General features: G+C 45.0%; 2 protein-coding genes across 3 annotated transcripts; both read left to right on the forward strand.

The window, feature by feature from the left end:
- Nucleotides 1-4,304: 4,304 nt before the first annotated feature.
- SLC6A14 (solute carrier family 6 member 14) lies at nt 4,305-19,844 on the forward strand. 2 transcript variants are annotated; one of them, XM_074834655.1, is made up of 15 exons: nt 4,305-4,414; nt 4,887-5,055; nt 6,842-6,973; nt 8,520-8,681; nt 9,986-10,121; nt 10,852-10,984; nt 11,830-12,009; nt 12,781-12,921; nt 13,958-14,186; nt 14,271-14,396; nt 14,488-14,606; nt 16,002-16,101; nt 16,339-16,448; nt 17,504-17,671; nt 18,275-19,844. In XM_074834655.1, the coding sequence occupies exons 1-15, from the start codon at nt 4,367-4,369 to the stop codon at nt 18,422-18,424; spliced, it is 2,103 nt and encodes a 700-aa protein (XP_074690756.1). In that variant the 5' UTR covers nt 4,305-4,366; the 3' UTR covers nt 18,425-19,844. The 2 variants fall into 2 exon arrangements, with proteins under 2 accessions (XP_074690756.1, XP_074690757.1); XM_074834656.1 differs by lacking the exon at nt 11,830-12,009.
- A 16,487-nt stretch (nt 19,845-36,331) lies between these two features.
- LOC141927570 (protein FAM162B-like) lies at nt 36,332-41,828 on the forward strand. The gene is made up of 4 exons (XM_074834657.1): nt 36,332-36,614; nt 38,506-38,611; nt 40,013-40,121; nt 40,771-41,828. The coding sequence occupies exons 1-4, from the start codon at nt 36,392-36,394 to the stop codon at nt 40,876-40,878; spliced, it is 546 nt and encodes a 181-aa protein (XP_074690758.1). The 5' UTR covers nt 36,332-36,391; the 3' UTR covers nt 40,879-41,828.
- The last annotated feature ends 28,932 nt before the right edge of the window (nt 41,829-70,760 follow it).

Raw genomic sequence — 70,760 nt, forward strand, 5'->3', positions numbered from 1 at the left:
TATATTTCTACTTTTAGTCATCTTGAGTTACACAGAGAGAATGCCACAGTCAGTGACTCTGCAACATTACAACATGCACTTAATCTTAATAAGAAGGGAGAGGCTGTGGCTAACAGGTTGTTTTTCATCTCATTTAATTTCTAAACAAACTGATAACCAGTTCTGAATCACAAGTTTGGAAGAGAACTTGGTGCTTTTGTCAGGCCCAACATTGTTTACAGGAGCATTTTTGTTTCCCTCTGGGGAGATAGTGAATCCAAACAAAAACCATGCTATCTCATTTTATTTCTAATTCATAACTCAGATCAGGATTGTCAAAAAGGTTCATTTAGTTTATGTAGAGTTCAGATAGGCTTTGGAAGAATATTGACTGATTTCTCAGTGTATCCTCGGTGTCGGTGGGTTTTGTACCATTTCATACAGAACCAGCCTGAAGGTTTGTATTTGGCACTGTGGCTTGGCCACTTGAGTCCAGAATTCCCAGGCAGCCTGTGAAGGAGTGTTTTCTCAAATTTTTATTTATTGATTCTCCTCAAAGCCTCTGTCCTTCCAGGACACTACACTTGGACTTTTGGTTCCAAAGATAGCATATTCTGGCATCTTTCCAGTTTCTAAAATAAAAGTCTCCTAGAGAAACTGCTGCTCAGGGCGATAAAGTCCAGGTGGTAAGCCAGCTTCATCAGGGGTCCAACTTAAATGCCTCTGTGCAAACACACATGGCATGGGGAATAAACAAGAGGAGTTAGAGACGTGCGCACGACTGCAGGGCTACGATCTTATTGGCATCACAGAGACATGGTGGCACATCTCCTATGAGTGGAGTGTTGGAATGGAAGGAGACAGGCCCCTTAGGAAGGACAGGCAGGGGAGACAAGGAGGGGTGTCACCCTCCATGTCAGTGACCAACTACAGTGCCTGGAGCTCTGGCTGGGGATGGATGAGGAGCCAGCCAAGACCTTATGGGTCAAGATTAAAGGGAAGGCAGGGACAGGAGACGTTATAGTGGGGGTCTGCTACAGGCCACCCAACCAGGAAGACTGGGTGGATGAGGTCCTCTATAGATAGATAGGAGCAGCCTCACATTCACAAGCTCTGGTCCTCATGGGGGACTTCAACCACCCTGATATCTGTTGGAGGGACACACAGCAGGGCATAAGCAATCCAGGAAGTTCCTGGAATGTGTTGATGATAACTTCCTTGTCCAAGTGATAGAGGAGCCAACAAGGAGAGGTGCTATGCTGGACCTTGTCCTCACCAACAAGGAGGGGCTGGTGGGGAGTGTGAAGCTCAAGGGCAGCCTTGGCTGCAGTGACCATGAAATGGTGAATTCAAGATCCTTAGGGCAGCGAGGAGGGTGTACAGCAAGCTTGCTACCCTGGCCTTCAGGAGAGTAGACATTGGCCTCTTCAGGAATTTGCTTGGCAGAGGACCATGGGGTAAAGCCCCAGAGGGAAGAGGGGCCCAAAAAAGCTGGTTAATATTCAGGGATCACCTCCTCCAAGCTCAGGAATGATGCATCCCAACAAAGTGGCAGTCAGGTAAGAACACCAGGGGGCCTTCATGGATGAACAAGAAGCTCCTGGGCAAGCTGAAACACAAAAAGGAAGCCTACAGAGGGTGGAAGCAAGGACAAGTAGCCTGGAAGGAATACAGAGAAATTGTCTGAGTGGCCAGGGATCAGGTTAGGAAGGTCAAAGCCCTGATAGAATTAAATCTGGCCCAGGGACATCAAGGGCAATAAAAAAAGCTCCTATAGGTACTTTGGTGATGAAAGGAAGACTAGGGAAAATGTGAGCCCTCTCTTGCCTCAGTCTTCACTGACAAGTGCTCCAGTCACACCACCCAAGATGCAGAAGGTGAAGGCAGGGACTGGGAGAGTGAAGAACCACCCACTGTAGGAGAAGTTCAGGTTCGAGACCATCTAAGGAACCTGAAGGTGCACAAGTCCATGGGACCTGATGAGATGCACCCGTGGGTCCTGAGGGAACTGGTGGATGAAGTGGCAAAGCCACTATCCATCATATTTGAGGAGTCGTGGCAGTCCGATGAAGTTCCCACTGACTGGAAAAGGGGAAACGTAACCCCCATTTTTAAAAAGGGAAAAAAGGAAGACCTGGGGAACTACAAGCCAGTCAGTCTCACTTCTGTGCCTGGCAAGATCATGGAGTGGATCCTCCTGGAAACTAGGCTAGGGCACATGGAAAATAAGGAGGTGATTGGTGACAGCCAACATGGCTTCATGAGATAGTTTGAACCCAGTTGGCAGCTAAACACCAGGCAGCTTCTCACTCACTCTCCCCCTGCCCAGGGGATGGGGGAAGGAATTGGAGAGCTAAAGGGAAACTCGTAGGTTGAGATAAAAACAGTTTAATAATTGTAATAAAATAAAACAATAATAGAAAGTACAAACACGTAATGCACGATGTGATTGCTCACCACCTTCCAACTGATACCCAGACCATTCCTGGCTAGCAATCCCAAAAAAAAAAGATCCCGCAGTCACAATCCCAGAAGCGAGAGAGAACCCCCTCCTTCCCAGCCAACCGTCCTTTACATACTGAGCATGATGTTACATGACATGGAATATTTCAGTGGCTAATTTGGGTCCAGTGCTCTGGCCGTGCTCCCTCCCAGCTTCTTGTACACCTGTACATGGGCAGGACATGGGGAGTTGGAGAGTCCTTGATCGATCTCTTAGCAACAGCTGAAAACATCAGTGTATTATCAGCATTCTTCTCCTATCAAATCCCATACTGAATCCAAAAGACAGCACTATTCTAGCTACCAAGAAGAATAATTAACTCTATTCCAGCCGAAACCAGAACACTTCACTAAGGGCAAATTGTGCCTGACAAATTTAGTGGACTTTTTTAACGGGATTACAGCGCTGGTGGATAAGGGAAGAGCAACTGACATCATCTATCTGGACTTGTGGAAAGCATTCGACGTTGTCTCGCATGACATCCTTGTCTCTAAATCAGAGAGACATGGATTTGACAGATGGACGACTCGGTGGATAAGGAATTGGCTGGATGGTCGCACTCAAAGAGTTGCAGTCAACGGCTCGATGTCCAAGTGGAAACCAGCAATGAGTGGCGTTCCTCATGGGTCAGTGCTGGGACTGGTGTTTAAAATACAATCTGATTTTACCTTCCTACTTTTCAGAGGCTGTCGCACCCAGTGCTCACTCCTGGTATACCTCTTAGTTGTGGCTAGATCAAGCCATGCCAGGTAGTGCTTTACTCAACAAAAAGTCTCACTCAGTGAAGACAGAAAGTGTGTTTGTCACAGTGTGGATCTGAAAGAGCCATGGAAAAGAGCGGTTGGAAATAGAGGAAGAGCAATTAAGCTGTCAGTCAACCACTGTCCCCTTGTCCCTGTACATGGAGTGTGCTTTGGCCAGTGTCCTCCTGCGTGTCCTTAGGGGATGCCTGGGGAAGGTCAGTTTGGTGGGTGAGTGCAGGGGAGTGCTTCAGGAAAGGTCTTTAAGTCGTTGCTCGTTAAGTTCCTCCCCTGGCGATGGCATTGCTTTTGTGACCTGCCCTTTCTGTGCCTGTCATGTGTATGTGGAAGGTGTGTTTAGGAGCTGAAATTTCCACACTGTTTAACCTCCTTGTGCCCTTTGCTGTCGTGCGTCTCCTGAGCCCAGACTCCAGGATGGAGCAGGTTAAGAAGGAAGGAGAGGCAGGGACGGGTGGGGAGGGAGCCATGAGCAGGGTCTCCGGGTGAGTGCATGTGGGTGAGGCAGGTGGGCAGTGGGGAGGAGCGGGGAGGTGCTGGGGTCCGCTCTTCAGGCAGGCTGTGGTGCTCAGGAGAGGGTCGGGGTGGGAGGGGGAGCTGGCAGCCCTGGCGGTAGAAGACAAGGGGGTGGGTACGTGGGCAGGTACTGGCAGAGGGGGAAGAAGGGCAAGGAGTGGGGGGGACGTTAGAAGGGGAAGGTGGGGGGCAAGGAGGGCTGGAGAGCCCGGGCTGAGGGAGCGAGCGCAGGCGGGTGCGTGGCAGGGGAAGTGGGTCAGGGTAAGGCAGGAGCGGAGGGCGTGTGGAGGGCAGGGGGTGGTTAGGAGGGGAAGTGGGCAGGGGCCGGGCAGGGTTAGGCAGGTGGGTGGGTGTTCCCAAGGAAGTGGGCGCGGGGCGGGAGGAGGGTCAGCGGGCGGGGAAGCGGGCAGGGGGCTGGGGCGGGCGGCGAGGGGGTGCCCCGGGGGAGGGGGGTACCGCACCGGCGGCGGCCCCGCCCGGGCCGCGGGGAAGCCCAGGGGCCGCGGTTCCCGGCAGGGCGGCGGGGGGCGGGCGGGCGGGAGGCGGCTCCGATAAAGGGCCGGGCGGCGGCCGGCGCGGGCAGAGCGGAGCGGCTCCGGCAGCGGCGGCGATGGGGATGCTCAACCTGCCGGGCTTCCTCTCCTGCGGGAAGAAGAAGGTGAGGCGGCCGGCGGGGTGGCTGGGTTCCCCAGGAAGGGGGCACCTGGGCAGGTGGGGTATCGGGGGTACCTAAGGGGGTACCTGGGCAGGTGTTTTTAAAGTGGGCAATACAGGTATGTGCTGGGGTGAAGGTCTGAACAGGTATGGGGGTATCTGGGCATGTGCAGGGGCAGAGTAGGGGAGTCCCCTGGAGGTGCTGCCCCCAGGAGCTGACAGCACAGGGGACTAAGGTAGGAGCAGGGCAAGACTGGCCAAGAAGGTTGTTGGGCTCTCTGGTGGGAGCCTCTCTAACAGGTCCATGCTGTCCTGCCAGGGATCAGCTGGACTGGCAGCCCACCTGGCTCTGCCCACCCTGTCTAGCTGCCCTGCCCAGCGATGTCAAGGTGCTGTTCTGGACAGAGAAGTGAGGATATGACTGCCCTGCTTGCCTATGGGGCGATCTTGAGCCTTCCTTCTACTTTTCTTCCAAGGACTTCAGTTTGTCAAATGAAAAAGACGCCCATGCCAGTGACAGTGATGAGAACTCGGAGCGTGGCAACTGGTCAAACAAAGGCGACTACCTGCTCTCCATGGTGGGCTACGCTGTGGGCCTTGGCAACGTCTGGCGGTTTCCCTACCTCACCTACCAGAACGGCGGAGGTACCTGTATTGAGTGGCAGTGTCGGGTGGGCACACCTTGCTATCCCCAAGAGAGAGAGGAGGGCCAGCTCCAAGGGGCAGCCCTGAGGCTGGGCATGTTTTGTCAAAGCTGGATATGAGCATCACCCTGGAAAGTGGGATAGTGCCTGCTGATGGGAATGGGAGCAGAAATAAGAGGCATTTCTGTGCTTTTTGGGTACCAGCTGAGGAGGGAAATAGTATTTAGTTTTACTTGCAGACTTCCACCTGAGAATTCCAGAACTCTTCTGATTTACTTGTGACCAACATGCATCTTTTTGTCAATATGCCAATATCTTCTACTGACCTAAATAGCTGTTCTCCCTCCCCAGTGCTTACCTCCCTGATATGTTTATAGAGAGCAATTGGATCCCCTCTGCACCTTTGTTTTGCCAGGCAAACAAGCTAAGCTGGAATAATTATCTGAGCTCAATAATTATTCCCATCAGATACTTGGGAAGCGCGAGGCAGAGAGAGCCTCTACCTGCTTACACAATGAAGTAGTGGCAAAGCCAAATGGATGGACTGGCTTCCCCGGCTGCTATTCCAGAGCTTTGCCTACCTGCCAGGCAACCACTTGTAATTAAAGAGAGCGTAAATGCCAAGTAACTGCAGAGGACTTACTTGTATGTACTTATTTGCTCTGAGTAACAGTTGATGGAAGTCAAATCCTGGACTGTAAATGCAGCACAGCCCCATACAGCTGTGCATGGAACACAAGGTGGCATTCTTGGTACAGAAGTTTTACTGGAGTGAGCTTGACTGGCTTTTATTGCTTATGGTTAATGAAGAAAATTGTGAAAACAGAAGAAGTCATGACATCGGCCTTTCCACTAGACCCTTTTTTTTTTTTCTTATCTGCCACAGCAGAAAGCTTTGCATTTAAAGCATATTTGTGCTGCTGCTTGTATTCTGCTCTGTGTCCCTTGCCCATGATTGATAAAGACAACTGTTACATCCTTGTTTCGAAACACAGGGGTAATCCAGTTAATTCTGTGGGAATATTTACTTCCTTAAATTACAGCAGGTATTTGCAGTTCCTTGCAGAACTGGGTCCCCGGTTGCTTTAAGTTCACTGAGAGTGAAGAGGACAGATTTCTGCTGGGTTATAAGGTCGTGTTTAGGAAACCTGTGCTCTCACTTTCCCTGTCTTCTGTGTGCGCACAAAGACGTGCCAGTCCCTTTTGCAGAACAGGGCTCTCATTGATATCAGGTTAATGTGCACTTTAAAATGGCCTCGAACAAGAGCCATGCTGAGATGCTGTTTGACACAGGAGGCAGCCAACCATAGAAAATAACTTTCATGCTTTGATGTCCAGTCGCTGCTCTAACAGGGCAGTTGCAAATCACACTCAAGTACATGAAGGAATGGCTCTGTACCTTTTTAAATTAAAAGCTGGAAGATGAACTAGAAAGCAGACAAAGCTGATGGTGCCTACAGCTGAACAGTGTTCCTGCTTGTATGAGAATAGTATGTCTTCGATAGTTTTTGTAAAATCCTTTTAATTCTGTAAGAGAAGCCATCCCATGTAAATCACCAGTTCTCGTGGTAATCTGTCTCTTCATCACAGGTACTACTTAGTCTTACAGAAAACAGCATTTACAAACAAATCTCTCTATTCTGCAAAAAGCAAAAAAACCCACAGTGGGATATTTGAGGCAGGGGAAAAAGGGGAGTATAAAATGTGATAGAACAGTATTGAATAATGGAAGATTAACTGTTTTCTCTGTATGTATGTCTGTGTTTTTTTTCCCTCTCTCCCCTCAGGTGCTTTTCTAATCCCATACACCCTGATGTTGGCTTTAGCTGGGTTGCCCTTATTTTTCATGGAATGTTCCCTTGGGCAGTTTGCTAGTCTAGGGCCAATTTCTGTCTGGAGAATATTACCATTGTTTCAAGGTTGGTATTGTTATGTTTCCTTAGATCTTTTTTATTTTAGCAATAAACAGATGTGAATGAATCATTTCTTCACCAAGTTACTAATTCTGAGAAGCCAGTTTCCGTGTATATTCCCAATGTTACAATGTCAGTATTATATTCCCAGGTATATCTTCCTTATTAATCAATTAATAAAGAGATGTGGGTTAAAGATTTCCTAAAAAAGGTTGTCGATTATGAGAGGTTTTATCAATGATTCTCCTGGTGTTACACAGCACATCACCCTTACTGCAACTGTACAGGAAGAAGGAAATCACCCTGTTTGCTGCGTGAGGGGAAAACCTCAGTTAAACAGCTGACACTGTGTGCAACAGACTGAAAATAATTTTTAGAAGTTAACTTTATCTCTGTTTCTTTACACTTTACATCCTATGTAGCTTGCAAGGCAGTTCCATATGGATGGCTAATTCTGTATTTGGCTGCCAGCGCTGGCACAGGCACGTGGGTCTAATTGCTTTATGGAATGCATTCATCCAACTCGCTGCCTTGAGAGTCATCTGCTGGTGTGATAAAACAGGCTAGGCTCTGGCTTTGTAAGGTGCAGTGCCTCTTGTGATAAGAGAAATAGTTGCACTGTGTAGTGGTAGTTTACCTGTCTCTCTGAGGGTTTAAATTTCATAGGGAGATTTATGTGTTTGAAAACAACTAACCATGTGCTTTACTCACTCCTATCCATCCAGGTCCTGTACCAATGGGTGTAAAGGACTTCATAATTGGTCTTGTTTGTCCTCTATATCTACCAGAGGAATTAATGTAGGAACAAGGAAGTTTCTTTCTGATGCAATAAGAATTTCACTTGCCACCTTCTACAGAAACAAAAGGGATTACAGTCTGGCTGGTTGCCTAAATGCTTACTCTTTTTGCCAGTCTCTGCTCTGTAGCACAAGCAACCTTTCACAAGAGCAGTAAATTTAACTTTAAAGCAAAAGTCTATAGACACAGCAAATCTTTTATGTATCTGTGGAGATATAACCTTAAATATAGCCTCTAAGATGATTAGGACAGTTTGGCAGACTTTCCCAAACTCACAGAACAAAGTTCATTTTAACAAAGGAGGAGAACATTATTATTGGCACAGATTTACTCTTCTGTGTTGCTTCTCATTTATTGACAAAACCATTCATTACAATAGGATCTTCGAAGTGCCTTGGTCAGCCGTAGTATAGTTTCTTTTATTTTACTAGGAATCAAAGCTTCCCACTGAACTGGGAGAGCACAAAATATTGCATTTCTCCTTTAGACTTGGACTTAGCAACTAGTCCAAGTTTTCTGTGGGCCTGATTCAAACTCTGTCAAAACCATGTTGAGATGGTCAGTTTGTATCATATCCCTCATTTCATGGCTTTACCTTTTTCTGGTTTGGTTGCTGTTCAAAATTATTTAAAAAAACAAACAAAAAACAACCTCAACTTTTTCCCAAGTAGCCTTTTAAAAGTCAAGTGAAGGCCATTTTTTTTTTTTTCAACCCAAGTTTCAGGTTAAGACATTGTGTCTTTCTCTTTCCTAGGAGTGGGCATCACGATGGTCATCATCTCAACATTCGTGGCGATCTACTACAATGTTATCATTGCTTATGCACTCTACTACTTATTTGCCTCTTTTCAAAAAGTGCTACCATGGTCAGACTGCTTTTCCTGGGCAGATGAGTTCTGCAGCAAAACGCGCTTAGGTACCGTACTTAACAGATAGGGCTTAATATTACTGTTTTGGATACTTGTACTTTGTACTGTTTTCTGGGAGAAATTACAGGAGCAAGACAGATATGTGTGGCTTGAAAAAAATCCTTCCTGGAGTTTTGTCTCTGAACACAGGGGAGTGATTCTTGTCTGCTTCCCTGCCACCAGTTCTGAGAACTTGGGGAATCTAGAGAGAGCTGGGCTGAAACCTCCTTGCTGGATCCTTTTTTCTTCTTTAAAAGGTTTCTTCTAGTACATACACTCCCTGGAAATACTGCATTCCCATTTCATCAGGTTTCCTGGCAAAGCACATACCTTCCTTACATCAAGCAAGAGTATTGCTTTAGCTTTTATCTGGGGTTCCTTCATTGCCCCTTGCCTCCCCTGTGGCTATGGTAATCCTGAGCACCACTGAGGCACTGGTTTCACTCTTTATTAACTCTTTAGAACATTATCTCCATGCTATTGTTCTTGATGTTTGGCAGCCCATGTACAGCCAAATACTTGTTATCTCAGCAGTTTCCGGATCAGACCAGCTTAAGGCAAAAGGTGAAGTTGGTGAGATAATTAGTAGTTAGTAGCTGGAAATGTATTGCCAAGTGTTAATGTAATTGTAACTCTCAACCAGATACCTGAAAATCTCTTCTAAGATTCATAGTTTTCATAAAATGAAGTTGAGATGCTTTATTTAACAAAATGTTGATGCTTGCTTATGGGCTAAAGAAAAATATTTTAGCTCAAAATTTGTAAGTGCTGGAGGAATACAAAACTGAACTGAAGCAACTGTTCTGAAATAGGCTTCAACAAGACTTTTCCAGTACATGGTGATACAGTGTTCTTTACTGTATGTTCTGGCAAAAAAATCCCAACCCAAAAAACCCCAAACATCGACCTCCCACTCCTTCAAGGAAAATGTTTAAAAATGTCTAGTAAGCCTTCTGCCATAATAAGATGAAGTTGCTCGAGGATGATCTGTGTGTAACCTTGGCTTGGGACAAAGGTTTTCATAGAGTGACCAAAGCTACAGTCTTAATCATCCTCAGTTCTGATTTTTGCAAGTATTCTTGATGATAAGGGAAAGGTGGAGCTGAGCACACCAGATTCTTGGTGTTCTGATTTACAGTCAAAGTAACAAAGTCCCAGCTGCAAGTGATAGTTTGGGTTTGGTTTTAAATATTGTTAGTAGGCAAACTGAAGCTGTAACTGTTTAGAAAACGTATTTGCTATAATAATCTGTTTTTTTGTAATATTCATCACTGTGTTAACGATCCCTTCTTGCTTACTTGCTTTCTTTCAGTAAGTGACTGCAATGCAACCTTAGATGGAGAAATCATTCATGCAAACTACTCATTCATCACAAGCAACAATCTCACATGTATGAATGGCACCATGAACTACAAACCAGTGCAGTTTCCCAGTGAGCAGTACTGGAAGTAAATATTCTAAAGAAATTGCTAAAAATTTATGCATTTATTATGCATTGTGGTTTTGAATGTATCTTCTATTTTTGTCTTATCTTGCTGTCCAGAAACAATCTAGTCAAGGGGAGTGGGCATGCAAATCTATGCAGAGGGGACTTCAAATTTAATTGATGAGTCTGGGCACTTATAAAAAAAATTAAATTATAGAGAAGCATGTGAGTCAACCTGTAGCAAACTGAAATATAGTCCATCTTAAAGAAGTCCTCTTCTCTGGAGTCCTGGTAGGGACTACTTAGCCTCTTTATGTAAGGCATATACTTTTTTTCAAGAGCTACTGCGCAAAATAGATTCACCTTGTTCTGAATCTGTGCCTGCTCTGAAATTGCCATTCCTTTAGCCACATGGTTTCAATTTGCCTCATGTTCCTTGGGTTCTCAGGAACTGATTCTTCTTATTGGCTCTTCTCTTGCCATCAGAATTTCATGGTTAACATGAAGGAGCTGAGGTAGGCCTGATGGGAGCTGTATGGAGAGCTGAGGGCTGGTAGACTTTAAAAAGAAGGGAAAATGCTGTTACATCTTCAGTTTTTCAATGCCAATCATGCAGTTATAACTGCGCACTCATGGAAACTGCTGCAGGGCCTTGTAATATCTGCAGAAACCAGCTCACTTTCCTTTAAGAAGTAGCTGAAGAGGATGTGCTGCTGTTGCTCTCTTCTCATTGCAGCATTTTGTGCTTTCAGTAAAGTGGCTCTTCAGCGCTCGAGCGGGTTGGACGAGACCGGTAACATCGTGTGGTACCTGGCTCTCTGCCTCCTCCTGTCCTGGATGATTGTTGGAGCTGTGTTGTTTAAAGGAATAAAATCTTCTGGAAAGGTAAGTTAGGAAGAGCAAGTAGCAAACTTTTGGCCTGATCCTGCCCTTCCAATGTCAGTTGGCCTCAGGGAAGGTTAGCGCAAGGCAGGATGCAGTCCTAACTCACTACCCTATGCTGGACTCAGCATTAGACTTTCTTTCTGCTTCTTGGCTTCATAACTGTTACATAAAACATGAGTAAGGTGCTGATTACACAGCAATTACTTAACACATGGGTTTCTTAGCTCCACCAGGGCTGCCGTGTATTTGGGGATCTTGCTGTCATGCAGGTGATTCCAGCTGAGTCTAGACAGTCACCCGGCCTGTCATGACGGACATGTGCATGTGACTGCACACATGTGCACACACCCTGGGAACACCCGGTAATTATTTGCACCTCCAGAATAGTTGAAATGTTTGGACAATACAGGTCAAGCGCAGCAAATAAATGTGCGTGTGCAGGTTCCCGCCAGGTTGTGAAATGTTGTTTGTACTCAAGATCTCATGCTGTTTTTAGGGACCAGGTTCATAGGGGCTTGTTTTCAGACTCTGTTTCTGCTGAGCTCCCGTTTCCACGTGTGGGAGCACAGCTGCTGGAGTTTTCCTTGGGCTAGGTCGGCTCCTCTCCAGACTTCAGGCAGGCTGAATATCATTCTTCCCTGCCTGAGGCCCTTCTCCTAGTTTAGTTCCTTCATTCCCATACTCCTTTCTTACCTCCAATTTGCATCTCCAACACTACTTCTTCAGTCTCGTTAGCCTTCATTCTTTCTCTCACCCGTTCTTGCACTGATTTTTTCCCCCCCTTTCTATTTCTAATGTCACTGTGTCTTTCCATGGTTCCTCACTGCCTTTCTTACTTTCCTCAGTCTGATGTCTCCTATTCTCCTTTCATTTGGAGCTTTCTGCCTTCCGTCTCAGCACTTCAGGGTGGAGAATCTATGCTTTCCCAGCCACAGTTGTTCTGCCACATGGTTCCTCTTAAACTCGCATTCTTTGCGTTCCTGGCAATTGGCTCTTCCTGTTGTCACTTCTCTTCTGGCACGAAGGTAAGCCTCTCTGAGGAGTAAGGTAAGACTCAGAAGAATCTAGCTGGGCAGGAACAAGGCAAGACGAAGAGCGGAGAGAATTGACTATTCTGGGCAAATACGAAGGAGGTCTTGCCATATGATTGTGCAATGCTATGGCTTGGTGTAACCAGCAGTACCGGCTCAATTATCTGTCTGCGTAACACTGAAACTAAGACTCGAGAAACAAGAGTATTGTTGAACTTAGCCTGCATGATAATAGCACTGCTTCTGGCCTGGAGCCCATTGTGCTAGAAAATGTGTAGACAACAGAAAAAAATCTGTGTCTGAGAGAACCTAAAAGTCCTTGTTCCCAGTAAAGAAAGCTTCCAGCATGGCTGCTTTTTTTTTTTTTTTTTTGCTTTTCAGTCTCAGCAGGAGATAATTCCATCCTGGTCACCTAGTTTTTGACTGGCTTTCAGTTCACACTTGCTAGAAGCATCACATAGCAAGAGACCTCTGGGGTAGTTGAGTCCAGGCCTTGCTACAGCAGTAAATCATGTCAGAAAACACATTTCTGAAACTGGTCAAGTGCTATCTGAAAAGTGGGTATGTGGCTTGGGCCTTCTGCTGGAATGCAGCTCCAGAACCGGCTAAGCCAGATGGTTTAGCGCTTGGTGTGAGTTCACTTCCCTGGTTGCCTGTTTTTCATTTGTACCAACAGACCTTAGCCCAAAACCTGGCCATTCCTTCTGCACGGAGGTCTGTGCATCGCCTCACTTCTAATGTGTATCCCTGCCCTTCTTTCTGCAGGTCGTTTACTTTACTGCACTATTCCCATATGTCATCCTGCTCATCTTGCTGGTGCGAGGTGCCACCTTGGAAGGTGCTCTGGATGGCATCGAATACTACATTGGGAAACAGTCCAACATCACCAAGCTGATGGAGGCAGAGGTGAGAGGTAGTGTCAGCCCCGGAAGCGTGACACACTTCTGTGGTTCTATGGGGCTGTCACTTACAGAGCAACTTCTTTTTTATTCAGTCAGGTGCTTCTTCGTGTCCTTCCCTGCATTTTGTATATGCAGCTGGGTTCTGTCTTTTCAGTAACACCCAGCTCTATCACATGTCTAGCCCCTATTCTAGATACTCTCCATCTAAAAACTAGCTACCTTCTGCCCCTTCCCTGCCACACCAGACGGTGATGATAAGTATGGTATTGCCTCTGAGCAGCTCTTGGGGTCCTGCTGAAGTTTCATCTTAGCAAGGCCTGCTGAGAAAGTTCTTGCTGTGGGATCAAGTGTTGCTCTCATTGCATGAGCTCCACTTGCTTTGGTTACTGATAACTTCAAGGGACTTTATCAGAAGGTTAAAGGGACCTCTGACTTTGAAATTCAGGCTGTGCCTTGCCCAGGAAATTAGCTTGGGAAATTAGGTGGACTGGGGACCTTGTGCAAAGGAAGTCTGGATTTTTTTTCTCTGGCTTACACAAGCATTACTTCATTTTTACCAAAAGCAAATACTCACTGCAATATTTATTTGTGGTGTTTTATGTGAACATTTGGCGCTAACTGAGGGACTGCAGCAGAGGCAGAAGGGGTTTGTCTGGGTCATGGTGTGAGAAGAGCAAGTGGGAGTGCACATGGAAGTTCTCACTCCTGCAACCCTGTCCTGGTTTTCCTTACTCCTTGGCACTGTGACAAGATTCATATCTCAACAACTCACATTTGTGAATGAATTGAATCTCTTCTTCAAGGCTAGCCCAAAAGGACTTAGCTATCTGGCAACATACTTGGGATGTGATCTTTGGACATCATAGAAGATATTGTTTGTACTTGAGACTGCAAAGTCATCAGTGTGTTACCTACTCATAGAATTAGATATTCAGACTAAATGTAGAAAACCCCTGGAGCTTCCACAAGAGGGCAGACTTAAATGCCTATGCTACATACTGTAAGTAATACAGTAATTCCCATGTTCTTATTTTTGGTAGGTTTGGAAAGATGCAGCCACCCAGATATTCTACTCCCTGTCTGTGGCATGGGGCGGGCTTGTTGCTTTGTCTTCATACAATAAGTTCCACAACAACTGCTACTCAGATGCTATTTTAGTTTGTGTAACCAACTGCCTCACCAGCGTATTTGCTGGGTTTGCAATATTCTCCATCTTGGGACATATGGCATTTGTGTCCGAGAGACCTGTCTCGGAGGTCGTGGACTCAGGTAGGCTGATTGTTGTGCTTTCGGTATCGGGACTTGCTTTGACAAAGGCATTACCATAACCTCCTTCCTTCTACTACTTTGCAGGATTTGATCTGGCATTTGTAGCCTATCCAGAGGCTCTCTCCAAGTTACCAGTTTCTCCTCTGTGGTCCTTCTTGTTTTTCTTCATGCTCCTGCTCTTGGGCCTTGACTCTCAGTTTGCCACCATAGGTGAGTGGTTTTTTAAGTAACCCATGGCTTTTCAAATGAACCTTACCTTTCTTAATTGTGCTGCTCAAAACCCACACTTCTTCCTTTGCAGAAACACTTACAACCACCATACAAGATATATATCCCAAAGCGATGAAAAAGTTAAGAATCCCTATAACCCTGGCTGTGTGCATATTGCTCTTCCTTCTTGGTCTTACTTGTGTTACCCAGGTAAGACATTAAATTCTTTTTTGACAGTGGCTTTAATTTTGCTGCAAGCGATAAGTCAAAATGTCCTTTCCAACTGTTCCTGTTTGCATGGATCGATCTGAGAGACTTGAATTCTGCCAGTGTGCCTTGACATGCAAATAAGAAATTCCCAGAGGGAAGCTTTGAAGAACCTAAGGGTTTCTGTGATTATTGAATGGAGGTGTGCTTTTAAATAGAAGGCCTGTACAGAGTCTGTGAACCATCAACTTGATTCACTGTTTTTCCCAGTTCAGGAGGTTATTTGTGTAATCTCAAGCATATGCATACAGAGTGTCTGTAGCACTGTGGGTACCGCTAATAGATGCCGATGGGATCTTTTTGTTCAGAACTGACTACCAAACAGGACAGGATTTGGGAAATGGTCTGTTCACATTATAAGAACCTATTAGCTCACAAGCATCTGTAGATTGTATGGTTACTTCTCCTGTGCGTGCGTATGTGTGTGTATATATGTGTGTGTTTGTGTACTCATAAAAGGAATTTTCAGTACGCTGGGTAAAATTTCTTAAGGCAGCTGCTTTTAAGAATATAAATTTCCATTGCAATTACTCCATCTAGAAATGTAGATTTATGTATGCAATTAGACTGAGAATGTGAAGAAGATAATTGGGGTGAACAGACACTTGTATGGTCAAGCAAAGCACGTAAATTATGAGACATGATGGCAGGGAAGCTTGCAAATGACTTTGTGTGCAAGAGTGTGAAATGGCTTAAAGCTTGTTTTCTGCTCTATGGTCCTGCTAGTACATGGGGGTATTTAAAGCTGTGTTTAACCCACGTGGAAAACTTGTACGTGTAGGAATATACAAGCCTACCAGAACTGATAACTGGTACAGCTGTTGCTGTACCTCAGTACTAAAACTTCAGATCAGCTTTAATAAAGTAAGTTCCAAATTTAAATCTTATTCTCAGCTGTTTATATATACTCTGCATATACAGAATCACAGAATCAACTAGGTTGGAAAGGACCTTGAAGATCATCTAGTCCAACCATTAACCAAACACTGCCAGTTCCCATCTACACCATATCTCTCAGTGCTATGTCGACCCTACTCTTAAACACCTCCAGGGATGGGGACTCCACCACCTCCCTGGGCAATCCATTCCAAACATACATATATGATGTTATTAATATACAGATCTACAGCATTTCATCAGATGTGCTTTTCAACTTGACATAGAGATATTTAAATGAAATAGTGTTCACAAATGTGTACTTAACCTGGAGAACTGGGAATTTAAAAAACTCAGACTGGTGATTAGTTAAATTGGCTTGAACAATGCAACTTATTTTATTTGCATAAAAACGTGACTGGAACTGGGTACATTTTTACCTCTTTATGGTTTGTTCTACAGGCAGGAATTTACTGGGTTAACCTAATAGATCACTTTTGTGCTGGATGGGGAATCCTTATTGCAGCTGTCCTGGAGATAATAGGCATCATCTACATTTACGGTAATTACTTGCATTGAAAATCCATGATTTGGCTATGCAGTCCCAGGCAGAGTGTATGTTAAACATTAATTACCCCAGTAAGGCATTTGTAACTTAACTGGCTGAAAAGCTTTAACAGTTTCCACTGAACTGGAGAAACTGTCCTTGACTACTGCCTTTCTTCTGTCCCTTTTGAGTAACCACACCTGCAAGGGAGGCACCTGCTTTACCATGCACCCTACGTTTGTCTTTCAACAGGAGGAAACAGGTTCATTGAAGACATTGAAATGATGATTGGAAAGAAGAGCCGTTTGTTCTGGCTGTGGTGGAGAATGTGCTGGTTTTTCATTACTCCTGTGCTGTTAATGGTGAGTGTAGATGACTGGATTGTGTTAGTGTGACAGAATTTATTAACTGGATACTGAAGAAGTTTCCATGTGAAGGTGCAGGGCTGAATGCCCAGGTACTATGTATAAAGACAGGGTATGGCTGTGCCAGTGAAGCAAACTGCATGCTGTCTGTGCTTTCTGATACATACCGCTCCTCCTTGGGTCCTCTCCAGGAGAGGATGGACCTTCGGATCAGTTGCTAGGGAGCTGGGTCTACACTCTGAGGAGTAACAGAGAAACCAGATTGCCCATTTTAGCAGCTGGATTATCTTCATTTCAGACTGTGAGAAAATGTTTTGAAAACCTGCATTTTTCATCTTTGAGGGAAATCCCATTTTTCAGACAGATCGTTGTCTTGGGTTTGCTCTTTGGATGTCCAGTTGTTCCCCTGTCTGAGACTTTTTTTTATGTCCTGTTATGTGTGTGTCAGTTTTGCATTACTCCTGTACTTCTAATTGTGAGTGGTGATGGCTGATTTATGTTACTATGAGAGAATTAATTAACAGCCCAAAACCAGGAGCAGTGGCCAGTCACTCTGGCCAGCACATTACCTTTAATCTGTCTGGACTACAGTTTAGAAAATGCTGCTTCTAAAAGATCTTATTTCTGCAGCAATATTGGCCAACAGTTAATCTTAGATTCTTTCACATATTCCTGTAAATATAGGAGCATATAAAACATACAGAGAAAGGTACTGGGCTCATCCAGCAACTTATATATTCTCCAACATGAGATTTCAACAGAACCCAGAGATAAGTTCTGTTTAAACACAGATATACTTGAAGTGGTAGGGTGCATATCAGTGTGGTGTTTCAGTCCTGTCCTTCAGTCTTACTGCTTGGCCATGACTGAACACCAAATCCTGCACAACCGTTCTTGCACTCAAAAAGCAAGAGGGAACTGTGCAGAATCTGTAGATAGCCCTTTTTGCCCTTTTGGTTTTTTGTTTTTAACCAACTTGGAAATACAGTGCAAGTTCAAGTTAGCTGGAAATCTGCTTTTCTCTCTTAATCTTTTTTGCTATTTTTTTATAGGCAATTTTGGTCTGGTCTTTGGTCACGTTTTCACCTCCCACTTATGGCTCAGTGTTATATCCAGCCTGGGGAACCGCTGTTGGCTGGTGCATGATTATCTTCTGTGTCATCTGGATTCCTGTCGTCGCTATTCTAAAAATAGTTAAAGCTGAAGGAAACCTTTGTCAGGTAAGGGCACAGAAAAGCTGTCTTAGCCTCAAACCTTGCTTTCCTTGGCATTATCAAGAATGCCTGTGTTTCTTCGCCAACACATGTTCAGTACCTTGAGGTGTTTGTTAATTGGATCTTTAGACCAAAACACACCTCTGGTAGTTGCATCGGAGGCAAATTTACCCGACTGTGTTCTGATAAGATGATAAAGTCTAGTTCTCTGGGAGTGCACCCACATGTTCAGGAGTGATTTTCATGGTTTCTGTTGTCACTCCAGCTGCTTTAAATTTTCTGAAGAATTTCTATCGTTTTCTATCCCCATATCATTTTCTGGAGTTCTGCCTCCCATTCCTCACAGAAATGAGCAAGTGCAAGATCTGAGGTGTGTTCTTCTTGTCAGGCTTTGCCAGACAGTCCTGTTGGTCACAGCTTTCCCTGCTTGTTTGACTTCAGTGTCCAGAATCCACTGGACCCAAAGACATCTGGAATGATTTTTAAAAACTTTGGTGATTTGTTTGCCATTTGAGTTACAGGGCATATCTAGAGTTACAACTTTACTGAACTTTAACAATAGCCCAGACTAGGGTAAGACATTAAATACCTCTTGTTTTTGCTTTCCAGCGCATTGTGAGCTGCTGCAGGCCCACTGCAAACTGGGGTCCCTACCTGGCATGTCACCGAGGAGAAAGATACAGCCATGTTGTAGATCCCAAAAGGGAAAAGGAACATGAGATTCCTACTGTGTCTGGCTTCGTATATATTCAACAATGAGATGGCCACTCGGATGACAAATTTTTAACATATGTGTGGGTTTTTTTCTTTACCTATTAGAAAGTAAGAATGCAAAACAACATCAAAAACCAGATCGATGCTCCGCCCTTCAAAACCCAGCCCCCAAATGAAAGTGAGACATATTATTTATTTTTAGTGTTGTATGTCTGGGGAGGCACAGGTAAATTAGACACTGAGATCTCCCCAGATATTTAGGTTGAGAGGGCAGGAAAATGCATTGCAGGCTCCCCAGGCTAATGCACGGGGCATGCTAAACCCCATCCAACCAGTATCCAGCTGGACTGCAGATACAGGTGTGGAAGAGAACAAAGACACATTCTGGTGCTCCCCAGCTACAGGAAATTTGAGCCAAAAGGTGCTGTGCTTGCATGCCCCGATGTGCTACGGCAGTTTCTACCTTCTGCTGTGCCTTGCCATCCACAGTGGTGTGCAGTTGGCAGAGAGGTGACTGGGTGTGCTGCTGCCTGGCACTGTAGCTCAGGGAACAGAAATAATTTTTCTCTGTCTAAGCCTTGTTCACTGATGTGAGGCTGCTCAGGGTTTGATGTTGACTACAGTGTGTGTGTGTGTTTTGCCTGTGCATCTAAATATTGAGTGAAAAAAATTGCCATCACAGGAAATAAGGCCTTAAACCTGGTGAAAAGCAGGCTGCTTTCTACTTCTCATTATTCCCCTTGGGATTCCCAAAGAGCCATCTTCTGTGTCATGCCCCATGCTCAGCATTCATCTGTCTAAAAATCCCATGCTTCCATATTCTGTCCTCTAGGCTCTGCAGAATGAAATAGTAACTGTTGATTTCTGGTGTGTCTGCCCTCCCTACACTCACCAAGGCTTTACCTCTCAGTTAGTTCTCTGCATCTTTCACCCAGTCTTGGGTTTTGCCTTCCAAAGGAGACCCAAAGTGCTTTTTAAAGATTCAGTGTTGCAGTAGAGCCAAAAGCAGCAGAACTTTACCCCAAGTGAAGGTTGCAACTGCCTTATAATGCTGTCACTCCAAAATTTGCTGAAATAATGAGGTTATGGAAAAGTTAGGAAGTTTGTAATGCATTTGGGAACACAGACTTATGCTTCTACCTAGGCACAGGTGGGTTAGGTTAAGAGAACCTGACTTCACTTGTAATACAAGTGAATTCCTGTTAAAGGATAAAAGACCTATGGATTGATGAATACATTTTGTGTGCTGAAGAACATCTCTCCTACTGTGATAATGGTTCCTTGGGAACAATGCAGCAGGGTTTCTAGCTGTCACTTCCTCAGGGCTTTGTCGCTGTTTCTGGACATGAAGGAGTGTGGATAGTGGCTTGCTGCCCAAGCTGCATACCTTGGTGTATGTTTTATATTGGTGTGTTTGTGACAAATCAACACTTCATGGAAATAAAATGTGATTTTCTGTTTTTAATGGCTTTGGAGCTGGAAAATGAGTTTTTAGCCTTTTGTATGAACTTGGGGGGACCAGTTGGTGCGAAGGGAAGTACCACCAACTCTTCTATGATCCTAAGCCTTTGGGAGATTGAACTGGTAAGATTCAACCTCCAGGGAGCCACCTCTTACAGAAGTTAGGATCTAGTGCAATAACCCTCTCTTGGAATGGGCTCAGAAAATACAGAAAGTAATTGAGTGAGAATTTATAAAAAGGACAGTGGAATTAGAGCCTCTAACGGAAACTGGTGAAGAGGACCCCATTCCTGCACTCCAGCTGCTCTAGAGTTTGTCTAGTCACGAACCAGCAGAAAACAGTGCTGTTGCTGGCCCTGATGTGTGGAGAGGCTGGGAGCAGGATGGAGGCTGAGCTGCAAAGCTGTGGTGCTCATTGCCCAGTGCACCATCCATTGGAGCTGCCACAGTGGGCAGCAGTTCATACCCGGAAAGGGACAAGCTCTGGGAAAGAGACACAAGTTAGTCAAATAACGAGTGAGAATGATCCAAGAGATAGTGGGCAAAGCAGGCTGGCCAAACCAGCTTCAGAAGGAATCCAGGAAAGTTTTGGAAAAAGAGATGCTGAAGGCTAACAACAGCCATCTACTGCCCTGTGGGAAGGGGAAGACCCTCCTGCTGCACACAGTGCTCCTTGGAGGCTGCTTCTGCTCTGGACTTGTTTTATGGGCTTCTAGGAGTAGTTTTCATGATGTTGCACTATCAAAGGCTCCCAGAAGAGTGACAGAATACAATTTCTCAGGGGCTGGGGATCCAGTTTTGGTGCTTTCTCCATTCTCCAAGGTAAGAGAATCCCCCAGTTCTGAAGGCGAGGTTTGCTTGCCTGGCCCTGGCAGAGCTGGGATCCCTCTCTGCGTGTGAATGTCTGACATGTTGCTGGTACATCCAGTTTCTGTTGCTCTCTTTGGATGAGCTGATTTACTCCTTCTGTTGCTGACTGCTGGCATCTGCTAAGAAGTCTCAAAGAGTATTTAGGAGTTGGCATTCATATTTCTCACCCATCACAGCTCTGGGCCAGCAGCTAAGGTTGTTCAACAGCCCCTGAAGAAGTGGTGTCCCTCAGCATGGCTCTGGGGGCAGGCTGGGCCCAGCAGACCTGGGTGTATTCCTCACCCAGGCAGGCTGGTGCCCAAAGTTCTGGTGTTTTCTGGGTTGAAAAATCAACAGTGCCAACCAGTGCAGCATTCCTGGTAAGGGAGGATGCTCTGTGCTGAGCAGGTGGTCAAAATGCCTGTGGTTTGGTTGGTGTTTTTTTCTTTTTTTCTGAGGAAAAAAAAGAATATGGTTCTTCTTTGGATCCAGCTAAACAGGAGTGAAAGGAAATCTCTCGGAAAGAGAAAATTAGACGTGCAAAAGGAGGACATTTGCTTTGGATGGGCTCAAAATGCAACTATGTTTTCAGTCAGGAAAGAGCACACAGAGGTGTGCAGTTCCAAAAAGCCACATCTATAATGTGGAAACATTTATAAAGAGGTATTTCAACTGGCATTTCTATATGTATGAAAAGCGATTAGTTAGGGTCCAAGCTTATGAAAACAAATTTAAAACCCCAAAGTTATTTCTATTGCAGAGACTGTTCATAAGGATGAAGTCAAACTAAAAAGAAAGAATTTAATTTAATTTCTATCCCATCATCTATTTGCAACAGGCCATTTCCCAGCCGGGGCTGCGTGGCGGTGTGCTAACCAGCAGAGAGCAGCCTGTGCTCGTGTCTTCTGCTCCGCTCCCGCCCTGGGGAGTGGGAATCTGCGAGGGGTCGCCGCGGCCCCCCAGCCCACCCAGCTCAGCCCGGGGTGCCCGGCCGCTCGCCCACGGGTCCGTGGCTCCAGAGACGGCATTGTCAAACAGCAGCGGTAAAGCTGCGTCATCTGGCACTTGCTCCTGCCTGGCTGGTGGCTGTTGAACGGCATCCGAGCTTTGGATCAGACTGGCCGTATCGAAAGGTCTTCTTTTATCCAGTTCCAGGTGTGTGAAAGAGATAGCTGCTGCTCTCGTTGAGCTCCTCTGTGGCTTCAAGCCGAGCGTTACCGTAGCAGTACAGCTGCCCTGTTAAAGCCACTCTGGTCTCTGCAGGCTAGAGTTGACCACGAGTTATCTTGGCAGATCAGTTGTCCCAGTAAGTGGACCTTTCCAGCCCCACATCGCAATTTTGTGACACCTTGTGCCCTCCCACTCCCAAGTCTCCAGAGCTCAGCTCAGCTGAGCCCTTGTTCTCATTCTCCATGCCTGTGGATGATGTGGCCTTGCAGAGGTGTCCCCTTCTTGGTGGTTTCTTTTTTTTAATTATTCTTTTGTAAGAAGCATAGACCCAGAAGCAGCATGCATGTCTTTAATAGAAGGCTTTATTTTCTTGTTTCATCTTTAAATCTAATTTTCCATCATTCTGTGGGTCTATGGCAGGGCTTTGTGTTGTCATTTGGCTTCAGATGAGTGGCCGTGGCTGTGTTTGGTGTGGGGCACCATGGCACTGCAGTCAGGCTCCAAGGGATGAGGCATCTGCCACACAGTTGTAGCAAGGCTGTTTGGAGAGGGGTGAATGAGAAGCAAGAGGTACTGTTGTGTGAGTAGAGCTGACTTGCTGGGGAGCTGCACAGGAGTGAGGAGGTGATTGCACAGTCGATCTGTTGAGGGCAAAATCACCTATTTCCTGTGAGTCACCTTTGGAAGTGTTGGGAATGTTCCACAAAACCCGATCCAGCAGAAAATCCCAAAATGATCAAACTGAAACTGGTTTTGAAACAAGATAATGTCTGCTGACCTTAAAGAAATTACTGGGGAAAAAGGCTTTACATTGTTGGAAGAACCTGGTTTCAGTGATTTTGATGTTGTTTGCTTTTTAGTCCAAATGGTCTTTGTTTTGGAAGGTTGGTAAATACAGGCCACAAAGTACCAAAGAAGAAAAATACTAAGTTTAACAAACACCTCTTGAAATTTAAGAAATTATTTTCTCAGTCTGAGCTGCTTTGGAGGGGAGTGAGGAGGAAGTTGACATTTTGACTTCTTGAATTAGAATGAGGAAATTGTTGTTACAACTGTCTGAAGCATGAGGAAAATCTTTTCCAATTTAGCTCTCTGATGCAAATAAGGCAAATGCTGGCAGGACCCTTTAAAGAAGAAAAAAAAAGTTACCCTAATGATATTAGTTATTTTTTAAAAGTTAATGTTTGGCCCTCTGTTAACAGGATTCTGGGAGCCAACATCTAATCTCAGGTTCCTGTGAGTCCCAGGGAAACTCCAGATCCTCTGTGTAGATTAGCCTTTTGGGTAGACAGTAGAGGTGAGGGGAAAAAATGAACTGAAATCTAGGGGCTGTATGTAAGTGGCACTTGATGAAAGGAACGAGGAAAGAAGTCTATATAAAAAACTAGTTGTTTCCATGTAAGTTTTTCATTGATTTTTGAAGATGAGTTGTCTCTAAAAAATATGGGTTAACTGGATATATGAATGGAACGTTGCAACCAAACCTCTGGTCTGGTCCAGAGCATGCACAGGCAGAACACTAGCTCCTGGCTCTGATTCTCCTTGTCCTCTCTCTTGCCCCAGCGGGGATGCAGAGGGAAATGAAATACTTGTGATTTGAACTGCATGTGGTGAGAAATTTTCCTCCAGTGTGAACTTAACCTGGCTCATCAGCTCATGCTGATTGCAGCTGCAGTTTCATGTTGAGTCTTTTGGCCAGATTCAGTTTCAGAGGTCCTTGTTCCCACCACCCCTCCAGTTCTGGTTCTGGTGCCTGGTTAGCAATACTGTTGAGCTTATTGCTATGCGAGAAATAATAACTTTACTCTAAACAACTTCGGTGTAATGATTTGTTTGAAAAACCAAAAAATAAATGGTGCTGGTAGTTTTTGTCACAGGATCACTTAGTAGATCCCCTAAAGAATAGACCCATAGAAATCGGATGACTCAGACGGCAGCCTCTGGGCAGGCAGGTGATGGTGGGGCTGAGGAGCTATGGTATGGTGAAAGGGAAGACAGAGCAGTGGGTTAAACTGAATCTCCCACTGAAGGAAATGCAGTGGGAAATGGCAGCCTTACCTGGACTGACACTGCTCCATCAAAGTCATGCTGACTGATAGCACAGTGACAGGTACTAGAAGAAGGTTTTCTTCCTCAAGAAGGCTTGAGATAACTTTCTTGAACTGATTTATCAGTGTATGATAACTCAGCCCGTTATGAAAGAGTAAAACTGCACTGCACTGAAGGATGAAGTCAGTGTGGAGGTGAAAAGTGTGTGGGCATCTTGAATGGAATGTGTAGCTGCCTCTGCCCAAAAGGCAGAGCAGAATTGAACAGGTACAGAGAATGGGCCAAAAGACAGCCTCGGTGTTGGAATAGGCTCTGCTCAGCAAGAAAGCAACAGGAACAAGGATTTTGCTTTGCAAAAATCAGGGCTGGAGAGCAGAGCCAATAGCCATCTATGGAAATCATGAGAGGAGTGATGAAGGGGACTAAGGAATGACTATTCACTCTTTCAAATAATTGTAGAACCAGAAGAAAGATGTGAACTCACCAGGTGGCAGCTTTAAAGTGAATGGAGGAATGTTTTGTCCATCTGTGGAGCTCCTTGCCAAAAGGTCTTGGTACTAAATGGTTGCATGACTTCAAAATCATTTGGAAAAACCAGTAAAAGAAAAAAAAAAAAACAAACAACTCAGAAAGACACTACCTCTGGTTCAGGAGATTTTGAGAATACTAGGCAAGTGGGTCTGTAATGCTTCTACTGCTCTTACACTCTTCCCTGGGAGTCTATGCCAGGCTGGTCTCAGAGACAAGATGCTGTCCTGGCCTAGACCTTTAGTGTGATCTCATACAGCTGTCCTGGAGAGCAGACCTTGAACTATGTGATTCATATTTGCACACTTTAACTCATTTACAAGAAAATGCAGATTGTTGCCAAGAGAAACCTATTGAATTTTCTCTTTCTCTTGTGCGTGCTCTGCCAGACATAAACAGATTCATGTTCAACAGAGCCTGAACGCAGTTTCATCTGGACATCTCCCTGTAGTGCACAACCTCCTGAGTTCCAGACTTTCATTAGTTCTCTTCAAGCAATCCGGAAGGCAGAACTTCCTCTGGTGCAGACTTTCTTACTATAACCAAAAAGCAGGGAAAGCATGACTAGCTTTGCTATGGGCAGCCTGAGCTCCACAATTTGAAACAAGCATCAAGCACCAATGATACCAGTTTCCCTCCCCAGGAAGGATAACAGTTCTCCACCAGTGTTAATAAAACTAAGGTAAAGAAAGATAATTCACTTTAAAAGATGAATCATGGAGCTTGCATGAAATCGGAGAGCTATTGTTCACCACCACCACCACTTCAAGTGGATGCAGAGAAGAAAAAAAAGGTCACTGCCTTTGTAGAGTGAAGCACACCCAGTCACTGAGCCAGGTCTTGGACAAGAGTCACTGCCTCCAGGGACATCAGGCATGGGAGGCTCTCCAGCAAGGGGCAGGACACATATGCAACCCCTTTTTGTAACTCTCTGAAATGCTGTGACCTCCAACATGGTTCTTCAATCCTCTGAGAACTCCCACAGCTGTGAGACAAACACCATTTCATGGTGATGAGAAATGCAGTGAACCTATTTGCAAATGAGCGGAGGCTTTGACTCTGCTAGGAGCATGTGGCTGGTGGGGATGGAGGTGGTGAGTTCTGCCCCAGCACTGAGGAGTCTCCAGCTGGCCAGGGCACTGCAGTTACAGTAGGAGCTGGGTGCAATTGCACTGATGCTGCATGGTCTACTCACTTCAGTGCTCAGAGAGGGTAGATCCCTTCATGCAGCCACAAAAAAAAAGCCTACAAGGCAGCTTGTAGCCACACGTGTATGTTAATAAAATACTGCCAGCATGAAGACAGGTACAATTTCCCCAGGTGTTACATGACCAGAATCATTAAACTCAAGTGAATTGTCAGCAGGAATTTTGGTCCTTAGTTTTATTTTGCTGAATATTGTCCAAGTACTTTGATAGCAAAGGAGGAAACACTAAGTAGGAGTCAAAAGGACCAAACACTGGTCATACGTACAGGACAGATTGGGAAGGCAGACAGTAGGGTGGGAAGGAGTAATATAGTGGTGTATTTGATGCAGCTGTTGATCAGAGAAAGGGGAATGCTTAAGGGAAATCTAGAAATATGTAGAATACTATGAATTAATGTTGGTTATTTGACAAAGACTGAAATAATGAGCAGAATCTGCCATATTCCACCTGTTCAGATAGAGCTACTGGGCTGTGAAATGACAGATCAAATTAAGGTGCCAGTCAGAAAGGCTGCAATGAGAGACTTTGATTGCTGAGGCATTGGACAGACTCTGGAGCTGGTGACCTGGGGGAAGGTAGCAGGAGGGGAAGTCACTGGAATGATCCTGGGCCTAGCTGGAGGGTCTGAGGCTGGGCAGTCCTGAGTGCACTGCTGCTTCTGGGATCTTGGAAATGATCATTTGGGATTGATGTTTCCATGAAAATCAGTTTGGGAGGATTATTTTGAAATTTTTCATCTAGGAAACTAGATAGCAATTAGATATAGACTTAATTTGAGGTTTTTCCAACAAACTCATTAAAAATGTTCCCATGAGCATTTCTGTAGAGGTCAAAGTATTTCCGGCAAGCTTGGGCCAGCCTGTTCCCCTTGGACAGTGATATAAGAGCCTGGATGTTACAGTGTGGAGTTTGTGGGGCAGGCAGCATCTAGCCTTGTTCCCATCACCTGACCACCAGGCTGGACAAAGCTTGTGGCTGCATGGTGCCCATAGCTGGCTCAAGGCTTTGACTGTGGGACAGCTGACCACACCACTGTGACAGACCTGAAATCATGCAGCTGAAATCCAAACCTGCGACTGATCATAAATCCCCGCCTTGAGCCTCCAAAGAGTCAGTTTGGTGCCATCAAACCAGGCCTGTCTGCTTGTGCTGGGATGATGCTCCAGGCATTAAGATGTTGGGCAACTATACATTCAATTTTGGAGGCACAGACTTTGATTAAATCCAGGATTTACAAAATATAATCAAAAGGAATGGGAGTCTAGGGGGAAAGGCACAAGCAAGGAGAAATATCAGTAAACCATGAACCAGTGGAATTGGACTTTCCAGCTCCTCTTGGAGTTTCAGCAGAGCTAACTTCATCAGAAGAACTAAAAGACACAGGCCTTGATAGAGAAGCATCTCCATCTGCTCTGAGAGCTGTGCTCCTTCAGAGCTCTGCAAATGGTAATGGATATGTACTGTGATCTGCACTTTCATGAGCCAGAGTACTTTCTGAGGACCTTGGCTATCCAGCGGCATTGTCTCTCAGAGGATTAACAGATGCTCTCTCTGCACCCCAAACCCATAAAGAACTGGATAGTGCTGTATTTCATCTGCTAGATTGAATTTTCCAACTTCAAAGCTTATACTTGTATGAAATATGAATGCACGTTCAATTCCTCCTTCACTTCACCTTCCTGAGGGCCACTGATGGTGCTTGAAATGTGCCTCCACTCTGAGTGTATATGTGTGTGCACTGGATTTTTACCAATGTGGATGAAAGAGGCAAACCAGCCTTGTTCCCTGTGGCTGGCTGTGACAGGCTGGGCTGCAGGCATCCAGATCCCCAAATCACTGCCGTTGCACTAGTGTGCAAACTGCTGCAGGAGCAGGGGTTGCTCTGCTCTTGCTGAACACCAGTGCTGCCTCTCAGTACTCCCAGTACTCAGTACTTTGGGATTAATTTTTTCCTTGGTCAGTTTTAGTTTTGTAGAGAATGTGTAAGACATTTTTTTCCTTTTGGCCAAGACGCTATCTTCAATACAGAGAATTAAGAAATTTCTACATTTAAACTCCATTGCAACAACTTGGTCATATTGACTCCAGTTACGGACAACAGTATGGCTTAATGGTTCCATTGCAAATACAGGTCCAGGCACAGACTTGCAGTTGGTTGCAATAATAGTCACCTTTTTGTTCTGGAATGATGAATGGTTTAGGCATGGTAGGCAGGAAAATAAAATCTGTCACTGGAAGACAGATGAGGGCAGCATTTCCCTGTAATGTCAGGACATGCGTGTTGCTCTCTAGGTTTCCATCTTATGTTAGAGGTTAGCATCTAAGCTCCTTCCAGAGGAGCCTTGCCAAATGTTCTGGTTCTTCATAGGAAATCTGGGGGCCACGTTGCTTGTGAGGTATGCAGAAAGTATAGAAAAAACAGAAACAATCTTTGCAACTCTGAGAACTCGTTTATGTTAAAGAGGTTTGCTTGCCTTTTCTAATGGTTTCATTTCTAATGGTTTCGTTGTTAGTTTGGGGGGATTTTTTAATAATTGTGTACAGTGAATGATGTATTTTCTGTTTCCCTGTTTTTATAAAGGGAGGAATGGCCACAGTAGCCAATGGGTAACTGTGCTGATGAAATGAAGGTGCCACAGAAGTGGGCAAAGGTCCTGCTACAGTGTTTTTCCGTGTGGATGCTCTTTCTCTGTTGATGTTGTCCTTGTGTCATGACCAGGCCCAGGATGATACGTAACTGTCAGGACAGTCTGGGAAGTCTCCAGCTGATATGGTTGATTCTGGAAGGCTTTCCCTAAAGAGCCAACTCTGGCCCTTGCACCTATCACCAGTGTATGCAGACCACGTGGCAGATCCCCTGTTATTCTTGGGATGTTGGGAGTTCAGTTTGCTCCTGGGCCAGATAGGAGCCACAGCGTTCCCACAGCCCAGGTTACTCTGTAAGACCAAGCCAGCAGTGGGTAAAGCCCCTCTCTCATCTCACTGCAGTGCTGCAATAGATGAATTCATATTTTACCTTTTGGACTTTTAGCTGAAAGTGGATTCTCTGGTCCTGCTTAGCATGTGGCAGCACTGAGCCAGCACTCCTCCCACTCGTCTGGAGTGCTAAGATTCATTAGCCTGCATTTATCAGCTCTTGCCAGGGAAATGGTGAATAATGAGGCCAGGTTCAGGTAATGAAATGATCTCCCTCTCACATCTGATTATATTGCTGCTTATTATTTCCTTGGTGTGTAATTTTCCTTCCCTGGAAACTTGTTTTGTAAACACTAATGACTGTGCAGGTAAGGCCCAAAGTTAAACCAGCCCAGCAGCGCTGCAAGACGCCTGGCAAGTCGTGTGGCCTGGCTGTTTGTATTACCATGTGTGCTTCTTTAGCTACCATGAGGATGGAGACAGCCCCTGCCCCTTTGCTGGAAGGTACCAACAGCAGCACCAGGAAAGGTGCAGCCCTTGTCATCTGCCACAAGCAGCTTATACCCTTTGTTCAGGTATCAGCGCTGTGATTTAGCCTGCCTAACTGCCCTTCTTCTCTGGCATTGAGTTTCTCAGAGAGATATCTACCATGATACTTCTTCATTTGTAATTTGTTAACCAAGAAAAAGACACATTTCTCTTATTTCTTCCTTTATTCCTTTTCTTCTTGAGTAACTTTCTTGAGTAATCAGGGCAGTGCAGGCTATTCCAGACATGAGAATACTAAAACTGTTTTCTCTCTACTGGAATGATGCTGCTTGTACATCTTAAAATTTCATCTGCTTTTTCCATGGCAGCATCCACTTGGTTGCCTGGAGTCACCCTAAGTTAAACGAATGCAGCCAGAAATCCTCATCCTTAGCTCCAGAGAGATGACCCTGCACTGTGTGCTCTTTGTCCCATTTTTACAACACAAGCCCTTGAGGTCATCCAGTTTTCCTAGACAGTCTTCTCACCAACCTCTGTGTGAGCTTGGTGACACCATCCCCACTTGGACACTTCCTTCTCCAACTTATCTTTTTTTTTTACAAATCTCCAGTTCTCCAAGCATAATATTTGCACTTGCGAGAAAGGTTTTACTGCAGTCTAAGGAAACGAGACCTGCCCACCTAATGTGGGTAGCACACTGGAAACATGTCATATATCTATGATAAGTTCTATTCTTGAACAAATTCCTCTTTCAGTAAGACTCATTGCAATGTCTTGGTGTATGTGTTTCCATGACATACACAGTCCAGAAACTGCAGGACAGCTTTGTGCTATTGTCAAAGAAGTCCTCTTTATGTAGGATGGAATTTCTTTTTCTGCAGTCCTGGCCCCTCTGTAATCATCATATATCTTCTCATGATAAGTGTGTCATTTCCCTCCTCCTCATTATTTCTTTACCATACTCGGTAGGAGCACCAGTAACTCCCTTGTGCAAACAAGGAGCAGAGGAGTCACCAGCCCAAGCCTAAGCCCTACAGCAGCATGCATGAGCTAGTCCCTAAGAGTGCAGGCAGATGTAGCCAGTGGTTTGAACAAGGCACCAAGACAATGCTGCTTCACCAAAGCACCCAGACCACTATGCAAAGCCCTGTGTGACAGATTTTCACTCTCCTGCCCTCTCCATACTGCACCTGGGGGACGATGAATCTTCTAGGAGATGCATTTCCCTGATGGTCCCTTTGGTCACATAAAAGCTTCTGGGAGTAAATCTCATCCTGTAGGTAGGCTGTGTCTCACCCAGGAGTGTTTGAAAGACTTTTATGGTCTCTTTAAAGGGATTGTCAAGAGACAGTTCATAAATTTGAGGAGGCACCTGGCCCTCTTATGGACTACTGTGGTGTGCATTGCTGGCACAAACTTTCCCCAGGGTAGTGCCTCCCCCTGTGTTACCCAGGATACATTTGCTCTTGTATTGATCGCATACATATTCAGCCAGTCACTAAAAGGGGAAATTTGACCCCACAGTGCAGGGGCTCCTACTGATCTTGGCAGGTTTACTGGCCTGATCGATGGTACATGACTTCTCCACAGGAGCTGAAAAGAATGTAAGTCTTCCTTATATTAAAACAACTGTGGGGAAAAGACATTTCCACAAAGAATTGTTCAATCTTTTAAAATTAGGTTTCTTTTTTCCCTAAACTATTGACTAATGGACTGAAAAATTTCTAAATGCGTCTGGTTTTGAAGACAATGTCATTTTTCTCAGGAAAGAAAGTCATTAAATGACAAGTGAACAATGAGTCTGTCCTTGTCAGTGTGTTTCTCAGGCTCAGCTGGGGAAACAGGTGTGGAAAACGTTTAAATTAAATGGTTCTCCAAACACTGGGTCAAAATGTAAATTGTTAGGATTCTGGTGATTTTGTTTTCTTTTTGGGGTTTTGCACATTTTTGCTCTATGGTCCAATTGTGCATTATTCCAGAAATCAGTGGCCTGGTGCAAAGCTCATCATTGCATTAATTTTCTTGGTTATAAAAGCTGCAATTTCATCACAACACACTGAACACCTTGGAGGATTTCCTGGGGGTCCTGGGATCTTTGCTGCTTGCATCTGGCTGCTACTCCATGATGAAACTGGACTTAGGCAGCCACCCCATGTTTCAGCCCAATTGTAGGTGGCTGTTGCATGTGCCAAGTCACCCTGTGTTGGAGGTAACATGCCATTTCATTGCCTCTGTATGATCATCCTAAACTCTGGGGAAGGTCATACTGGGGCTTTGCCAGAGCAGTGACTAAGTTTTATTTCGCTGCCGTGAGCTTTGTCCTTCTGACACCAGCTGTTATAAACCCTGCACTTTGTACCAAGGGCACGTCAGACCCATTCTGTGTCCCTTTTTAGTACTTGTTTGCAGAGGTTAGCAACTCTAGGTCCAGCTCACAAACTCCACTGAATCTGGCTCCTATTAAGACAATTCATAACTGCGTTCCTGTGTCCAGTGAATAGATGAAATAGAATATTTCACCTTAGCTGAAAGCCTGAAGCCGATGGAAGGGAACAAAGCAAGTGTGGCTTATGGGCCTTCTTGGCTACAGCAACATCCCTTGTTTGTAGGCATTTGCAATTACCATAAGGAGAAGTAGGAGTGGATTCTTGTGCTGTTCCAGAGATGAACACACCTTAAGCATCAAAACATCCAGGATGTTAATGGGGGTTTAACTCTCTTAAGAATAAATGTGCTTAATGGCAGAGAAGATGAATCTTCCTAGACAGGGATCATTCCAAGATCCTTATTCTTGCAAGTTGGGCACTTCTGCAGAGAGGTGACACGCTCAGAGCCAAATCCTGCTAAGTCTTGTCTTAGTGTCAGACATAAAGAAAGAGCTCAGATCTTTTCCAACTGGCAAAAATAAGTGCTGCTGTTGTAGAAGATACCATGTGTGTTACATTAATGACCCTTCCCTATTAAGAGACTGATGTCAGAAGGCTCATATGGTGTAAATTAGGCAAGATTTATGACAGTCATGGGAGTTTGTGGGTTTGGTTTTTGGGTTTTTTGTAATTATGGTTTCGTGTCTTATTTATGGTTGCTAGGCAAAATTTTTCAAATGGTAGTGATGCTATCAAATCTGGAGGAATAGTAACAATATTGGTGGAGAAATAGTAACAATATTGGTAGAAAATGCAGGACCTTTCAGTAACTGGATAGAGGAATCCTGATCTAAGTTTTTTTAAAGCAAACCTGAAGTTTAACACAGAGAGAGGGGAAGAACTCCTTCATTGTCACTGCTCACTTTTAGCAGATGCTTTGTTTTATTGATAACACTCAAGATTATAAAAAAATCAGAGTGGCCTGAAGTGAATAAAGTCTCATACTGGTGCTTGTTTTCAGAGCTCTTTACAAACCCTCTGAGTCTGGTTTTGCTGTAAGATGTTGTGACTGTTCCCTTGATTTGACTTGGCCTTGATGAGAAATAGTTAAGGAGCTTTTGGTTTTTTGGGATTTGCATTTGAGTTTCCTTAGGGTAGCCGATTTCCTGATAGGGGGAAGAATGTGACTCACCTGGAGAGAACTGAAGCCCTGGGAGTGCTGCTTCCTGGGGACCCTGGAGAGGAGGGACAGGCTATTGGGCTGGGAATCTGCAGGTAAGTGAGACATTTCAAAGCAATTCACTGCTCTTGCTGTGTTAAATTGTGTTGCTGTAGAAATCATAGTGGCATGGAGGAGTATTTCCTGACTCACTTAGAATTTCATGAGCCACAAGCCCATCCAGGATTGCTTGTTTATCTTGTCTAGGAACCAAGACAGAGGTCTGCTGCATATTTAATTAGATGGGGGGAAGGCAAAGATAAGATTACCTTCTGCTTGTCCTCACAGACCCTGTGTAAAAATTTTGCATGGCATGCAAAACAGAGCCATTTGGGTTTGAGGACACTACACATGAGAACAGTTTTACAGAGTAATACTTCTTTAGATTGAATACGCCTATGAATTCTTTTGTGTATATGACTAAAAAAAATTGTTGTGTGATCTTATGAAAATTAACGAGGGGATGTAAAGAGATGTGTGGGAACCTGGGACTTCTGGAGGAATAAAGTCTTTCATTCCTGTGGCTGTTTAAAGCAGAAAAAGAACAGGTGAAGAGAACCCGAGTCCAAGTTTCTTATTGCTGCAATAGGCCGACAATAATCAGAATTAAGGTACTGGGAATGACAGTATAAAGTCAGTCAGAAATCAAAGAGCAATTGACTTTAAATTGTGGCCTTTCAGTTCCAGTACTGCAAAGGTTTTTGTGTACATTTAGGGAGGGGAGGATGACTCGCTGCTAGTCCTTACTGCGGAGTCAGCTGCAAGAGCAGAGTCCGAGGTGACAGAAAGGCTGTGAAGACGATGCAGAACCAGAATGGAGTTCTGTGAGTTTTGTGTTTTGTTTTCCTCCTTCAGTGTTGGCACCAGTGTGCAGCAAGTGTTACAACTACATGTCGCTCTCGCACAGAAAACAGAAATGTTAAGAGTCTGCAGCACCACCACAGCTGCGAACCATCCTCTGCTCTCTCTGAGCTAGCCTGCTCCTTTGTAACTCGAAAACCTTCAGATCTGTGTTCTCCCCTTGCAGCGAGGGTCAGAGGAAGCCTGGGGGATGTCTGCACACTTAGTCAGTGTGTGAGCTGTTATCTGTACTGTCCAGGGCTTACTGAGGAGCTGGGGTCCTGCTCTCCTCCTGGCAGAAGGACGTGGGAGGAGGATAAGATGTTGCTTTAAGCCTAGTTTTGCTAATTCTGCATCTCTGAACAAGTTGTTACTGCTATACAATAAACTCCCAGTCTGTGAGTTTAATGGTTATGAAATAATGGTTGCACTCTTCTAATGAGTCACTGATGAGTATATCAAGCGATAGCTTGGTGCGGGGAGTGAATGGATGGGCCTTACGGGGATGTTTTGTCACCTGGGCAGGGAGGAACGCGCATGTACTGGGCTAGGCACAAAACGTCTCTAAGGAGGACTAAGGCCATCAGGCTGCACATAAGGCTACCTTGGTCCAAGACCATTCTGCATCTCTCTGCTGTTCAGGAAGCGATTCAAGATGCTCTGGGCCAGAGAGAGATCCACAGTGCACAAGGGAAAGTTTGATTTCCTAACACAGTGGTGTATATAGCTTTTTATTAGCTTTCATGCACTGCAGTAAAACTCACCCCGGCATTAAGCATTCACAGTGCCAAAGAAACAAATAAAATTCAGGAACAACTAACTGCCTTTGTGGTTTCATGAGGACCTCTGTGTCTTTGGACTTCTAAATGCTGGCATAATAAATCCTGAAGTGCTTTTTTGCTCACAGCAGATGTGATTAATACAGCTGTTATCTAGTTTGTCTTCTAGAGGAAACAATTGGCAACCCCTAGGTGGATAAGCACCGGAGGCCTGAAAACCCGAGATTTTCTGTGCATTTGAGAAACTAAAAGATAAAATAAAAATGTTCTTTATTTTTCTCTTCAAATCCATAATCAGACATGACATAAAGACAATCACTTCTGCAATAACCATTTTGGCGAGTGCCTGTTGAAGGGAAAATGCTCTAATGCTCTGCACAGCTGGAGGCCCTGAGGGGTCTGGCCACTCCAAGTGCCACAAGAGCATCGTGGCAGCACGTCCCATCCACTGCCCCCCTAGCCCCCCTTGCCCACCCAGCTTGGGAAGCGAGGGATGTCCGGGTGTACATTGTCTCTTTTCCACTCAGCAGCATTTCTGCAAGGTGAGAAGGGGGCCTGCAGGGATGCTCAGGAGTGCTGAGCCTTGTGAATTTCATGCTATGAATGTACCTTTCCTCCTCCTCATTCCCATCTTCCTCCAGAGAAATCCTGAGCAGGACACAAATATCATCAGTGACTTTACCAGGTTTCCCTTCTGCTTCTTCCAGCATAATCACATCCACTGATTTCTGCTTGTTTGCAGGTCTCATTTGCAGCTGGAAGCTCAAACCACCATTTATTTTCTGTATGGGTTCCTAATCTGGAAATTGATCTAATTTGCTTTACCAAATTACAAGCAAATTAAGCTAAACACATTGTGTTATGTCCAGATGCATTGTGGAGATTTCATGAAAGAGGAAAAAACATGTTTGTCATTACTGTGTCTTCTTTCCTCAGTATCAGTAACTTCGTGTTCTCAAAAAATATAAAACATCTCTGTAAATGGTAGAGTTTTTTCTTGGGGCCAGGAGCTGGGTGGCTGGAGCTGCATGTGTCTCACATCTTTCATCCTTTCAGCCCTTAAAGAATATCCTTGCCAACATCCCAAGCTCTATTCCCTTGCAGTTCCTCCACTTGCTCTTAGACACACTTTGATTATCTGCAATATTGCTTTGATAGTATTACTAAATAGTTCTGAAAATTTTCCTTTCGGCAACTGCTTCTTCCCTTTCAAATGGATTTTTTTTTTCCCTAGTTGTAAATCAGCTTTAGAGCCTTGGCTGTCTAAGGAGAGTAAATACCCCACTGCTCCAAATGAGACAAGTATTTTGCATTTCTATTTCCTGACCCATCAGGGAGAATTTTGTGCAAAATGCAAGAGAAATGTCAAAATGATAAAATAGCATTGATTTTGGTCCATTCTCTGGTTAGAATAGCTGATGTTATGGAAAACATCCAGCACTATCCAGACTTTGTGGAGATTGAATTCAAAGAGGGCAAATACTTTATAGGTACTGCTACATTTCAATGACAATTTTACTGACTAACGAATACTACATCACCTGATGTTTTTGACAAAATTTGTTAGCTTACTGATTTAAACCTGAAATGTATCTGAAATCTATTTCTTTGCCAGAAAAGTTTGCAGTCTGGATGTGAGATGGACACTCCATCTGCATTTATAGCCACAAACGTTGGTTTTAGTTTCCTTCTGCCAAACCACATTTATTCTGAGATAGGGGAAATGCTGCTCCTCTTCAAAAAGTTAATGCAACTGATTCGCAAGATTATTTTTTAGCTGAGAACAACCAAGAACTCTAACAGCTTAACTGGCTGTGATAATTCTAAGTTTCTAAGCCTATCTTTGAGGAAATATAATACGCTGTCCCATTCTAGTCCTACCATAGTAAGAACTGAGAAAATAACGTAGATACTCGTTGCTCTCCTGAGCTGCTCCTTGGGATGGAGAGAGACTGGGCCACAGCCTGGGCTGGGCGTGAGCTGCCGCAGCGGTGATCTCTGCCTGCCTTTCTTGGAAGGTGTGTCATTTTGGTAAACACAGGCGATAAATTTAACTAGTCATCGTGACGCAAGCGAAAACTGTTGGCAGCCAGGGTGGAAATGCATGCTACTTCCTTCTTACAGGAAGGGGTAGTTTTATGTTAGTAGCTCCTAGAAGCAGCCTTCTGGGCTCCTGCCGGTCCTGCTGCGTGCTCCCAGGCTGGTGGGGAGGCTTTGGCCAGGGCAGGATGCTGGGGCGGCTGCTGGGGCGCAGCCCAGGGCTGTGGCGGAGGGTGGCTCAGCTGGTCCCGTGCCCTGCCAGAGCCATGGGTGACAAAGTGAAGGGTGCTCAGGACGAGGCTTTGCAGACGGCTAATCCAGGTGGGTAGAAAGGCTTTGGTCACTGTTTCATGCTGCAGGACAGAGGGAAAGGTTATCTGAAGGAAAGGGTGAGAAAATGTTCCTTGTTTTTGTCTGCGACTGTGCTACTGCAGTGCTGCCTCACCTTGGGTTACAAACACTCCTGAGACATGGAGCAAATTGAGACCTCTGACCAGCACAGTGCACAGGGATGTAGTTTTGTTTTAAATAGTCCTCCTCCTATGGCAGCAAATACAAACCAATACTCCATGTCAGTGAATCTGTTAATTAAAAAAGTAAATAAATGTTCCTCCTCCTACCCAGCTGACAGGTTTCCAGAGGAGGACCGGTGCACGTCCCTGCATGTGCAGGGCTGGTGCAAGTGGCAGACTTGCACCCCTCTGCTCCCCCTGACACTCCCTGCCAGATTACATCCACAACTGTGCATGTTTGAGCAGGCAGTGCCCTGGTTTATCTGGCAGGCAGCAGGCGTGGGCAGCTCCCACATGGGCAGGCTTCCTGGCATGGAGATACTTTCTCTTTTGAATCTGCACCACCACCTCCTTGACAGTGCCTTTGCAGGCTCCTTACATTAGTGAGGCTGGGCTGCATGGGGCTGCCTGTGCTCCTGTGGGATGGCTGTGGGTCTCCAGCATGGGGTTTTGCCCTTGTCTTCCCTGGGATGGAGCCTGTCCTTTTAGCAAACCGTGTTACTGCTTGCTGCAGATCTGATTCAGGCACTTGCTGATATTTCAGATGTAGCTCTCCTGGTCTCACTAGCACTCTATAAGAGAAACAGGAGAAGCAGAAAATTACGTCTACCTGGGGGACTGGGTGCCAAGATTTACACCTGGGATTTTTCAGCCATTCACAAGTCCTGGCATGCATGAGCAGGCATGGAGCAAAGGCACTTAATGTAATTTCACCATCTCAACACAGGCAGGAAGAGGTGCTCCCTGTGGCCTGTGCTGTAGTGGCAGTGATTTCCTCCATGCACCAGAAATCCTGCAACAGCCAGGGAGTGCAGGGCACCGAGACTGGGGGCATCTTCATGTTCATCCCTTTATGTAGGCCCTGGTCACCCACGGAGCATTTCTAAAAACCATCCCACATTTGCAAGCACAGAGCATTAGGTTAGCATCTTGGGTGCACCTTCCTGGGTGTGTGAGCAGTCCCAGCTACCTTGAGATGACCTACAGGTGTGCCAGTGCAAAAGCCAGGATTTGAGCTAGCCATTGCTTACCCTCGTTTTGCAGGGTCTCCCTGCCAGTGCTCTCATCATGGCCTGTCATTGGGCTTGTTTCCATCAAGAGGAGCCAAAATCCCTTTCTCATTGTGCTCAGGGTGACAGCATACTAATGGCATCACCGTGGTAGTCTGGTGGGGTGTAATGTATCATCATTAGAGTACAGTAATGTGACACCCAGCTTGCATGAGAACAACTGCCGGTCTCCCACCAGGCTGTATTTTAACAGACCTCGTCTCTCCATCAGTGCTTTTAGAAGGAGATGCTGTCAAGGAGTTATTACTGCTGCTGGCAGTTTGCTTAACTCACTAGTTGGGCCATTTAAAAGCATGATGCTAGAAGGGTGAGAGCATGCTGTGGAATTGGGTAACTTCAGCCCTGCATCCTTTCCCCCCTTAATGAGGAAGGTTAGAAGAGATTTTTAGTTTAAAACCTACCTAAACTAAAGGAAAAAAAAAATAAGCCAAATTAAATAAGCTGCAAACTTAACAAAGCATCTCACACCAGCTGCTGAGTACTTTTGACGTTAGAAAGAACATTTGGTTCTCATGGAATAGTAAAGTGCCAATCTGAACTTTCAATCCTTTTCCCCCTGTAATGACAGCTTTTTTCCTCTTCCCTTCTTTAAGCTTAGCTCATTGTCATCTTCTATAAAATCTTTTACAGGTTACAAAGCTTTCAGAAATGACAGAAGTCCTACAGATTTTGATAAAAAAGTGTTAGTATGGGCAGGACGCTTTAAAAAAGAGGAGGACATTCCCAAGTACATCTCGTAAGTAGACCTGTGTGAATGATGCTTTTGGATGTGAACATACAGATTGAGGCACCAGTCTGCATTACCCAGAACTGTGCTTACATGGTGAGGGTTAGAGCTCTTCCATGCTGACAGGGCCTGCTGCTACTGGTGTCCAAAAATAATCTGAATTTTAGGGAACACACGCTTTTTGTCATGTCCTGTGGAGTAAACTGGATTCATTTGTTTTAGATATCATAAGTTACAGACTAAGCTGAAGTGTCTTTTGCAAGACAAGTGGCTTTGTAACTCAGACGTCACCATGGTAAAATATCATCCACTTTGGATTTTTGCATGCTTTGCTAGTTTTTATTGATTAGCAATTAATAATGCTGCATAAATTTTAAAAAGAAGTTTGGGCTATACAGAGCTTTGGTGACAGACATCTGCAATGAGTTCCTCACATCTGAGCTATGGTTTCACCTCCTTGTTGAGGTATTTTGTTAAAGGATTGTCATGTCGTTTTGGGGACCTAAAGCTTCCTGACCTGTGACATCCTGGGGGCTCCTCCAGCCAGCCTTCCCCTTGCAGGTGTAAGTAAATCTATGGCTGGATACGATTTCATGAATGACTCATTGCCACACTGCAGCCTCTTGCAAGCATGAATTGTTGGATAAATGCCATGAGTCACCCATGGAAGGAGGTGGAGATTTCCCAGCGACGGCTGTGGCTGTTCAGCTGCTTGGGAAGACAAGTCTGCATGGATGGTGTGGTCATCTGCTCCAACCCATCTCAGCCTCCCACCACGGGCAGATGCTGATGCCAGCTGCCTAGCAGAGGGCCATGCTGCAGAGGGACAGGGCTGCAAAGCACCATGTGCAGCTGGGATGGGGATGTGGCCACAGACCCAGTCACCGTTTGCTGTGCCTCTTCGCTGTGTGAAAACTCTCCATTGCTCTTAGCCAAAATGTCATGCATGTGCTTTTATTCCACTGAGGGTGGCATTGCCTGGCCCTGATGACATGACCCCAGTGTCTCCTGGTGCTGTGCAGCACCCCATGCCCTGCCCAGCAACACCCAAAGGTGGGCCCCTCATAATTCCATTATCACAATGGAAAGACTTTCCTGTTCTTGTAATTTTTCAAGTGTTCACTCTCATATGCAATAAAAGAAGGCGGGAGAGCAGGACTTGTTATTCCTGTTGTTACTGATGACTGTTGGGAATAGCAATACCCCACCTGCATGGGAGGGTGGCTAAATCTTTTCCCCATAGGCTAATTTTTTCAGTCCTCATCTACACACTTGCAGAAAGAGAAGGTTAAAACACATTGTACATAAATAGGCAGTTGCTGGAAGACTTGAGGGTCCATTGCCCAGCTCCCCATGATCTCATTTCATACATGCTGCTTCAGGATGGAAACTCTGTTCTGTCCTCCACAGGTCTGAGGTCCTTGATGCAGCAAGGAACAGAGTCAGAATAAAGGTTTGCTACATCATGATTGCACTGACTTTGCTGGGCTGTTTGGCCATGGTAATCACGGGCAAAGAAGTGAGTATTGTTTCTGGGTGAACTGATCTACTTAATGTATGGCCTATGTATACTCTCCTTGTAAACAAGTGCAAGGGTGACAGATAGGTTTGAGAATAAGTCCATATAAGCAATATTTGCACAGGATCTGTATCACCCCATTCTCTGGAGGAGAGATTGGCATGGGGAAGCACAACTTGATGGTTAATGTGTTACTTCTGACCCACTTTGCAATAAACTCGTGCAATGCAATGCTCTGTATCATGGTATCTCAGCAAGAGGCTGGTCCAAGGGCTGTGAGGCAGCTCAGACAATGTCAATGGTGCCTGGTCCTTCCCTGTTTCCACAGGTCATAAGGCTCCTGCGGTCCTGAGTGCCACCATGGCCACCACGAGCTGTGACACTCGCTTCTTCCCATCCCACTGGTGGGGAAGAAGGGTCTCCAGCCTGACTAGCATGTCCCAGCATACCTGTAAACAATTTACAGTGCAATTTTCCTGCTAATCAGAGCTGCAGATGCTGAAAATTTGATAAGACAAGGAAACACATTGACTTCTGTCACTTCAAAATATCAAAAAGGACAGTAGAGTGTCAAAGCAAGTGGTGCAAATGTGAGGAAATTTAGTGATGGGAAACGTGCATGCAATGATTTTCACCATTTCTTTTCAAGGCTGCTAAAAAGGATCACACACTGTTGAGGATGAACACAGAAAAGAAGGCCAAATGGAGGGCTGAAGTGGAAAAAGATCAGGAGGCAGCTGTTGAGAAGCCACAATGACTGGGAACAGATTTATTTTAACAGAAGATAAGTGATTTGCACACGTTGCATATGTACCTGTCTTCATTTAACTCTTTGGAGCTTTTTCACTGAAACTCTCTCAGGACAAGGACTTCACTGCTTAAAAACTGCTCCATATGAACTGGGAAACTCCTATGGAAACTCCAACACCTGCTTTCTGTGGACTCTGGTCTTTGGCACTGGGTTCTGCTGAAATACAGAAACCTCTTCTAAACTGCAAAGTGTGGGAAGGATGAATGCAGGACTCCCCAGCTCAGGATCAGCTTTTTGTCGTGCTCAGTGTGGCCATGGGGCTGTCTCCTTGCAGCCAGGAAGGATGCAACCCTACATCAGAGAGCATTCCATTCTGTGCAATGCCTCTAGAACAAACAGCCTTGGCCAAAGTGACCCAGGGCAGGGGGAGAAGGAGTCTGAAATACGTTTTGCAACCATAAAGAGGTTGATTATCTCTGCCTCTGAGCCTGCTGCCATCACTGTCTCCTCTTCCTCCCCAGCCCCTCCTGGGATCCCATGGCCAGGGGAGAGTGAGGACATGAGCACGAAGAGGGGCTGGGAAGATGGAGGACTGTGAGCAGACTCTGATGACTGATATGGACCAAAAGGAGCTTTGGGCCAGAGGAGACAGTGGTGATGTGGAGTAATAGCATAGGCACGTGGAATGGTTTGGTTGCTGTGGGGCAGCCTGGGGATCCTGTGCCTGGTGCACGGAACCTGGCCTGAAGGCATCTTTTGTCCTGATGCACCTCACTGGTTTTGCTTTTTCATCTTCTGCTTCCAGTCACTGTCATGAAAGTTCTCTAACACTTGCTTAGTTGTGGTTTTAGTCAGAAGTAATTGCTAATATATGGTTTGCTAAAATTAGATTCTTTTTAATTATCATAGTTCATTAATCCATAATAAAACAGCTGTCCAATTACATCTAAAACAAATGCATCTCTTCACAGCTTCATTTAAAGTGTCACCGAACTCTCTGGGATGATGTTTAACAGATGGGAGACATCCTAATGAAATACTGAAAGTTGCATTTTCATGAAGCGATTAAACTCCAAGACAGGGCCCAGTTCACACTTGTGGGTGTTGATGGTCAGTGTATCATTCATAACCCTTCCAGACCCGTAAGGCAGGCTGCTGGAGCAGGGTGTACTGCATGAGATGCCAAGGGACATGGAGTGACAAAATGCAGCCATCTCACCCTGCCTGCCATAGGAGATGGGGAATGCTGTGCAGTGTCCTGAGCATCACACCAAGGCTTATTGCAACGTTTATTACTCAGAGCACTTGTGCTCCAGGGGAGTCTGGAAGCTCCTGCTCAGGTCTCTGAGGTTTATTGTGTCAAAAACTCATGTCCACTTATTGCTGGTGTGTAACTACATGAATGAGCTGCTGGCAAGGACAGGCTGGGACATTCATTGGCAGGCGGTCAGCAGTTCTTGGGCTCTGAGACTGCATCTCCTGTTTGTTGGGCAGCTTTTTCCCCCTGATGCTTCTTAGGAGCCCTTTTCTCCACGTTGCATACCCATTTAGGATGAGGAGCATGTGTGAGGGGGATGTTACATCTGTCACAGCTCAGTGTTTGTAGTCCTTGTTTCCAACTCATAGCCCCGTGCAGTACAATTCACCAAAAGTGATGTCTTCTCCCTGTAGTATTCCTCATGAAGCACATCTCAGGGAAGTGAAAATAATGATCTAGGAAAACTACAGAGTGAACAAGTCTCTGCTGAGAAGGCACTTTTGCCTGCACATGTATGTCTTTCATTTTACATCATTTGCATCGTTTACATAATTTTACATAATTTCTTGGTTAGTGCAATAAACCTCAAGAATTACCTCAAAGTTAGTGTTCATTTGGCCATAAACTAAAACAGCTCTGGTCAGTCTCTTAGATTATATATTTTTTTTTAATTCTTAAATGGTTTCCATGTACCCTTTTCAAGAAGGCACATGTAACACTTAAAGGAACGCATTTTGATACTCGTAAACAAATCCACATCCATGTTCTGAGCCTCCCTGACTTAAGCAGGAAAGGAGATTACTATAACCATATGTAAAGAACAAGCAAATTATCTGTGACTTGTTCCACTCTCTGCTCTGCACCTCCCCCTGCCTGCGGAAAAAAACCCTGCTTCAGGTGTGAGCTATTATCAAATCCTCTTAAACTGCCTGGTTCTCTATTGACTAGTGCATAAAGCTGCTGCCTTACATATGGTCATTAAGAAAAAGGGAAAAGCAATTCCTCCTCCCTGAGCCACTGATGATGGGCCACTTCTGAGTGATCAGATGACCCAGGTGCTTTTGAGGTCTCACAAGGAGCTATGACTGTTATGTAGGGAATAATCCTTTACCGGTCCCGGCTACATTATTAATCATTTTAATATCATAATATTCCCCCAAAAATCAATCGAACTAATCTCTGGCTTGCACTTGGTCAGTGGCGGGTGGCTGCTGGCCCTGGTGTAGCACAGGCTCGGCTGGAGCCCTCCCCTGTAGTAACTGGAGATGCCAGCAGAGGACATTGCGTTGCTGATGCCTCTCCAACACTGGGACTTAGCACCGCTTGTTAAAATCGGTTTCCATCTGTGTTTGCAAAGTCCTTTGACTCTTCTCTTGAAAAGCTTCTAATTAACACAGCTTCCTGAATGTATAATTGGCTAATCTTCAACACCTTACGCTTGTGGTGTTTTTTTTTTTTTTTAATTTCCCCTCCCATCTATATTGCTTCGGTGTCACACCTGATCCCCTAGTCATTTAAAAAAAGGGATGGGAGTTGCTATTAGGTAGGAGCTATTCTTCATTGTATTTCCCCAGCCTGGCCCTAAGGACAATGCAAGGGGCTGACTCCTTCCCGAGACAGGGGATGAAGCTGAGAGTGTGCTCGTTTGCTGCGATGCTCAGGAAGACTAAGGGTGAGTCCTTTCAACTCTCGCCTTCTCATTTACTGCTCTGTTCTGGGAGGAAATAATGCTTCCTCCCTTGTGGGATTGTTGCCATTTTAGTGAACTCCTATATGGAAGTGGTTAACAATATGCTGGTGGTTGGTGCCACAGAGATTTGCATTATAAGGACAATTACGGGGAAAGATTTTCCCTAGTAGCTGGAGTTGATCTAATTCTCCTTCCATTAAAATCAGTGCTGCAGTTCTTCCTGGCTGTGGATTAAGGTTATCATCCACCATTTTTTGAAGTTTCAGTGATTTCCAGAGGCTCACCTTCCCTAGGGAGCAGGCTGCTGTGGGGCAGAACTGAGTGCACCAAGCACTCCTCTGCCAATGTGGTGAGATCAAACTCGTATGGGAGGCTCTGCATCATGAACATCCAAGAGCCTTGGAGAAAAGGTGTGAGATGGGAAAGTCTGAGCTCAGATCTCAGCCCCTTACTTACTCATTTTACCTCTCTTTTTGACCTGCTCTTTCTGACACTTGATTTCTTTCTGTCCAACTGCTATGTGCAGCTTTTTTCCTGGGATGCAGTAAGGCTGACATGATCCTGCACTTGTAAAGGACATTTTTCTGGATGCAGATGAAATCTTGCCATTCGGAAGGATCTCATTTTAAAGGTTTCCCTGCTCTTTCAGTGTTTAGTCTCCCACCAAGCTGGGAAATTGCTGCTTATTTTAAGGCTGAATGCACCCAGCTTCAGCTTCCAAGCATTGGATGCTGTCTTCGATATGGAATATCAAACATCACATCTCAACTCTTTCCTGTAACTAGTTGCCCCTCAGCTATTGTTTGCAGTTTGATTCCTGCTATGTTCAAAACACCTGTAGTTCTCTAACCATTGCTTGGTGGGTATCACTGGCTTACTGGCCAGTTAAGTGATTGACACTACAGTGAACTTATTCATGTATCAAGCAATATATTACATTAGTAGCTTTTTCATAACAATCCAAATAGATTTTTTGTTTGTTTTAGCATAGAATCAATAATCTAGTACTTTTGCTGAAAAAAAGATGTAAAAGCTTTCCAGACTTTACTGACTACCCTGGAAAATTAAAAAGCACAGTGGTTATGCATCGGAGACTTGCTCTCCTCTGTGCCGAAGGCATCAGCACCTGCAGGAGCAGCAGGGCCAGCCAGTGGTTGAAAATCTGCTTTTGTTCCCAGGACTGTCAAGGGTCATCTCAAAGGAGCTTCAAGGTTGAAGGTCTCCTCTGGGTGAGATGTAATGATGGTTTGGATCTGTAAAGGGACCTGCTCCCTCTTACCACAAAGATCTTTCCAGCCTGGAACAGCCTCATGCTTTCTCCTTTGCTCAGCATCATTGCAGCAAGTAAGCACTGGCTGCTGCTGGCCCACAGGTATCTGGGGTTCTCATGCCCATCATGATTGCAGAGATGGCTTAAACACCACTCTCCTGTTTGGGTTTGGCATGAAGTCATTTCTAGCTGAGCAGGAAAGCAAGGCCAATGTTCAATAATTTGAATTAATTAATGGATCATTCATTAATGCATGAGGTAGCATTAAAGAAATTTTCCATGGTTAAGTCGTTTGATGATCGTTAGTGCTGTATGATTTATTGCAAAACCTCTGTGACAATCATATGATGAGTAGGTAGTTCCTGAAGGGCTCTGAAAGGACCTGGCCATTTTATTTCTTTGCTCTGTGAAAGATCTGGACACAAACCTCAACACTACGTTAGTCTAACTAGCTCTGCACCTTGTCAGTGCATGAGACAGCTTTCTACATGGAAATCTAAAGCTGGGATCTGACTCTTCCTCTACAGTACTGTGTTCCTCAGTGAAGGGACCCAAACCTTGAGCTATTTGGGCAGAGACTGCTGCGTGTGTGAGGGCTTGCCACAAGGAGGAGGTCAGTCTGGAACAGGATTTCATAGGAAAGAGTTGGGCTCATTCATGGCTTACGTATGCTCTACAGCATGAACAGAGTTATCAGAAACTGCCAGTGAGACTAGACCAGAAAACTCGGGGATTTGCATGCTGGTCTGTAATACACTTCTCCCAGATGATGTATGGTCCTAAGAGTTTTTCTAAATGAAATGGAAACCAAAATAGCCCAATGAATTAGTCATATGCTAATTATAATAATTCCTAATCGTTCCTGTTTCTGTGTTTGCATTCATACATTCTGTGGAAACAACTCATGTGGTGCACTGTGAATTGCACCACTGTTACACTGAACTCCTAGCTCCCCAGTAGCTATTTTATCATTGTCTAAGCATTGTCCTGCAACAAATTTCTAACAGCAGGGCTATAATCTTTACCAAGGACATGCATTAGGGCTGTAAATATGTCATTAAAGTAATGCCATTCCAGGGGGGATGGAACAATCTCCAGAATGGTTTCAGACTGTACTAAGGGGCTGGAGTAAACCTTGAAAGGTAGGTAGTTAAATATCCCAGCATTGCAGTGCTCTAAGCCCCATGAGATGGCAATTTTACTTGACAAACAAACCTTAATGCAAAGCAAAAATATGACTATTGCATGTTGTTCTCTCCCACTCATTTCCTTTTTTCTTTTCCTAAGAGCCATTGTGCAGGTGGCACAGGGTATGCTGTGAGCTGGGGACTGCTGGGCACCCACTGTTGTGGCATGAACCCACACACAGGCAGTGGGATGCTGTGGGGCTGCCAAGCACTGCACAGTGAATGCAGAAATGGACAAGGAGCTGACTGTGCAGCTGTGGCATCTGATGTGCTAGTTCCTACAGCCTCTCTGTAGCTGCTGATGTTTAGCATTTGAGGACTTTTTAATCTAGTTGCCTTTTGTTGCCTTTCCTGAATGCACCAGGGAGGGATCTTGTGCTCATGTCAGGTGAAGTCCAGGTGTCTGTGGACTTCCATGGGTGACAACTGGATGTGCAAATGTTTCCTGCTGCTGGGAGGACACAGGTGTCCTACCAAGATGGGCTCTGGGAGCCATGGAGGAAACTGCACAGGGTGAGGAGCAGAGACAGCCGCTCATACAGCTCCCCAAAGGTGGCTGATTCCCTTGCAGCATCCTTTGCTTGGAGCCAAACTCTGACCTGGCACCTGGGTGCTCTGCAGCAGATAGTGCCATCCTCCCAAAAGCCAGGCTGTGAGAGCCCAGCTGCTCTGGGGTCCCAGGGCAGCATCAGCTCAGTCAGCACTGGTGAGAGCTGCAGTCCCTGCCCATGGGGTGATGGGGCTGGGAACAGGGTAGCCAACTGCCGGGGAAGCGAAGTGGTGCATCCTCCCTGCTGTCACATCCTTCCTCTACTCAAGCCACCAGCACAGGCAGTCGCTGTGGTTCATCACCCTCCAGACTTCCCACAACATATGAAATCTGAAGTGTTCATCAGGTGGGATACTGGCCTTCTTTTTAAGAATTTCTTAATGTACAATGACTACCTGAGGGATGGTCTTCTTTGGGAAGAACTAGGACAGAGTGTTCAGCAGAGCAGCTTGAGCCCAAATATTTTTTTACTTCAATTAGCCAGAGAGAAATAATAATAATAATTTTAAAAAATCCTGGCAAAATTGTGCCTGCTCGTGAGCCTGAGTCACCCATCTCCAGATCCACCTTCTGTGCAGAAAGTTATGCACCAGCCTGGAAAATGATTTGCAGTATCCCTCAGGTTTTTTCCTTTACACATATATTTACATAAAGGAAAGCAAAATCTCTGCAGCCTACCTTTATCTCAAAAGTAGGTTTCCCTTGAGACAGAGTGAAATAGTGTGGCTGTCTCATCTGAAGGAGGAAAGATGCAAATTTTCCTTTCAGTCCTGTGGAAAGAAGCTGAAAGTTTTGCACTGAGAAGAGGCAACCAAGACTCTACTTCCCTACTGCTACTGGGGTACCTAACCCCTGCCGTCCTCAGCAGCTCCCAAAGAACACCACAAAGGCAGTCAGTGCCATGTCATCCCTTTTAGACATGGGGAAATCTGCATCCCCGGGAGCAGGGCTGCCCTGAGAGGGGGCAAACCCAAGTGCGGGCTGGCATAGGTATCATTCTTTTATGGGTTTGTTTTGCTTTTAGAGTTGAGGACTTAAGACGAGTGAGCTTAAGGGCTGGGGTTCGGGGTTTTGGAAAGAGTTGTCCCATCACCCAGAAGCCTGGAGATGCTGCTGAGCTCTATGTAAGACCCTGCTGCAGTGGCCAGACCCTGTCAGGCTCCCCTAGGAGTGTACCAGAAAGGGTATCACCAGTGAGTGGTGATATTTAATATAGAAAGTGGCAGAGTGTAGAAATAGTCACCAAGCTGGAAGGGGAGATGGGGAAACAGCCCAGGGATGACATGTGAGAAGGGAGGAGCTCTGTCCCCCTCTATCCTCCAATTCCCTTCTCCCTGTTAACAACATTGTCATCAACAAGGAAAAGTGATTTGAGTTGCTTTTACACATCAGCCAGGAATCATGACCTGGAAATTAAGGCCACGAACTTATCGGCCCTCTCACGGAGGCTTGGCTGGAGTCTGGATGCTCTCACACAGCAGTCAGTGCAAGCTCAGCGCTTCCTGGCTAATGTGCTCCCTTGACACTCTGTATGCAGGCATACTTCTATAAACAGCAGTAAAACCATGTACTTAACCAATAAAACAGGCATAGGAGCTCTGACATCCAGGCATCAGAGCTGAGATAACGGCTCTCTTGGAAACTAACCCTCTGTGTAGGCTGAACCGTTATGATTTCTAACTGTACAGCTATTATCCTCCATTATCCCACTTGCTGTCTTGCTGCCCTCACCGGAGTCTGTGCTGTGTCGTATACCAGCTTTCAGCCCACGATTAGTGTCCCTGAGTCCCCAGTACTGATCCCCCTGGATGCTGTGTGGCTGGGGCGACTCAGGTGCACCAGCTTGCAGTTTTTGGCTGGCTGACACTGTTATTTGTTCAGGTTTTGCTGAGCATGAGATGAGCTCTGTTTGCAGCCTGAGCTTCCCTGGAAAACCTGGTTCCTGTAGGGAAGGGTTCGGCACTGTTTGCACTGTTCATCACACACATTGTGTATCCTGACTAACAACATACTTATTATGCATTTTACCTACCAACTCACATACCAGCAGATAAAACATGTTGCTGAAGGGGAAACCCATCTGCCTGCTATAAAAAGGTGTGTTTGATTCAACTGTGTGCTGTTTATCTGTCTCCACAAACCCAGGAGTAGTTTTGCAGCACCCGTCTTCCAAAAACACAGGTTTTGCTCTGAAGAGGTGAAGGAGCAGGTAACAGCTTGTGATCTGAGATGAGGGAGTCAGAAACACAAGTTCATGTAAACTGCCCTGCTAAGAAGTGCAAACTTCTGCAGTTTTGAACTATGAGCCATTTGATGCTTAATTTTGGAAGTGTAGGCCAAGTGCCTTTGAAAAAGGAGGACTGTGTGGTACGCATCTTGGTGTCCCAGACAGGGAATGAAGCATTGAGGGACCATAGGGCTCGGCAGCTCAGTGCCATGGTGACCTCAGTGCCCATGGCTCTGCCTGCTGCTGAAGGGCAGGACACAGCAGTGCTGGGCACATTCGTGCATGTTTAGTGCTACCATGCACCCTCCAAATTTGCTGCTGTAAAAGCTGGCGACCCTTTCCCCGTGCTCCCGATGGAGGTGACACAGCTGGTGCTTGTGGGGAGGAGAAGCAGCATTGCTCTGCAGGCTATGCAAGGGCTGAGCCAAGTGCAGTGTAACCTGACACAGGGCTGGCAGCACCTCCAGAACCTCTCCTGAGGCTGAGAGCATGAAAAAAGCCTTGTGAACCTCTAGACAGAGAGTTAAGTGAAGTTTTTGTGGCTGAAGCACTGCTGCTTCGCCCTAGGTGCCAGCTGTGCCTGGGCTCTGGTTTTAGACACTGCTCTGAGCTAGTGCCCAAACACAAAACCAGGAATCATGTCCCAAGGCTGTGTCTGATCTGTAGCTCTGCCCCATCTCAGCCCACTAATATTAACATGCCAAATGCCCTGTTCTTAACCATGTGGCATCCATGCAGGCCATCAGCCCTTGGGCTGGGGTGGGATTTTCTGGAGGAACTTGCTAGGGTGGCTGTGGTGACTGGTTTATGGCAAGGCTGTTCCTCTGGTACACCTGCACCCACATCCTTCTAGTGTTCCCTTTCCCCCTACCCCTCCTTGCCTTGTAAGAGAAGAATGGGACTTCTAGCTACTCTTTAAAATGCAAAACTGCAGCCTGACATCTATGAAAAGTTAAGCTTGGTGCAAGAACCACTTTAGAGACTTCGATTTTAATTGACTGGAGAATAGCTTTTAACCTGGGTTGAAACTAGAGGTGGATTTGCATAACAATTGATTTAAAAGCTCCGCTACCTCCCACAGCCAGAACAAGGAAACCTGTTTCTGCTCGGTTTTATGTTTTAAGTGCTTCTAACAGTGGAGCAATTCAGTGTTTAAGTACAATTTGCAGGCTGTACAACAATAGCCTGCTGCAGAGAAAACTCCCTCCTGGCATCTCCTCATTTCTCAAGTTCTGCTCTGAGGCCTGAGTGCATTTTAGTAAAAACTTCTTTCTCCCTTTGGCTTACCATTCATTCAGTTACTTGTTTGAGACTTAAGTAGTTCCAGAATATACTGTTTTAATTTTTTTTCTTCTTGTGGCAGAAAAATCCATTAAACCCAGATTTAACTTCATGCATATGAGCAAAATAGCTTTTATTAATGCCTTTAACTGTGATGAGTGAAAACTCCAAGCTGTCAGCTCTAACTGCAGGAAGAGTCCTGACACTGTGCTCAGGTTTTATATTAAAAAAGGATGAGAAACTGCACGTCAACATGTCAGTGAAAAGCCTGTGAAAGTGAGAACACACTATACATTGTTTATTAATATTACGGTTCATAAAAGCTGTCAAGTGGGGAGGAGAAAGTGGGGCCTGAGTTTCTATCCAGTCAGGCTTTAAAGTCTTTCTATTTTTTTTTGCCCCTTTCACCTTTCCAAGTAGGAAGCTCAGGGTTCAGCCAAATGGCTGTATCTACCTCCATACACCAGCAGATACCAGTGCCTCTCCTTGCTCAGATTACCTCCACCACTGAGGAAATCCCTTCAGGCTCTTTGGTTTACTGGCAACCTTCACCAGGCCACAAAATCTGTTTTCTGGGTGTGGAAAGGGCCTTGCTGAGAGGGCTGCCTGTCCAAAGAAGCGCAGGTCTCCTTTTTTTTTTCTATCCAGAAGCTTCATCCCAGCAGAGCATGCTGGCTGGCTGTCTGGCTGGGGTTTTTGGTGTAGTGCTGGGCTGGAGCCATGCAGCCCGGACCAACATCCCCTCCCTGGTACTGCAGCCCCCTGCCCGGGGTGCCAGCCACCAACCACGGCACCCAGGTCCCACCGTGGTGGCAGGGATTACCCCTGCCCTTCAGAGTAGGGCTGAAAGAGGGAAACTGCTGTTACTGGGTTATCTGTCCTTAGTGGGAGCAAATGTGGCATGGGGGTGGGTTGGGAAGTGCTTCCTTCTTCCAGTGGTTCACCTTACAGTGGCTGCTGTCAGCCAGCTGGGATTTGTGCTCGCATAATGCACAGATGTTTCCAGCCTTGTTAATAATGAGTTTGCACTATGCGGTTGGACAGAGACTGAATCTGGCCCAGATTTGATCAGGAAGACAGCAGGCTCACACCTTGCAGAAGCTGCTATCTCCTCTGCCAGAAATGCAGCATTTCTTTACTTTTAAAGTAAATCTCTGGTTGCCATGGTTTCAGGGAAGCACAGGTCTCACATTGCTGAAAGGCTGGAGCAACAGCAGGAGAGGTGTGAAGCTCCCAAGCCCTGCTATGGGGCTTATTTGGTCACTGGTTTCCATGCCAGCATTGCCACCTAGGCCACCTCCAGGTGCAGGGAGCAGGGTTGTCTGGCCCAGACCTCAAGGGACTTCCTTGGCTGTAGAGATCTTTCCAAGATCACACCTACCCCATGTGGTTGCAATGCATGGGTACAGATCAGGTAGTTTAGGCCTTCAGAGAAATATGATAATTGATATAAGGAAGCCCTCCTGGGCCAACAGTTTGCCTACAAGTTTCACCAGGATGTGTACAATCTATCCTCAGAGCCCAAAGATTTTCCCACCGCTGTAGGTTTAGTGTCATAATATTTTTTTTCAGCCTGTTTAACATCCAGGCTGTCAATCAATGCACCTTGTCTCAAATAAAGGATTTTGACCTTGGTTTATTTTACACCTGTGTGTGAAATATTGTAGCCATTAGAGACAGTTCATCTGTTACACACCCAAGGAACAGGCAGGTATTATTTGTAATACTATCACCTTTGGGGCATCCGTGAGGATTACGAGAAGCAGCAGAGCATCCAGGTGGCATTCAGAGGGAGGCTGGCAGCTTAGGAAATGCCCTCAGAACTGCTCCTGCCTTTGCTGCTGGCCAGCACTGTGCTGATTAATCACTTCTAAAGTTCAGTGAATCCATAATCCTGCTGGGAAATGTTGAGAAAGCAAATTTGCTCTGTACGGAAGGTGGTGAGTGGGCTCTGAGGGTAGGACTTGATCCCATTTTAAATAGGTCTTCGTTGGTGCAGAACTGAGTTTATGTAGGATCCATAAGGGTCTCTATTTTTCCTTCCCTTGGCCTTTTTTCCCTTTGAGGAAAGACAATTTCTTCAGTTTTTTATTGCCCTTACCTTTCAGTGTGAGTTTTGAAAATGAGGGATGGCTTCCTTCTCTTTCCAGCAGGGACATGCCGGGGGATGACAGCAGAAGATCTTAAAAGGACAGGAGGGCTCTGTTGCTCCTCACCTGGCTGCCCTGCCTAATCCATACTGGCCGCCGGCATCAGCTTTGCAAGGGAATAACTGCCCTTCGACTGGCACAATTTTTTGAGTGCAGGAGTGACACAAACCAGAGCTGTAGTCATGATGAAAAACAGACATAAAAGGGAAGAATTTGCCCCTTTACACTTTCTCCTATGAGTAAATGGCAGCACTTCAAACTCAGTGTTGTTAAACTGTTCAGGAAAAAAGGGAGCTCATAGAAAGAGAGGTCGATTCCTGCTTCTGTGTGGACCGAAGACACCAAAATGACTTTCTATGTCATCAGCTCCCCCATCACCAGCAGAGTGAGTCCAAGAGGTAAAAATAGTCAGGGAGGCAGGAAAGAAAAAAATCCACCTCTATTTTTTTTTCTTACCAAATTAAATGACCTGCACCTGGGAGTTTCTAACATTTCTAAATGGTTGACTGAAGGTCCAATTTATTTCCTGTCAGACTCTCACATACTTCAGTGTGATGAGGACTGCCCTGTGAGAGCTGAACAGCCTCCCCTTGCTCAAAGCTGGTGTCCCTGGTGCACTACACATGCTCTGCCCATGCGAGCTGCTCTGGATCCTCACCCATGCCCAGAAGCCCTGCTCACCAGATGTGCTGCTTGCTCTCGCCCCCTTGGACATTTATCAGGCTTTTGAGCTTGCAACTGCTCAGGCAATGGGTGCAGTTTTTTGTTTGGTTTGTTGTTGTCATTTTTAAATAACTGCTGTGTTTGCAGCTACTTTGGGGCTCCCCATGGCTTCCAGCAAAGGCAGTGCAGTTATGAGCTGTTGGTGTGCGTAACTCTCAGATGTTCAGTGTAGCTCTGTTGCTGGTGTAAGGACACTATCTTGCTTCTATCACAGGTATATGGACACATGAAACAAGGAAGAAAATTTGGAAATGGATAGAGATGGCTTTTGTGATGTTGGTGTGAGGCTCCTTGCAGTCTGCACTGTAGCTCTGGCCAGAGGGAAGGCAGCCAGAATGCAGCTGTACTACTGACAAAAGCCATTTCTGAAGTACTTGATGATTTTAACAGCTTTCAGTTAATGTGAGCAGATGAGGTTAAGCCATGAAGGGCAGCCCAAAATGTGAGGCTTGCTGCTTTCCGAAGGAAATGGGCAACTGAATTGTTGCAAATGAGCCAAGCTCGGCCAAGTGCAATGTCATGGGGCCATGCTGGCTGGTGGAGGCAGGTGTTGGGGGCAACAACAGTTTATCTGTGTGAAGAGAAAACCAACTTGCAGTGTGTCCCAACCACACAGACATGCTGCTGCTCCTTGGCTGGCTCAGACAGGCCAGGAGGTGGCCATCACAGAACCTAGCCAGTTGCCTTTGCCCACCCACTCTCCCAGGCCCCACAGAGGTTTGTGGGTGCTTCAAATGCTCTGTGGTGTGACTGAATAACCCCAGTTGTCCCACACCTTCCATCCCCAGTCTGGATAGAGCTTGTAGATAAGATAGGTCTGGATAGACCCTGTTCCTGCCACTCCCAGCCTTCATCTGAGACTCCTGTACTGCATGGCAGGAGCAAGAGAATGTGCCTGGATGAATCCATCATCTTTTCAAACATGTCTGAGCCCTGAAATCTGAAATTTGGCCAATCCAGTACTTTCCAAAGAGCTGTGTAGAAGCTGAAGAGCTCATATTGGTAAAAAGAGCATCACTTTCCTGCACTGCACAAGGCCGCAATGCTGGGAGCTGAACAGTACATTACAGCATGCATAAAATTAGTGACATTGTGTTTTTGTTTCCTCCTTTGATTAGGAAAGCTTGTTGCAAGTGGTGTGTTTAAACAGATATTATGCAGGATGGCGATAACCAGTTTTAAGTCATTATACAAGCAGTTTAATTTGATGTTGCTCTATAAATAATCTAAGTCTATTTGCATGCATATTTTGTTGACAGGAAGATAAAAACCATAATTCCTACAAACAACATAATGATGTTATATCAGTGGCAAAAAAGACGAGAAATCTGCCTTTCAAAATTCAGTGGTTCAATTCTTAAAAAATAGAACTTCATCACATTCAGTAATATTACAAAAAAAGTACACCTCCATCCATAACCTTCGTGAAAGTAGAGAAAAGACACAACCATGAAAGTTGGAGAGAGTATGATTTGCTTCATAGCTGAAAATATTGGCTGATGTCAGTGTTCTCTGGATCAGCTCATTACATTGTTATAGAGGTCGTATGTCCTGGTGCATCACTTAGATATGCAAAGTAAATTTAATGGTTTTTGACTGTTCTTTGTAAGAATATCACATGCTTACAAAAGCAGCTCACCAGCTATAAATTTCTACTGAATAGGGTAAAATTAAGCTCTACTGGGAGTCCTTTAAGTGTTAAGAGCTGACAAATGTGCAGGTTTTTGATATTGCTGTCTTGTGCAAAAGGCACCCAAAGAGTCAAGCTTCCCGGATGGCAGAGTGCAGGTCAGTGCATCCATTTCTTCCCAGGCCAAAAAACCAAGAAAATTACTTTTCCTGAATTTTTGTCACTACATTTATGAAACTAGCTGCTCTGGATGTTCAGCCCCCTGGCACCTGCAGGGGGACCTGGGCACCTCCTCAGATCTCTCTCTGTGCATAAAGGTGACTTTTTGAGCTCACACAGTGTTTGCTGCCTTGCATTGCAGATTTCTAGTCAAGTGTCCTTGTAGAAGTCTCCTGCTTGTGGTGAGTGCAGGATCCCCAGGACAGGGCATCCTGACTTCGAGGGCTGACTTGATGCACTCATTAACCACGTTTTGTGTGAAGGTGATTCCAAGCCTGGAATGAAACCTGGGATGAGGCTTAGCTGTACCCAGCCGTGCTCAGCCATGCTCACCTCAGGGCCACCTAACCTGGCCTGCAATGACTAAGTCTGTAGAAGACAGCAAATTTTTCCTGCAGATCTGTCTGCCAGATCTCAAATGCTTGACTACAAAGAAGTGACAGCAAACAAAGCTTATTCTCATAAACAGTGAGACAGAGATGCTGTCAGCAGTCCTTTAACTAGCTTCTAACTTCAACTTATTAAGAGTTGTGTTGTTTGAAAAGAGAGAATAGTGTAGCCTTCTTTCATATTTTTGCTCACTCAGTTTCTTCTGAATGAAATATTAAAGTTTGCAGGTGGTGCTGACAGTTTGGAAGAGGGACTCTGTTTTTAGTGTTGGTCCATTAGGTCTGTTGTTTGTTCACTCTTTATTACTCCTTAAGACTTTGCTTTAATTTAACAAGCAATTTCATCTGTCTGCAATAAATAAATAAAATATAACATTTCTTTTCCAAAAACACATTTGCCAAGTCAGGGATGTATTACCATTTTGTTGAGGCATAGCATTGGCAAAGAAAAGCATTGTATCTCTGGAGAACACACTTCATTCATTTCACAGTGGGTGGTTCTTGATTATCTAAGTTGAGTTTCTTAATAAAAGATGCCTGTTGTTGGAAATAAGCTGCAATTTAGCAAATATTCTTAGTGCAGAAGTTAATAACCTGACCATTTTAGAGGCAGCACTTTTCAGATTTACATCTCAGTTTTGAGGCTATGAGAAAGCGCAGGGTCTCTCATCAGTTGCTAAAAGACAAACCTAAAAGACATTTTCTTGACTTGTACAGAACCTCCACTTGTTGTTATCTTGAACAGCTGAAAGTTTTTCCAGTCTCACATAACTTCTCTCTGCTTTTTGTTGTTGTTTTTAAAACAAGAAATATCAATGCAAGATAGGTTCCTAATAAGGAACAAAATTATTTGAGAATGAGCAGCACAGAATTTCAAGCCAGCTCCAAACAGAGTGTTGCCCAAGCAAGGAAGTCAGCAGGAACACCAGGAGGTGAATTTTCAGCCTGTTTGTAGCTTTTGCAAGGAATGCTCTTAGAAATGTGAGATTACTAAGAGTTAATCCAACTGAGAGTTTGTGTCCCAGTCAATTATTGCTAGTCTTCCATAAGGGAAAATCCAGATGCCCATTTCACCAGTTCCTGACGCCTCAGTTTGTGTAACGCTCAGTGCGTGGTGGCAGGTGGGACTGGCACATGTCACTGTGACTCATGTGGGAAACTCTGCCTTACATTCATTAAACAAGATTTTTCCAAAGAGCGGCACACACAGATTTGGCAGCAGGTCTGGGTAGGCTTTATGTCTTCCTGGATCAAGGACATTCTCCCAGACTGGTAAACAATGACACTTTCTCTGTGCTTCACTGAACACATCTGGGTATAGAGTTATTAAGCAAACGTCCTTTGATTTGTGATGGGGAATGGTAAGTAGCTCTCTATGGGTTTACCAAAGGCATGCTATGTAAGATGACTAATAATTTATCAACATAGAGTATGCATTTACTGCACATCAGGACTTAAACTAAATTGGTCCCACATCTGAAATAAAATATGAAAAGCAAACAGACGAGAATTAAAACAGTTCTGGTATGAGGTTTCTGATCCCATAGGCACAAAGATGGGAGATGTGAAGAACTATCCACTGCTGCTCCCGTCCACTTGGGAATGTTTCACTGACCCAGGGAGCCCAGGAGGTGTCTAATTGACTCTGCTTGTTTAGCAAATGGATAATTGATGGGTTGTTTGTAAATGACATTCTCATGGTTGGTTGGATAGCCAGTAAAATCTGTCTGAAGTGATGGATGGAGGCACTGGAGAGCTCTGGTCCATTCACACAGGAGCTGCGGTAGATAGAGCAGAAGTGCACGTGGCCTCCTTGGGGATGCCCCGGCAGACACAACGAGAAGGGTGGCTTCTTGGGCCAGTTTCACTGTTCTGGCAAGAACAGGCTTTTTCACAGCCAGAAGGGAAACCTGTTAAGTACAGGCCAACAAGCTCCTGTGTGCTGACCTTCCTGTCCTGCAGCATCCCCCAGCTGGCACATATTCGCTCTGTTGCACTCTTGACTTCTACCACCAGAATTTTTCACTTCCTTTCTTGCTTTTCCAGCTGCTTATTATTTGTCCTTTTTCAGGGCATTTATCTGTTAGGGTATTTTCTTTTCTGTGGTGCACAAAATTCCCTCTTATTGTTTGTGTTTGTCTTTCTACCTGCAGCATTATGGTGCTTGAAAGGACTGTTGTGAAATCCTGCATTTTTCATGAATTAAATGAAGCAAAAGGAAAGTAAACAGATCCAGGCATCTCAGAGTGATTGCCTGTCTTACAGTATTGCTTGGGCTTTGCAGTTCATTATGTGCTGGACATTGAGAGATTCAGGCTCCCTAGGTAGATGATGCGGGGTTTGGGGTTTTGCTGTCCTTGCAGGAGACTCCTTGTGTGTCTTCCAACAGACATGTTGGATCTCTCTCTCCCTTCCAGTCTCTTGCTTGGCTGCTGAACTGAATGGTTCTTTTCTAGTCCTCTCTGCTCAGCCAAGGTGTTCAGGGACATGACAAATGGAAATCAGTTTGCTGTGGAATGAGTGCCAAGGAGACTTTCCAAAGGAAGCAGAAATGCATGTGCAGACCCATATTTTCCACTCTGGGCCTCCAGCAAGTAGGGCTGTGTCATGCAGTGAGTGTGCAGGGTTGTCTTCACCAGCAGCTCTGAAATGTCTCCTTTATCCAAAATGTACAGATGTCTGTGACATGTTGGACTTAGCGACATTGCTGTCTGATTTCTGTAACTCATTTTTATGTCACTTATATGAATCACTTGATTTTACTATAGAAACAAGTTTGTCTTCCTTCTTCCAGATATTTTTCTATCCAGCAAGAAGAAAGGGTCTCCAGTGTTTCTTTCAAGAACCACAAAACTAAATGGTGAAATATTCTTAAAGAGGTATGGCACTTCACTGACAAGAGAAAAAATACATCCTTCAATTCAAATAGCTCCTGGCCCTTCTCTCTGGGCAACGTTCATACCCTCCATGCCTACCACATCCAATCAGAATTGCAAGTCCATGCAGGAGGAGGTCTCACTGCAGAGGTACATCCACAGATGCAGAAAGCAATTTGAATGAAGCCTCGTTGCAAGGAGTGGTGCAAAGAGGACTGCTGTCCCACCAGCTGCTGCCTTCCTCCATTTCCACAGCTCAGGACCTTTCTGGCTACTTCCCAGACCCCTTTGCATGTCTCCAGTGGGCCCAAGCTCCAGTCCTGGCACAGTGGAGACTTAAAGACAGCAGAACCCACACCCCACCCTTCTTTTTGGGGCACTCATGTAGTATAAAGGAGGTGTGGAAGGCTTCAGGGGATGAATGTCAGAACTCAGGAAATAGCCAAAACATACAAAGGGAGAAACAAAATTTAGGGAACTGAAAAGATGTAGAGTATCTCTGCACAAGCACAGTGCAGGAAGGCTTTATCCCAGCTCTGAAAATGGCAGAGAGTAAAATGCAGGGACTTTGCCTATGTACAGCACTCTTCACCTGAAACCACAGTCCAAAAAGGCTTTTATGTGCTTTACCCCATCCAAGGACTTTCTGATGTTTCTAATAGCTGGTCCACATGGTAACTTTCTCAAAACTGGAGATTATCAGTGCAAATCAAGTTGGCTCAAGTTCTTCACATCAGATGTAGACTTTTTTTGATCATAAAGTAAAATGTCACATCAGAGAAAACTAGCTTCAAATCTGGCATGCAGACAGGCAAGTGACTCTTTGCAAAAGGACTAGATCCTGTGAAATAATATTCATCTGCTTTAATTGTCATGCAGCTGGGTTAAGCATTGCCTCATTATGTTACCATTAGGTGCATTAATATTTTTTTGACAAAACTATGTTAAAACTGTAGATTGATCTTGGGGTGCTGTGGAGACCATGCTGGCTTTCTAGAGTGCCTGGAAATGTTGTGTGTTTTGTTGTGAAAGAAGATGAAAGGAATGAGAGTCTATTAGACAGATGTCCTGTGTTGTACTGTGCCTTTTGGTGCATCATGTTTTCAGAGAAAGATTTGACATGGAGCATGGATGGAAGGAGTCCATAGCCGGAATAAGTCAGAATACAGTAACAACAAGACAAAAAATATATAAAATGAAAAGCTGCAAGTTCAAGTGACTTCAAATTTTTAATGGAAGATCTTTGGTTTGTAAAATGGCCAAAGTCTAGAACTGAAGGGTGTGGGTATCATTAATTTTAGCAGTTGTCTATTCTCCTGCATCCATATATCTATAACATTAAGACTGAAAATCTGTCTTTTCACAATAACTATGCATACCAGAAATGTTCCCTGTGTTGTAATTTTTTATATTGGGATGTCCTTACTGGCTGGATTTTAGCAAATAGATCAGCCAGCTTTTCCGAGGACAGGGCAGCCTGGAGGCAGGGTAGGTCTGGAAATTGGGGGAAGCTCAGCCTTGCAGAAAGCTCAGCTCTGCCTCGTAGTTATGGAGATTAACTTAAAAAGATGAAGTTACATGAAGGAAAAAACTATTATTTTTAAATGTGTTGATTTGAAGAGGGAGGGCAGATTATTTGTACATTTTTTTAATATAACTTCTAGTTAGAGAAAGATGAGCTTGAGATCAGCCTGATTGCCACCATGGGGGATTTGGGACAGGGTCCTTGATTTCTTGAGTCAGAGATGTTTTGTTCCTGGCTCTGCTGTACGAACAGCAGTGACTGAACTTTAAGAGTACTTCTGAGTGGGTTTTAGCTCTCTTGACTTAGCCAAGGGAAGCCAACAAGGACTCAAGCCTGCATTTTAATTACCACAGCATGAAAAGTGTGCGGCAGTGATCAGGTGGTTTCAGAGCAGATGAGACTGATATTTAACAGGAGGCCATGACTTGTTCCTCGCTGTCGTGCACAGAGCAGCTCTCCCCTCTTGTGCTGAGGACACTGATTGTACCCTCATTTCATGTCTGGTTTCGCTAATCATCTAGAAGCACCTTGTTAGCTGTTGTTTAGGGACGTAACTAAATATGGATCCAGCCTCTCATCTTCATGCAGTGACTCTAATGATGTCCTTTAAAGAGTGATTTCTCATTGCAAAAGCTCTTTGACTGGGTGGAGTTTTCCCTTGTGCTCTGTACCAGCTCAGAGCATCATCTGGGTTTCCTCCTATTATGGTTGTGAACCCCAGTTCAGGTGCCTTCAGCATATTATTTACAACATCACTGAGCACTCTGTTCAGTCTTTGGGGAAAATAAATAAAAATCTCTTCCCCTCATAACATAATCTTTGCTCCATTTCATCTTTTAAAAATTTACCTGACCATCTGGGATCAAGGCTAGAATATTTCTAACATCCCTTTCTCCTAACAAGCAAAATCAAAGCTGCTGAACTCTGCAAGGCTGACTGCTGATTGAAGTGCAATCACTCCTAATCATTGCAGCCTGTGGGCAATTGACTTCTGGAAGCCAATGGCCAAAGCTGACCACAGGGTAGGGTGGAAAAGCCTCATAGAGATGAGCACTGTGTGGCTTTGGCCCTCTGGCTCAGGAAGATTAACTGGGAAAATACAAGCAGCAGCTGACGGACTGAGGGAAAAGCTGCAAGGAATCAATTAATATGAGCCTCAGGTACAGAGAGAAATGATGGTTGACGCTGGTGGGTGGGAGCTGGACCAAGGAGGAGGGGACTGGGGGTGGAAAGGTAAGTGAGAAACAAGGGTGAAAAGAGAGGGCTGTGACAAGAGCTCTTTTCCTGAGGAGGTGAAGGGACCCAGCTCTTTCTAAGATCATTTGCTGTGTATGAATCAACAACTACCTGAGGTGCTGCTGGGTTTGCTTTATACCTTTAGTTTCACGGTGAGCTTGAACTTCTTTTAGGGATGAGGACCTTTCCTTGAGGCCGTAGTTGAAGCCCCTAAAAGCACGGCCTTTCCTTTTGCTACCTTCTGGCATCAGCTCAGGAGCTGGGCAAGCCTCTGATTCTGGGCCCCATTTTCTCTAGCTCTGTGCCATGCAGGGGCTTGCTGGGCTTGAACTCCAGAGCCCTTGGATTTCAGAGGTGGGCAGGGGCTTGAAACCCCTTTTGGAAAGGCAGTGTCCAGTCTCATGGCAGTGAGGACCTTGTGTGGTGAAATGGGTGGATTTGGTGCAGCAGTAGAGGCTGGTAGGGTGCAAGGGGGACGCTGCCCAACTGGCGCTGGAGGGCAGCCTCCTTCGGAGGAGAATTAGCTCCTATTAGAACTAAGCTTCAATCTAATTATTTTAGCTACACTGGGATAATTTCAATTAGCTCTTCACATCTGATGCTATCTCTTCTGTTTTGCTTAGGCAGCATTTGTCCTGATCTTTTTTTCTCTTGTGTCAGTTTGCCATGATTAAAAGCCTCGCCTGTTTTCTAGGCACTTTGTATTTATGCTCTGCATCTCATTGTTTATCAGATTGTTCAGGATATTGAAACAACTTATTGGAAGCAGTTTCTTTTTGATTAAACCTCATCAGTGGTGTGGAGGTTGGGCTTATTTCTCTGCCTCTATTATCGCACCAGAATCAGCTCTCAGCCAGGCACATCCTCTCAGATGATTACAAACAGTCTTATAAAGTCCTGTTTCCCCCTCCACTCATGGTAGTCACTTAGCAGCTGCATCTCTGTCATGTCACATGTATGATGGAGCTAATGTGCAGGCAATATATCTTCATTTTGGGGAAGAAATATGCTTTGAAAAGGAAGAAGCTTAAGTAGAGAAAATGAGCTCTGTGAGCTTTGGTGTAAGTGACTTGTTCTCCTGGGGTAAGACATATTTAAAAACTTCACTCAAACATCTTTGCTGGCACTCAGGGTTGTCTTGCGCAAGTGATGGGAGAAGTAGCCTCCCCTTGAGCAGGTCACAGTCCCAGGAGGGCCTCATGGATCTGTTCTCTGTTCAGGAATGGGGCTGTTGACTCCCCATCCCCTGTTTTGTGCTAAGGTTAAAAGAAAAAAAAAAAAATTTTGTTTTCCTTCCCCATGCCAACTACAACTCTGGGATGGCTGTACCCCCTCTCTTTTGTCTTCCTTCTGTCCTTCCTTCCTTTAGTCATTTATTTCAATTTCTAGGCTGATGTGTGATGCTCTCATTTTTCTTTTTCTTTTTTTTTTTCCTTAATATGCATTAGCTGTATAATTACATGATTTAAGTGACTCTCTGCCATTACTGTTCTGTTCTGAAGAGCCAGTTGTTACACAGGTGGCTATGACTTCTTTACCCCACAGAAGGGTGCTGTGCAGCAGCATCTGCTTTGATCAAAGGACATCAAGGACAGGAACTCTGCCTGTGTCAGTCTGGAGACCTCTGCTCACTTGTAGTTATTCTCTGTTGGTTTTAGCCTAACCAATCTCCCAAGTGATTGGAAAATGTCAGACAGAGGTGATAGTGTGATCTGAAGGATTGTCTCTGTTCAATATCAAAGTAAACTTGTGGTTGTCTTGTAATAATTAAAACCAGCTCAGCTAATCGATATGTCTCAGTTTAGCTAACTCTTGCTCAAGTTTAGACTGTCTTTAATTAAACTTGCTTCAGTGACCTTTTATTCCTTTGCTTGCATCAATAATGTCATCTGTTTGCATATATTAATGCAATAGGAAGGATGCACTCAAGCCAGCTGCATGGGAAATCTTGATTAAACAATTTTATGAGGAAAAGGCTGATTTGCCAGGAAGGTTCATGATGCATTTTCAAGAGAAAGACAGACGTGGCTGGGAGAAACTAGTTCAGCTCTTTCACAGGAACTGGAAGGGTGTTGGCAGTGAGTGTTCTGACTTCTGGTAATCTTCCATGGGGTCTCGATTTGTTTGTTCCACAGCTAGATGCTCATTTGTTATGGAGTCAGCAGGCATCCCCATTTACTGTACATCTTGTTTGAGCTATGCAGAATCTAAGACCTCATATAGTTAAAGCTAAGCAGGTCCATATCCAAAACCACGGAGCAGTTTCAATAGCACCTGGAAGGTGATCTACCAGATCACCAGTCTGCTCTGACTTGTCACTTCTCTTCTACTGCTTCTGGGAACTGCCCAGACTTACAGACAGGGAATTTGCCATTTTTCATTCTTTGTCCTGTGTGAAACTGGGTCAATCAGGAAACTCTGCTATAACTGTAGCAAATTTACATGTTAAATGCTTCCATGGTAAGAAGCTGAGTAATAGAGAAGACATCTCATCTGGGTCTGGATTTGCAGCCTCTGTTGGTGCATGCCATCCTGAGATCTTTTGGCATCACACAGACACCTCCATTCAGCCCTTATTTCCTCTTCCCAGCAAACACAGGCTAATCTTTCTTCAATGCACAGCTTGAGAATTTTTAATGGAAATAAGTCTGCTTTGTGGGAGCCAGCACAGAAATCCCAGTCCTACACCATGACCCACTAATGTGGACATGAGAGTTCAGAGAGTCTCAACAAAGCCAGTGGGGCTTTGGGCAGGGCTCAGTGACAGCCAGCCCTGTGCTAGACTAGTGCCCTTAGCTGGTAGGTAAGTTCATCACCCTGTGATCCATCCTGAAATGGGGAAAATAGCAAAACCTTTAAATGACAAGAGGGTGGGCAGCTTCCAAATGTTTAAAATCACTGTTGCATAGACAGTGCGTGAAGCAAAATGAATGTGCTTGCTTCATACATCCCCTGCCAACCTGCTCCCCAGCCCTTGGTATTAAAGGTCATTGGTACACTGCAAAACTTATCAAAATCTTACTACATGATGCCTTTCTTTCAATCTACTCCTCCATCACTGCAAAGCCCAATTGAGGGAGGCTGCCTAGGAGCTGGTTATAATTTCTCTGTACCATCTGTCTCCTCGCAGTGCAGGGAAGCAGGATCAGAGCCATGCATGGAGCTCTGTGCTGGCATGGTGAGGGCTGGCAGGTGGCAAGGCTCTGCTTTGTGGGCACAGCTGGGGTTTTGAAAACCACTTCTGTCCCATGCTGGAACAAAATGAGAAATACATTAACATCTTTTAGAGCAGGGGAGAGAGGCTGACCAACTCCAGAATGGCCAAAAGGATGGTGAGTGGGATTTGCACCCAAAATGAGCACTGGCTGTTGACTCCTCTGAAGCAGGATGTTTCTGCTCAAGAGTAAAGTGGGATGTGGTACTTCTCTATTCCTCCTTTTGCTGTTGCCCATCCTGCATGGCAGCAACCACCCAAGGTCGATTGAAAAGACCCTATTCTAGAGGCTTAATTGAAAAGACAATTTTGCAAAACATATTTTAATGCATTTTTTGATGAGGTGGGGGTGGGACAGAGGACGTGTTGTCTGCCTGTCCCTCACCTGTCATCCAAGATGTCCTAGTCCCTCTATTTTTAGATACTCCTGAATGCTCCATTATACAGTTTCCTAACTGACTGTCAGAACTGTAGTGGTTGTAGGTACTGACTGCTAGGGACGCTGTGTCATGAAATGACTGGCTTTGACACCTGCAAGTAATGAGAACTGTTTATTAGGTTGCTGGTATGGGACATTTGTTTTGTATTTTTTCTGAGAGTGTTTGCTGTGCTTAGCTCAACATCTAGGTCAGAAACAAGGGACTGCTGTGCTGCTCTGCCTGGCTTTTCCACCAGTTGCAGCCAGAGGTATGCTGAAAGTTCAGAACGGAAATGAGAGCCTCTGTCCCCTCACAGCTACTTGCAGGTCTCTCCTAATGCTGGCGTGTGCCTTTCTAAGCATCTTTAATGCACCTTCTGATATTATCACTCCTTGTTCAATGGATCCAGCCAGATCATGTGTTTTCCCTAAGCAAAGGCAGTGTGGTTAAGTTAGGTCTGCTAGAAACCATTCTGGTTTTACAAAGCACTCAGTCTGCCCCTCTATGCTTTATTTTTTGTTGCCTGTCAGGGCTTTCTTCCTCATTTTCTTGGGTCTTGAGAACTTCAGTTCTGTTGTTTGGTTTGTTGTTGGGTTTTTTTTGTTTTTTAACTCGATGTTTGTCCTGTTCTTAGGGTTTGGCCTTCATTTTTAAGGCCTTGGCCAAGGTGAGACTGTTCAGTGCTATGAACTCATGGGAGGTATCACTTCTTGCAGGTTTAGATCTAAACTGAGTATTTGATAAGAAAGTTCCTGATTTTTTTACCTTCTACCTTTTTTAACTTTTGCTAAGCACTACAAGTCTTAGATAAAACAGCCAATTTGAAAGTGGTCACACTGTGTTACATTACACTGAACTACAAAGTGATGTGGGTTTGGCCAGGAGCAAGGTGAGAAAGGAAAAAGAAAGTATCAAAACATGTAAACTCTATAGTCCAACTGCATCTTCCTATTCCCCTGAATTTTGCTGTAAAATGTGTGCATCATGTTATTTTTTCTGCTTGGTTTAAGGTCTTCCAGATGCCAAGACCATTTAGAAAACCCATGTAGTATTCAAAAACTGGCACGCTAATGCTGTACAGCACTTACCTTCTCCATCTAAAGGTACAACCACCCGGGTGCTGTGTTCCCCTTTCTGGTGGTTCTTGCTATGAGCTGTACTAAAGATTTCTGGGTGCATAAAGCTAAGGATAAAACTTGAGCTTTCAGGGAAGGTTCTGAAGATATTTGTATTATGTATTTATTATTAAAAGTTCATAAGGCATTTTGTTAATTAGTAAGCAATTAGTTAATTGTCCCTTATAAACAGCAGGGTTTTCAGTACCGAGTGGTGACCCACTAGCAGTCCTTGCTTTCCCAGAAAGCACCCCCACCGCCAATAAAACAAAAGCATTTTCCTTCTTGTAGAGTTTGGTGAAACGTTCATCTGCTAGAGTTTAACAATGTTGCTGATATATTTGACAGAACATGAAAACTCGATGCTCTCACCTATAGAAAATAATCTCCAGGCAGTGCTGGCAGCTATAAATAGTATGCAGCATGGTTCCCAGGGGAACTCATGCCACAGCTAAATGCTTTTGAGCCCTAAGAGCATCTGCAATCAGCTAAAAAGGGCACTGCGTGCTCTCATGGTAGCATCCATGTCCCCTGAGAAAGCACAAACTGTGATCATCCCCATTCCTCATCAGAGCAGGCCTTCTTCACCCTGCTGTGCCAAGGGCTCACCTTGCACCCAGGCTCCCTGGCAGCAAATAAACACATGGGTGCAAGTTTGCTTGCTCCCTGCCAGGCTGCTGACACTGCCTGAGCAGGCACAGGGGGTCACCACACACACCAAGGGTATGCAGCAGATCTGAGACCCAGCCACAGCTCTGACCCTCCGCAGTTGCACTTTGATGGCAACAAGGTCATCCTCTGTTTCTGCAGCTCGGCATCAAGCAATCTCTTGTGCTGTTGAAGCGACGCAAGATGAAATTCAAGGGCTGCTCAGTTCTGCTTTCAGCTCATTGAAAAGAAGCTTGAAGGGTGGAAACCAAATGAAGCAAAGGCAAACAAAATGTTTTGCATTAGTATTTTCATAAGCTCTTAGGGTGTTGAGGGCAGCATCTTCCATATCCCTAGATAATGGGGCCCTGAGTTGCACTGACAATTATAGTGTGGGCACAAGCTGAAAACTGCACTGAGTTAGCTCAGTTAAAATATAAAACAAGGCGAGATGGGTATGGCTACTCTGAAAGCAAAAAGGAGGCTCGATTTTGCATCAGTCCGGGCTGAGCTGTGCTCCCCATTGCTGTTATGTTGCTTCATAAATATCAACATACAGAAGCTGGTATTTTGGAGAAAAGCTGTGAGCCTTTTCTTGAAACTCCTCTGTGATGACAGTAGGGTAGGAAAAAATATAATCCATTAGAGCAATTCTGCTTAATCTCTGATGTCTACTGAACTTCTGCTTATTTAGATCTGTAACTGTAGATACAGTGCACAAAGGACTCCTGCACAGCTTGGAACAAAAGCTGTTTTGCTGCCAAAGGGAGCAGACTGGGGATTGCAACTGTTTGGCTGTGTATAGGAAATGGAATGCAACATTCACACGTGTGGAAAGGAAGGCAATGGCCCCACAGAATGAACTGGGTATCGATTGTTGAGAGGAAATAATTACTGGGCTTTCCATTTGCATGAAATATTCTCTTTTCTATGTGTACCAGTAGGGGGTTGGTAAAGCCACTGATTATATATAGCAAAATTGTACACTTCTTAACTGTGTCTCTTTTCATTCTCTACCTGCCTTTTTGACACTAAAATTAAAGCAAAGTAGGGCCTTTTTTGTTATTGAATAAGAAAGCTGTAATTAACTAGTCCATCATGATTACTTTTTATACCCGAGATCATTATAGGTAAGGCAAAGTCACATCTGTTCCTATGATATGCTGCCATGTTACTGAATGTAAAGATAAATTTTGAATGTTTTCCTATGAGAGTGCTAATTTAACTGAAAGTTTCTGCAGCCATAGGCTGCATTCTAAGCAGGGAGCTTCTATGCATGTGTGTGTGTATATATATATATTTATTACCCTCATTATGGAACACTATGTCAGTAGCTTGGTACTTAATTATAGGGATGGGTTTTTGGTTTTGTTTTGGGTCACAACCTGTCCTTTTCACTCTGGATCACCACCAGAAGTTTATTTTGTTCAATAGCATTTCTCCTAATTACAGTCTTAAATCTAAGTTTCTGTTACCACAGAGGTAAATGCCCTCTGGTTAGAAGAGATGAGTCTTGGCATTTCTGTCCATTAAAGGCTGTTTGGATTGATTAAGCCATGCAAAACAAACAAACAAGATTAAATAGATTAAATGAAAAAATCCAGTCCAAAAAGCCCCTCCACTCCCACAAGAAGTAGGAGGACTCATTGAGTTTGTGGTTAATTTTAGAAGGCAGCAGTTTTGTAATTTTTATTATGACCCCTGGAGCTCTTGTGTATGTGTCTTTCAGCTGCTCCCTTAAAGAAACAAAACAAAAAACCCCAGCCACCTCCCAAGAGCATCAGAGCTTCTCTTTGGCTCAGGGGTGGGTTTCACCGGACTGCAGTGTAGCCAGGCACCATACCCCACCACCCCACTCCCCTCTTCCCCTCCCTTGCCTGTAGTGATCAGAGGAAAAATTTTAAAGAAATATCCACTGATGAATGAGAGCTGGTCAGAAAATTTTCAACAGAATTCTGTTAGAAAATGCTTATATGTGAAAATCAATTTTATTCTTTTCATAGGGAAGAGCCTGTTTTGCTGAAGTAACTTTTGCAAAGCTTTCCTCCTGCTTGTGCAGGAGGCCCTGGGGCACTGAGGATGCAGATCAGAGAGGGACAATCTCTGGACCCATGAGTTCTGTTCTCCCTAAAGCAAGAGACCCCAAAACCTTCCAGTCATGGGAGGAGGGGGAAAATTCCTATTTCCCCCCACACTTGCATCCAGTTTAATCCCAGGTGTCCTGATACATGACATAAGAGGTGGGAGCTGGAAAATCCAGGTCATGGCAACCTCAGAACTTCAGCAAGCGCTGTGCTGCCTTCTGAGCATAGTTGCCAATTGCTAATACCTAAATCTGCCAACTAATTTGTGAAACCTTTAAAAAACAATTCTTGATCACAACCATTACAGATTTTCTCTTCCCAGAAAGCAGGGTGAATAGTAGAGCTGATTCACGGCTGCAGTTGGGGATGCCCTGACGGGCTTGGCCAAGGTCAAGATGCAGAGCACTTGTCTATTCAATTTGGGTGGGCTATGTCTTCCCTGGAGACCTCACTTGGGCTTGGGTTGGCCAGTGCTCCAGGCCATGTGAAAACAGCTTCAGCCTGGTCTCTGCTCTCTCTGGGCTGGATGGTCACTAGTGTAATGATCTTGGTCAGTCAGCAGCAATGCTTGAGAGGCTTTAGCTGACTCTGCTGCAGGATTTGCAGTGCCTGCTTCAGGTTTCCTAGTACTCTACCAAGCTGTGGTGCAATGTTTTGCAATGCTTTGTAAAGTCTGTGTTGGCCCTTCCTAACTCCCTGTGTGGGACTCATTTTTGTTCTTGCTCAGACAAGCCCTGGACACACAAGACATGCCCATGGTATCGTAGTGCAGGAGAACTGTGCCTCCGGGACCCCACAGCTGTGTGTCTGTGTACGTGGCTGCCTCCCAGGGACTACTTTTCATTAGAACTCCTGGGCACCCAATGTGCCTTTTGCAAAGGTTGTGAGACTTTCTTATAGGGCTTGGAAATTTGTGAACTGCCTCCTCTAAATAAGAAGCAGCCCTGGAGGCATCAGTCAGCTTCAGGGGAATGCCCAAGAGCAGTGCCGTGTCTCCTCTGGGAGCACAGTATTTGTAGGGGATGTTCTGTGCTGTGAATGGTGCTGTTTGTCAGACCTGCAGTGCTTGGGTCATGTCTGGACCTGGGGGGCTGTTATTTAACAACCAGCTGACAAGGCTTTATTTCCTTTGAGGCTCTGTATGTGTAAGAGGGGGAGAGGCAGGACAGAACCATGCAAATATTGGAAACAAGATCAGAAAAAGTTTGTTTGCATGAATGAAGAATGCTTAGTCCCTCTTATAGCTCTTTAGGGCTGATGGCCCAGTGTGACTGCCCCAGCTCCCATGCTCCTGCCCATCAGCTCCTGGTATGAGCAGCACCAGGGGCTGCTTTTTATTGCATGCAGCAGATACCAGGCAGTAGTACTACTTTATCTGATGCAAAAGAACAGTTTGTAGCCTGGATGCAATTTCTGCCCTTCTCCCTGCTAAATGTTTAAAGAGGATCCCAAAGGAGAAATGTGAAGGGTTTTCTGCAGGGAAGAAAGAGAGGAGCCGTTGCAGATGAATGCCCTGTTTATTTGATGAACTTAAAGATGGAGCAGGTTGTATGTCTGCATGGGTTTGTAGGGCAGCAGGGACAGGACTGGCAGCTTTCTGCCTCCCTGGCTGGCATGGCACATGGGAGCCTGTGATGTTCCTGCTGTCTCTGCTGCTTCTGCATCGGCACTTATTTGTTCATTGGTGACCTGAACTCAGAAGTGGCCACAGATAGAAGCTCCTGAGCTCTAGCACTGAGTGCCCCATGAGAAGCTGGGTTGGGCTCCTAAACTCCCAAACTCAAGAGGCCGTTGATCCCAAGCTTGCCAGGGTATGAACGTTGCTCGCTGATCCTCCTGCTTGGCAGGAGTTGTTGCTCATGCTTGCACCCCAGCAGCCCCATACTTGCTGTGGTGTAGAGCAGGAGGGATAAATGAGGGTGACACTTGTTGACAGCTACTTTGCAGATGCTGGCTGACACAGAGCCCCAGTGCCAACAACTGAGTGCTCCAGACAGGGGCAGAGCCTGGCTCTGTGTCTGGGTGCTGCTCAGCTTGGGACCACCCTTTCCAAAGACCTTTTGCTACTGTTAGTTTACCAAATTGAGTTTTCTGGTGAATCAGGAGATAGAAGGAACCAAGTCCTGCCCTTGTCCTTCCTCCTGCTGCAGCCACAGGGCTTCTGTCTGTGTTTTTAAAACCAGGCACTCAGCCTGGT

Source organism: Strix aluco, chromosome 10 (genome assembly GCF_031877795.1).
Source record: "Strix aluco isolate bStrAlu1 chromosome 10, bStrAlu1.hap1, whole genome shotgun sequence".
Taxonomy (NCBI): domain Eukaryota; kingdom Metazoa; phylum Chordata; class Aves; order Strigiformes; family Strigidae; genus Strix; species Strix aluco.

Bases quoted from the DNA above. Each gene is read 5' to 3' on its own strand.
- SLC6A14 (XM_074834655.1), top strand. From the start codon at position 4,367: ATGGGGATGCTCAACCTGCCGGGCTTCCTCTCCTGCGGGAAGAAGAAG. The intron at 8,682-9,985 runs GTACCGTACTTA...GCTTTCTTTCAG, and splicing joins CTGCAGCAAAACGCGCTTAG to TAAGTGACTGCAATGCAACC. The intron at 16,449-17,503 runs GTGAGTGTAGAT...ATTTTTTTATAG, and splicing joins TTACTCCTGTGCTGTTAATG to GCAATTTTGGTCTGGTCTTT.
- LOC141927570 (XM_074834657.1), top strand. From the start codon at position 36,392: ATGTTAGTAGCTCCTAGAAGCAGCCTTCTGGGCTCCTGCCGGTCCTGC. The intron at 36,615-38,505 runs GTGGGTAGAAAG...AATCTTTTACAG, and splicing joins TTTGCAGACGGCTAATCCAG to GTTACAAAGCTTTCAGAAAT. The intron at 40,122-40,770 runs GTGAGTATTGTT...TTTCTTTTCAAG, and splicing joins TGGTAATCACGGGCAAAGAA to GCTGCTAAAAAGGATCACAC.